Source organism: Sciurus vulgaris (genome assembly GCF_902686455.1).
Source record: "Sciurus vulgaris genome assembly, chromosome: 18".
Classification (NCBI taxonomy): Eukaryota; Metazoa; Chordata; class Mammalia; order Rodentia; family Sciuridae; genus Sciurus; species Sciurus vulgaris.
Genome location: NC_136479.1, coordinates 25979109 through 26037045, shown reverse-complemented (window position 1 = coordinate 26037045; position 57937 = coordinate 25979109). Strand labels below are relative to the sequence as shown.

The 57937-nt window shown below is 55.8% G+C and overlaps 3 protein-coding genes across 7 annotated transcripts; 2 read left to right on the top strand and 1 right to left on the bottom strand.

Moving 5' to 3' along the window:
• The first annotated feature begins 7821 nt into the window (after positions 1–7821).
• On the top strand, positions 7822–9419 carry PSMG3 (proteasome assembly chaperone 3). The gene is made up of 2 exons (XM_079120680.1): positions 7822–8383; positions 8939–9419. Exons 1-2 carry the CDS (start codon positions 8168–8170, stop codon positions 9089–9091), a joined length of 369 nt encoding a protein of 122 aa, XP_078976806.1. The 5' UTR covers positions 7822–8167; the 3' UTR covers positions 9092–9419.
• A 4420-nt stretch (positions 9420–13839) lies between these two features.
• TMEM184A (transmembrane protein 184A) lies at positions 13840–29326 on the top strand. Of its 5 annotated transcripts, none has more exons than XM_079120641.1 (9): positions 13840–14070; positions 21840–22067; positions 25444–25609; positions 25903–25993; positions 26098–26173; positions 26332–26423; positions 27025–27194; positions 27721–27915; positions 28458–29326. In XM_079120641.1, exons 2-9 carry the CDS (start codon positions 21840–21842, stop codon positions 28715–28717), a joined length of 1278 nt encoding a protein of 425 aa, XP_078976767.1. In that variant the 5' UTR covers positions 13840–14070; the 3' UTR covers positions 28718–29326. The 5 variants fall into 5 exon arrangements, with proteins under 5 accessions (XP_078976767.1, XP_078976770.1, XP_078976766.1 ...); XM_079120644.1 differs by lacking the exon at positions 13840–14070 and adding an exon at positions 20851–21161; XM_079120640.1 differs by lacking the exon at positions 13840–14070 and adding an exon at positions 20956–21161 and having other exon boundaries at positions 25480–25609.
• A 2794-nt stretch (positions 29327–32120) lies between these two features.
• On the bottom strand, positions 32121–44419 carry MAFK (MAF bZIP transcription factor K). Its single transcript, XM_079122024.1, has 3 exons — positions 44226–44419; positions 36124–36203; positions 32121–35139 (listed from the first exon to the last, which is right to left on the bottom strand). Exons 2-3 carry the CDS (start codon positions 36157–36159, stop codon positions 34705–34707), a joined length of 471 nt encoding a protein of 156 aa, XP_078978150.1. The 5' UTR covers positions 36160–36203; positions 44226–44419; the 3' UTR covers positions 32121–34704.
• Positions 44420–57937: the final 13518 nt, after the last annotated feature.

Sequence of the window (57937 nt, the reverse complement as noted above, 5' to 3'; positions counted from 1 at the left end):
AGGAAAGTGGCTTTGTTTTGCCGTGTACCCCTGCCATGGTGTGCTGCTTTGTGAACATCGCAACTCTGCCCTGGCGTATCTCTTTGAGACCTGCTCTCAATTCTTTTGGATATATCCCGCAAGTGGACTTGCTATTGCACATGATAGTCGTATGTTTAGCTTTTGAGGACGCTCCACACCATTGGCCCAGCTGTCTCATTTTACATTCCCACAGTGTCCCCACTGGAACCATCCTCATCAACACTTGTTGTTTTAGTTTTTTGTTTGTTTGGTTTTTTGTTTTGTTTGTTTTTTTTTTTTTTTTTTTTTTGGTCCTGGGTGCTTAACCACTGAGCTACATCCCCAGCCCTTTTTAATTTTTATTTTGAGACAGGGTCTCACTAAGTTGCTGAGATTGGCCTCGAACTTGTGATCCTCCTGCCTCAGCCTCCTGAGTCACTGGGATAACAGGCATGTGCCTCCATGCCTGCCTAGTGTGTTTTTTTAAAAAATAGTAACCGTCTTGATGAGTCACTGTGATTACATCACGCCTGCCTAGTTTTTATTGTTTTTTTTTTTTAAATCATGACCATCTTGATGGGTAAGATGGGCCTTATTTTAAAACGAGGGCCTGCTCCAGATTGAAGGTGGGATTTTTCTATCAATTCCATTTGTCATTGTTCACATCGGTTATTCACTCTTGTTTACATACCCTAAAATTTGCCTGTGGCTTACCGTGTAGAAAATATATAGTCATGTGACCTCACCACAGTCAAGACACAGAAGTCCCGTCTCCCCAAAGCTCCCTCATCCCCCCCATTTGTAGTCAGGCCCACCTGCCCGACCCCTGCCAAAGTTGATCTGTTTCCTGCTCCTATAATCTTGCCTGTCCCTGAAGGTCGTCTGAATAGAATCCTACAGCGAGCGGCCTTTTGTGCTTGGCTTTTCCACTGCACCTGCTGTTTCTGAGACCCATCCGTGTTGTGCACGTAGCAATGGTCCATCGTGATTTATTGCAGAAGGGTATTCCCTGGTGGACCCTGACTGGTTTATCCTTTCGCCTGTTGAAGACATTGGGTTGGGTTGGCTTTTGGCCACTACAAATAAAGTTGCTCTAAACACTGGTGCACAGGTGTTTGTGTGAACATCAATTTTCATCTTTTCTCTGGGAGAGATGACCTGGGGATGGGGTTGCTCAGTCAATATGGCCGGTGCATAGTGAACTCTTGAGAAACCGCCAAACTGCTTTCCCACGTGTCTGCACCCCTTTACCATTCCACCAGCAATATGGGGTGTTCCAGCTCTTCTGCATTCCTGCCAACACTTAGCATTGTCAGGTTGGTTTGTGTTTCATTTTGCATTTGGTTGTGAACTTTTCGCGTGTGTACAGGGATTGAACCGAGGAATTGTCTACCACTGAGCTACATCCCTGGCCCTTTTTATTTTATTTTGTATTCTTTTTAATATTGGAGACAAGCTCTCACTCAGTTGCCCAGGCTGGCCTTGAACTTGTGTTCCTCCTGCCTCCGCCTCCCAAGTTGCTGGGGTCGGAGGGGTGCGCCATCTCACGTGGCTGAGCTGGTTCTTTACAGTCGGATATAGCAGAATTTCATTGAGGTTTTCTGTTCTACCTTAACTTGCACAGCTATAGACACTTGAATTTAGAAAAATCTCCCAGACTCTTTGAGTCCAGCATCCCAAACACCGAATTACATGTTCCCAAGTCCTTCCCCTGCACATCCATCCGGGGCACAATGCCTTCAGCTGCAGGGCTCCTGCCACCCCCCCAGGAAGGCTGTGAACTCCCTAGAAAGTTCCATCTAGCTCCTGAGGCTCCAGGCTGCTCAGGCACTAGCCCAGAGACACTGACAGGGCCTTTGGAAAAGCACAGTCACCTGGCACCCTCCTGCCCCACTACGCTGCTTCCCTCCTAGACAAAATCAGCTCTGGGTCCATCTCCAACTCCCCTGGGGCAGGAGCACTGGGCTGCCTCTTCCTCCTTAGCCCTGTCTGCACGCCAGTACCGCAGTTTGTGAGAGCAGAGAGAAGCACCTCAGTAGCAGAGACCTGGAGGCGCCGGGCCAACGTGCCCATCATACGTGAGGGAATGGAGGCCCAGAGGGGAAGGGAATTGTTGCAGTCATCAGCAAGCTCCAGGGTGCAGCCAGGGCCTGGGTTCCGCCGGCTCCATCCCGCCATCTCTGCCTTCCTCATCCCCAGCCCCCAGGCCATCACCGGAGCCAAATGGTTTGCCTGTCTTGTCTATCTCGATCCAGTTCAACAAATGCTCCTGGGAGGAAATTTGAGTCACTGCACATTGGCGCTCGGCTCGCTCCTGGAAGAGGAGAAACGCACAGGCAATAACAGCCTCCGTTTAGACCCAGGGGCTTTGTCGTCGGGCTGGACATGAGCAACAAGACGGCTTGTTTGCCAGGGGAAATAACTTCTTAAAATATTGAAATAAAGGCTTTCAGAAATTGTACATGGATTAAGGTTTCATTTCTTAAAGTACTAAACAAATAATGCAAGATGTGAGGCGGCGGCTTTCGATATTTGTAATGAGGGCAGAAAGCCTCACCATAGGAAAGAAAAATTGTAATAACCAAGCTTGGCTAGTTGGGCAGAAAACGAGGTGACAGACTAAACTCTCAATTCTGCGCCCCAGGGAATCAGGCACAACAGCAGTGATTTTATTTGTGTTCACTGTGTCATGTTAAATAAAAACACTCCAGTCAACATAAAACTCCAAAGGTCAGGTCAGGAGTGGTGGCACATGCCTGTAATCCCAGTGACTCAGGAGGCTGAGGCAGGAGGATCACAAGTTCGAGGCCAGCCTCAGCAACTTAGTGGGGCCCTAAGCAACTAAGCAAGACCCTGTCTCAAAACAAAAAATAAAAGAAGGGCTAAGGATGTGTGGCTCAGTGGTCAAGCACCCCCAGGTTCAATCCTTGGTACCAAAAGACAACAAAACTCCAAATATCAGATCTTTGCTGGGTCCTGCTCTTGGTGAGCGGAGACTTCAGAACAGGGACATGATGCTGGCCTCCCTGGGAAGCCACGTGTCTCTTTCTAACCCCGTGCTGAGGCAGCTCAGAAATTGGCTTCCCCTGCTCCCTGGGTGGAGGACCTATTCCCTTTCTGAATGAACCTCTTCCTTGAGCCTTCTTATGAACTGGATTTTTAAGAATATTTTTAGTTGTAGATGGACACAATACCTTTATTTTATTTATTTACTTATTTGTTTTATGTGGTGCTGAGGATTGAACCCAGTGCCTCATACATGCCAGACAAGTGCTCTACCACTGAGCTATAAGCCCAGCCCTGGATTTGGGTTTTGTTGTTTCTTTGGTACTGGGGATTGAACTCAGAGACACGCAACCACTCAGCCACATCCCAGCCCTAATTTGTATTTTAATTGAGACAGGGTCTCACTGCCATTGCTGAGACTGGCTTTGAACTCATGATCCTCCTTCCTAAGGAGGATCCTCCCAAGCCTCTGGGGTGACAGGCATGCACCACCGCGCCCGACTGAATTTGGTTTTAATAATATTTATTCATTTCCCTTAGGAAAATTTTGGAATTTCATAAAGATAACCCTGAATTTTGTTTTTGTAATAAAATACATGTAATTTCAAATTGATTGCTTTTCATCTTTTATCCTCCAAAAACTTCAGCTATAAATATCTTCCTTATATTCTGCCTGTCCCCCTAACTTAGATGATCATAGTTTTAAAAAAAATCAATTGTTTATTATATTTTTCCAGATAAGTGGGTACTGCTAAAGGTGATTTCTGTTTCGTGGAGCATTTATTTATGTGCACTGTAATTCATTTAAGAGTCTCTGCAGCTGCGGGGCGCGGCGGCGCTTGACTGTCATCCCAGCAGCTTGGGAGGTTGAGGCAGGAGGATTGTGAGTTCAAAGTCAGCCTCAGTAAAAGGAAAGCAACTTCGGGAGATCCTGTTTCTAAGTAAAATATGAAATAGGGCTGGGGATGTGGCTCAGTGGTTGAGTGACCCTGAGGTCAATCCCCGGTACCCCCACCCCTCCAAAATAGTCTTTGCAGCTGTTGTGTGCAGGGCACACTGCCCAGCAAGTGTGCACACAGCAAAGCCACAAAAGTAAGTCACACCCAGCTGTAGGCAAGGCAAGGACACTGGTGAGATCCATGTGCAAGCTGGAGCCCAGGGCCTGACATCTGTCATCTGCAGCTGCAGGGTCAGTTGTGTGAAGATGGACCCACAGACTGGTGTGAAGTCAGCCCACAGTCACTTAGACCATCTCCATGGACAGGACTGTGGCCTTGAGGCTGTTTTGACATTTTCAATCCTGTCTAGGGGAATTAGGGAGGTGGGTGGACTGGATATGTTGCCATCTCTAGTCTTTCTGCTTCTTGGGAGAGCCTGGGAAAGTAGAGGCTCAGAATCATTGATGACCAGGTGCCTCGGCACATTGATGCTACTCCTAGGACACAGAAGGGAAAGAAGCCATCATGCACCTCCCAGGCACCAGGCCCTAAGGGAGGCCCTTGTATAAATGTGATACTATTTAACTCTCCCAAGCATCTGGCAAGAATCGGTTTCTACAAAAGGAAGGAGGCGCACCTTGGTAAGACCTCAGAGATGTGCTGCTCCGTGAAAGCAGCCAGACCCAAGAGGCCACATAGCCTGTAACTTCCCTTATATGAAATGTCTAGAGCGACAAACCCAGGGAGCAGAAAACAGATTGACCCTTTTCAGCAGAGGGAAACTAGGGAGTTCTAAATGTTGTGTGGAATTCCCATTATGATTTCATCTTTGACCTGCCTCATTTGGAAACCTTGTTTAGCTCCAGAATGCAGGGGAAATTACTGTAACATTAATTTGTTTTAAAAAAGTGGTTCGTTTAGGGATAGGCAAGAGACCCAGGTTGGTCAAGAGAGAGTCTGTCCTGGGATTGTCACTGGAAATACTGGGCAGGAAAAGCTGCTGAGGTGAGACCTGCGCCAGTGGGTGTGACCTGCACCATCACAAGGGAGCAGCCCATCTGGGAATAAATGAAGCCGGCACAAGTGCCAAGTCCAGACACGGCAGGGGACCCTTTGAGCACCTGGGTCTCTTCACTTGGAAGCCCATCTCTTCCCTGCAGGGTGACGGGTTCTTACAGGCATCCGTCACCCACCCTTGAAAGAATCCTAATGGGTGCACACATCCTCCCTCATTCAATCCAAAATATCTATAATCTAAATATAATGAAATAGCTGACTCTAATGCCTAGCTCAGGCTGCACCTGGCTTCTGCTAGCCCGCTCCTCTTAAAAGACCGGCTGAGAGAAGCAAGTGATTATCATTTATATAAATAAAATGGTTCCACCTATTATCCCGTCTCCCAAACATGTAGAGGGAATGATGTGCACACAGACCATTGCTCAGGCAGATCCTGGAGCCCCTCGGGCCTGAGGGTCATCCTCCCAGCAGCTACAAGACAGTGACCTTCTAGGGGAGATTCTGGCCACATGGGTCAAGAGCAACACACAGCAGGTCCCTTTGGGTCCTGATCACTGTGCTCACACTGCTTCTCATCTGGCATATACTTTTTTTTAATTTAAGGATGGGAAGAAGAGTCGGTAATAATAAATTTAATAGCTAATTGTAGATGACATTCTTGTGAGTCATTGTACATGAACCACATGCTTAAATTCAACAAGGCAGGTACAACTGTTATCTTCATTTTTATTCCCGGGTGGGGCTGGGGATTGAACCCAGGGCCTTGTGCATGCTAGGCAAGCACTCTACCAACTGAGCTATACCCCCAGCCCTGTTATCTTCATTAAAATCATAGTGAGGTCCAAAGAGGCTGATGCCGCCTGGAGTTTTCTCCTAGAGGTTTTGTCATCTGAGGAGTTGGTCATCTGAATCGTGCAGTGATGGAGTTTCAGAGGGGGAAACAATCATCTTAACACAAAACGTTTCTCACTAATGATTTGGCCATTCATGTACTGAGGTCCACTCAAACCTCCCGCCCCATGTCGCTCCTGCAGCCTCCCCCGTTCATGTTGACAGGACCAGAAATCATGTTGGAAAGCTCTGGCAGTGCAAACGAAAGCCAAGGCCAAGTGTGAATCTTTCCAGAGATGCAAGACGTAAGGAAGCCCAGGAATGTAAGGTTGGGAATGCTCAGACAGAGCCCAAAGCCATTGGCAAGCGTGGAAGGACCTGGCAAAGCTAGACAGGCGAAAGCCTGGGAATGAGGAACCTGCCAAGGCTCAGGACTGGATGGCACTTCAACAAACTATTTGAATATCAAATGATTAAAAGAGGCTCTTGGGAAAATTGATGGCACCCTTGCAAATTTTCAAAAAAACAAGACTCTTTATGTGAGCTATCATACAATTTGTTGGAAAAAATACGACCCTACCAAATCAACACTTGATTCTTTGTTGTTTCTACAAATTAACTCATAAATTCAATTATAACCTACAATTTATTGAATATAAGGAAAATTTATGAGATTGGGGAATTTTTTTCATTTTTCTAGATAAACCTCTTAGACGTTTGCCCCACTATTGACGTTATTACTATTTGATTCCCATTTTAAATGAATTTAGTTAAAGAATTCTTTGTTCCAGTGCATTTACCCCCTGGCACTGAAGAACAGTCAATAGCAGGTAATGAGACCCTCTTCCGTTCTTCTAACTAGAAGTTCTGCCCACACATCCATTTAGGCCACCAGGAAGTCCCCTCCACTCAGACACCACCTTCCAGGGCTGGAAGCCACAGCCCGAACTAGGACATTTCACCTGTGTTCCTTCATATTCCCTCTTTATCACATATCTAGATCAAAAACAGGCAAATGACAATTCCTTACAGATTTGCTTAAAAGTGTCATCAAGATGTAGTCCACCTTGTACTCCAACAACCAAGGTGATAAGTTTATTTCGGAGATTTTTGTTTGGGTGAGAGTCAGATTTCTCAAGTCTCTTTGCCTCCCAGAGAGAATACACAAATAGGTGAATAAAAATCAGTGCCTCTTTTGAAGATTTCACGCGGTGAAGCCACACACTGGCAATTTGCTTTTGGGGTGTGTGGGTGGATGTGTGTTTAAATTTAGAACTGACAAAAAGACTTTGCTGGGAAATTGATGTTTCCTGCTTCTTGAGTATCAGCACCATGAAACTGTAATCTTTCCGTTTGTGTGTCGACTGCAAGAATGTTCAAAAAATGAATTTCCTCTTGATTTCTGTCTATTTTGATCATGTTTTCTATGCATGCCTTTTATTTTACGCCACCAAGAAGCAGTTTGGAAGAAGCTTGTTTCCTGAGATCTGATTGACATTGGATAAGGGGTCTCGAAACCACGAGGAGAGTGAGGCCGCCAGTGCCTGAGGCTGCCCAGGGTTCATGTATGTACAGGGGTGTTGGACAGGCGAGCTGGAGAGGTGTGCGGCCGCGACCGGCAATCCGCGGAGGGGCAGAGGCCCCTGAGGGCTGCAGGCCCTGGGAAAGAGTCTCCAGGGGCCAAGGCGCCCGTGCCCTCCGCGGATGCGCTGAGCAGGTGCGGAGACTGGACGAGTCGCAGTGCGCTGAGCGTTTGCACGTGCCCCGCATGTCCAGAGAAAATAAAGAGTTCGCCACGGTCGTTGAGACCCCAGCCCACCAACCGGACCCCGTAGGGCTCGCAGCTCGGCCCATAGGGTTTAATTTCCAAGATCCCGAGGCCGGAGGCCGGGGCCGCAGCGCCCACTGGAAGGCACCGCCAATTCCATACGCCCAGCACTCAGGCGGCGCGGAACCCCTGCGCTCAGGGGCCGGCGCCCCACCGACTCGGAGCCGCGCGGCCGCGACCGGAAGCCGCGGCCTGCACTTCCGGCGGGGGCGGGCAGAGCCACTTCCGGCCTGGCTGGTGCATTGAGTTCGCTTGTTGGCCCCACGTAATCACTTAGTTGTCCCGCGCCTGGTGGACGCGGCTGCGCTGTGGGTTCGGGCCGAGCCCTGGGACGCAGGGGGAGGCGGCGAGGGACCCTGGAGCGGATGTCCGGCCACTGCGTGCGGAAAAGCTCGGGCAGGTGCGCGCGGGCGCCTGCTTCCAAGTGCGCCGGCTGGAGCCCCCGCGCGAAAGCCGCTCGCTGCTAGTGTTGGACCCTGACTGTGCGAACACTGTTTGATCGACTCTTTTCTCTGTTTAAGCCAAAGCCTCCGTTGAGAGAGGGGCCATGGAAAGCAGACCGTTGGTGGTATCAAAACACAAATCGGAGGTGGTGTGCGGGGTCCCCACCCAGGTGGTCTGCACAGCCTTCAGCAGCCACATTCTGGTGGTGGTGACCCAGTTCGGGAAGATGGGCACCCTGGTCTCCCTGGAGCCCAGCAACGTGGCCAGCGACATCAGCAAGCCAGTGCTCACCACAAGAGTCCTCCTCGGGCAGGACGAGGTAAAGTGGTCGGGAAGGGACCCCGGGTGGAGTACAGCCCTCTTTCCCGGCTGTGAACTGTGGCAAGGTACTAAACACATACACACATACACACACACACAGAGCGACAGCATTTCCCGGTCTCCTCTGAGTCTCAGGGAACAACCTGCCCTTGGTGAAGCTTCTCACAGCCAGTCAGCATCTTTATCTAGCAGACTGTGCAGGGACTGATTCTTTAATGCAAGCCTCCTCAATTTGACCCTGTCATGGTACATTATGTTAATGAGTGGCTTGACAGCGTTCCCTTCTGCAGGCCTGCCTTTCATGAGTCCTTCCAGATTAGAGATACCTGGAGAGACAGGAATGCAGAAGACACCAAGGAATTAAATTTGATGATGCCTCCCTAACAGTTTGTTTATGCCTGCAGTGTGGAGTCTCATTGAGCTCTGAATCACTGTTGCATGGAGCCTACTGAGTGATTTAATGGTGGTGTGGGAAGCCAGTCAAAGTTCCCGAGGGAACCAAGGAAAACCAGGTGTTCTGCAGTCACAGTAGTTTGTGCCTTCTCTCCTCCAGCCTCTCATCCATGTCTTTGCAAAGAACCTGGTAGCCTTCGTGTCTCAAGAAGCTGGAAACAGAGCAGTCCTCCTGGCCATGGCTGTGAAGGACAAGAGTGTTGAAGGGTTGAAGGCCTTGAAGGAGGTGATCCGAGTGTGCCAGGTATGGTGACCTGGATCAGCAGTGCACACCGTTCAACAGGACTAGGCAGGAACTCAGTCCCCATGGCAGGGTCTCAAAGATCTCCCTCCTGCACAACCAGGAGGAAAGACTTCTGACTTTAACCCTTGAAGCTGAAAAAAACATCATGTCTCAGGAACTCTAACTGGTTACTGCATCGTGGAGGTGGCAGAAGCAGGTGTGCCTTGGACTCCCAGAGGTGCATCTACTTGAGGATGGAAAGCACCCGTCAACTGCTGTGACTTGTGACCCTCGGTGTGGGGTATCATTTGTAAAGGGAGGTTTTTTAAAATTAAAAGTAAATATGTATCCCAAAATACCTCACTGTACTTCTTAATAATACTAAGAAATAGGGAAAGTTCAGTTTAGTATACCTTAGGTAGAAGGAAAACTTCATGTTTGGCAAAAATGCAGTCTGGTTGATGGAATGACATGAACCCCAAGAATGTGTCTGCACACTGTCCTCTTCTCTCCTATGATTCTTCTGAGTGCCAGCTTCCATTCTGCTGGCTTTTGTACAGTCTTTCTGTGTGCTGGCTCCTGTGTGGGACCCAAGGCCCGGACCACAGAGTGTGGTGGGGAAAGGATGTGTCCGGAAGGAAGAGCATGTTCGGAAGCCAGGCATGGCAGGCACAGCAAGGGCAGCACCACAGGTGGGTTGCCCAGCTGGATGTGATTTCTATGATGGGGTCACTGAGGCTGAGGACCTTCTGTAGGACAATCCTGAGCTCAGGGGGGCTTAAAGGGTTTTAGGTCAGGTCAGAGCCAGCCTTTAGAAATGCTACCAGGACAAGGCCCTGGGTTCAGTTCCCAGCACCACCAGGAAAAAAAAAAAAAAGAAGGAGGAGGAGAAAGAACAAAAATACACTCTGGAGATGTTTGCAAGAATTGGTGGGAACCAGGGTCAGGCATCATCTTTGGGGCATTTACACCCTGACTTTTGCCTGTGGTGTGAACGCCTCTGAGGAAGGCAGTCTGGAGCCTGGCTCCCCTGCACTGAGGGAAGCATTGCTGATCGCAGTGCATGGGGAGTTCCAGAAGGTGACATCTGCACCATCTGGCTCTCTGAGTCTCCAGTGAGGAAGAGGCAGCTGAAGTTCGGAGAGGAGGTCATGAAGCAGAAGCTGACAGGATTTCAGAAGCAAGGTACCACTCGGGTGCGCTGGCATAGAGGGCACACAGAAGGCTCGGTGGCACCCATTGGTTTTTGAAATTAGCAAGGAACATTTTTACTTGGTTTTTGTCTGAGCCAGGGGCTCCTACAGTCCAGCGATTTTTCTGTTTTCTTTGTGGTACTGGGGATTGCACCCAGGGGCATCTACCACTGAAATATACCCTCAGGCCTTTTTATTTTATTTTGAGACAGAGTGAATTTTCCAGGCCAACCTTGAACTTGGGTTCCTCCTGCCTCAGCCTCCTGAGTAGCTGATTAGAAGTGAACACCACCATACCCTGTAGTCCTGCTATATTCGTGCTTTTGGAACGTTTCTCTAGAAACAGACGAGGGCAGGTGGTTTCAGACTACTGGTGAATTTAGAAGGTGAATGTGCTACAGGTGGGCAGGGAAATTAATGGTCCCGCAGGCTTGTTCCTTCCTCAGGACAAGTGCCTTGTTACCTCTTCCCTCCCAGTCTTCCCAGCAGATATTCAAGGAAATCTGTCGGTAGACACCAGCTCAGAGCTCAAGGACAGTCAGGGAGTCCATGTGGGGACCCTGCCAGACTTCCTGAAGGAAGTATGAGAGTGACCCAGGGCAGCCCCAGCCTCTCACCTGTGGCTGCAATCCCATCTCTGGCAGTCAGGACCCCAGTGACCAGGGACTCGCAGATGGCTCCTCCAGCCTTCCCCAGATAATGGCTTGTGCTAGCCTTTCTCTGCGTCTCCTGGCAGCTCCCATAACCTGCCCTGCTCTGTGCCTCTTCATTTCCTCACACAGGGCCCTCCCCTCAGAACCCCAATGCCTGGACTCCACAACCCTTACAGGTCACAAGGAAGTGGACTAAGGGAAAGGGAGTTGAGGCATGAGGCCACACCACAGCTGGAATGAGGAGCCCTTTGAACTGGGGGATGACTGGGCAGGAGGGGCCAGAACCCACTTTGGAGAACTCCACTTGACCCAGGAGCATCTTCAGATTGGTGTCTCAGAGCTGGCACAGGAGCAATGGTCTTTGTTCAGTATTTGCATATAATCATCCATACCAGTCATCTAAAAAATCAGATGACTTTGTCCAAGTAGCCACAGCTCCTCTTACCTAACATCTGGGGAGACAACCTACCTAGGACTCAAGTTCCATCCTGAGTCCACATCTGCAGCCTCCGTTTTCTCATTTGGTCTCTCAAGGGCAACAGCAGCACTCAGGGCCTGGCTGGTGACCCCTTCACCCTCACTGCCATTCACTCCACCTGAGTTGCAGACAGCTGCTCCTGAGGACTAGCTGGGATTTGAGTCCAGGTGAGGCACCTGGATCCCCGCTATTCCCTAGTCACTGGGTCCCTGGGTGACTCGCACCCTGTTTCCTTTTAAGTCACAGATAATCCTTGTAGGTGTCACAGGCAGTTTTGACTCCAGCCTTCTATCTGGTTCTGGTTTGACTTTCCTGTTCCAGGGCCTCTTAAGAGTCAAGCCCAAGCAGACTGTGCCATCCACTTGGGTCCCAGGGACCACCCCTGCAGCAGGTAGTGGAGATAGTTAAGGCCCATGAACAGGAGGTTGTTGCTCAGACCTGCAGGACAAGTGACTGCCTGGGTGTAAGAGCCCATGGCCTGCCCGACCTGAGGCTCACCTGTGGTTGGAGCCTGTCTCCCACACTGTCTCTGAGTCACACTTGGAGCTGCCCAAAGCTGTCTGGTCGCTGTTAAAATACAGACCGAGCCTGATGCCCTCAGCAGCTGAGCCAGTACCTTCCTGCTGTGCTCTGCCTGATAAACCTGGTGCACGCTGGACTTGGGTGAGAGCCAGGTGGGCCTTGCCTTCTGTATGCTCCGCTCTGCTCTCAACTGCTGGAATCAGGAGAGATCCTCAGCCCAGTGAGGAAATCTAGAGCCAGCAGTTTCCCTGGACAGAGCTGTCTGCTGTGTGGAATTGTTACTCCTGTAGATGGAGGGGCTGCGTGCGGTGCTTACCCAGCAATCAAACTGTAATTAACCACTTCCAACCATTACAGCCAAACATAAATAATGAACGTCTGCTCATCTGTCAGCCCTGCACACAGCAGGAGAGATTCTCTGCAAGGCTGTGCTGCTGGCCCTCTGCAGGGTATCTCTGAAGGCCATGCCCTCCCTCCTCTCAAGTGGACAGGGGAGTGTCCCTGCTCAGCCAAGGGCATGTGGGCACCATGGAGGACAGGGAAACCAGGAGGGCGGTGGTTCTTGATTATTTCAAGTAGCTCATCCAGGGGCTTGACAGTCCTGGGTTCCCCACAACCAATTATGACCACCCATGCGATGAGACAGTCACACCCAGGCCCACCAGGGAGCTGGCCTCCTCTGGTTTAGTTAGAAGTTGGGAAGTGAAGTGGAAGTCAGAAGAGGAGTCCTGGGTCAACGCTGGATCGGGCCCATGGGTGGGATATAGTTGGAGAGGCCAGCAAGGTGTGCCAGTGACTGCAGAGACACTGTCACCATGACTTAGAGTTTGTCATCACAGCAAGAAATAGAGGGCAGACCCTGCCTGTGTGGGTTGCCTCAGCCTGGAAACCAACTTCGTAAGTTCCAAAATGATGGTGAGAAAAATGCTCCGGAGCCTCGGGGAACTCAGAGAAGCTTTTAGAAGTGAGCCCGAGTCGGAGAACTGTGCTCTGGGCCCAGGATGCCCAGGGTGAGGTGGACGTGGCAGGCGCTGCACGTGAGAACAGTCCCCATGCGGCTCAGATGCTCATGCCAGCCCCCAAGGAGCCCCAGAATGGGCTGCGCAGACCACGAGCCTGTCCCAGAGCAGATGTGAATGCCTGGAGGGCAGAGGACAGACCATCCCCATGCGCCAGGGCCTGGGAAGGGACACAGGTAGGACCAGGAGGGAGGTGCTGGGAGAAACAGCAGCTGGAAGAGAGAGAGGTCTTCAGGCCACACTGGCCCTACACAGGACTTCCTGGCTCCCTCCCTGGCTACACAGCCACCAGGGGATGAGGAGCATTGAGGTCACCTTACGAATCGGAAGACTGAGGCTCAAGGCCCAGCAGTGACTTCTTGAGGCTGATTCTGACAGCCTCCCCACCAGCTCGCCAGGGGCCTCCCAGCCCCTTGCCAGAGCTCATGCCTGTCTGCCAGGGCCAGAGGATCATGGCTGTCAGCCCACGGAAGGCCCTCAGCTTGTGTCACAGGTGTCCTGTGGACAGGTGGGAATGGGGTCATGACCAGAACTGAGTGGCATTGCCTGTCCAGAGCCTCCCTCAGGCTCTTCAGGCGTAAAGGGCCCAAAGAAGGGAAGAGGCAGCAGTATGTACAGAGGGAAGGGCTAGAGGAGGACAGGCCAGTCACCAGAACCCTCAGTGCACCTGTGACATGGGCACCGCCACCCCACCCACACCCAGGGCAGAGAGATGCAGTGGCCACCCACACTAAATCTGTGGCCAAAACAAACGGGTACATATGGCAGGCAGCAAGTCTAAGGCCTGTGGCCAGAAGGGAGGGGCAGGTAGATGGGGCAGGAAGCGAATGGCTGGTCCCAGATTCTGGGGTGGGGGTGGCAGAGGGTGTGGCCGCAGCAGGGTGTTGTCCAGAGAGGCTGCTCCAGCAGGTAGGGCCAGCCAGGCTGGGAGGAGCCTGGCCAGGGAGACCAGTGATAAGGTAGCAGCAGTAGAGTCCGAGGGACCCAGGTGTCCTGGCTGCTGTGAGGAGGGTGATAGACACTGTGGGACACCCCTTCAGCCACCCTTCCAGGCCTGGAGGTGGCAGAGCGTGTCCCTTGTCTGGAGAACCGAAGCTGCAAACCTGCCCAGCGGGCCCTGCCAGCGGCTGAGAGCCACGGGGAGGTGAGTGTGCGTGGGCGTTGGAGCCACTCTGCGGGGCCTGGCGTTCGTGCTGGGGCCTCATGCACTTTATTGGGGTGGGGGCTCCTGGAGAACCCCATTCCTGAAATTCCGAGACTCACAGCCCTCTGCTCTGGCCCCAGCTCTACCCCAGAGTCCGGCCCCTCTCCGAGCCCAGGAAGTCACCTGATGACCAGAGGTGTCGGGGTCATGCCCCTGCTCAGATGGAAGGCCACACCCAAGGCTGGCAGCTCACCTTGGGGCAAGGGCAGGTGTAGACAGGCCCTGGCGGGCTCTCTCTAGGACTGATGCCGAAGACCAGGGGTAGAGGTGGGCACAGGAGTAGGGAGGGGAGAGCCAGCTGGCAAGATGAGGTCAGAGACCCTTGGTGGGGGAGCAATGTCCCCATGTCCCCAGAACGCTATCCCCTGGGATCTGGGGCCAATGACAGACAGAGCCAAGTCAACCCAAGGGCTGGAAGTGAGAGGCCACCCACACCTCACCTGACTGTGAACACCAAGCCAGCTGGGCCAGCAGAGCCCTGGGTCCCTGCAGGCCTGGCAGGCACCCCTTCAAGCACCTATGGCCACCTGCAGAGAGTCTCTGCTCTAGTGCCCTGGCCATTCATGGGGGTTCAGACTGCCCAGGGAAACTGAGGCTTAGGTTGGCACAGGGTTCACTCAAGTTCTCAGACACCAAGAATAGCCAGGGCCCCCACCCAGCAGTGCCAAACATGCCCATCCTGACTTCGGAGGCTTCTCCCGGTCTCAGGTGAGGAGCAACATCCTAGCCACTAGGAGGCGGTGCTGCCTGCGCTGGGGACTGGAGGAAGTGTGCTGGGGATCAGGGGATCCCAGGACTAGACCTGGGAGGAGACCCAGAGAGAGGGAAGAGGTGGCTCCAGGGTCCCTGGGATGGAGGGCAGCCGACTGAGCTGGCCTTCCAACTGGAGGCCCCTACCCCTGACCGCTGGGTGAGTGACCGAGACCTGACCACCCAGGGCCCTTGACTGCCACCATCCTGCCTCACCCCAGGGGTGGGTGTAGCTTGGTCAGAGCCGCAGCACTGCTGGAACAAAAAGTCCAGTGCAAATGTTGCCTGTGGCCTCCCTGGACATCCAGGACAGGAGGGTGCCAGGCGGGAAGCAAGAGGACCTGGTGGGCTAGCCTGTGGAAGCCCCGCCCCCTCTGCAGGCCCCAAGACGGATCCTTAGATACTAATTAGCAGGCCCAGGGGAGTCGGCTACCTGGCTGCTGGAAGTGGCCTTAGGGCCATGGGGCAACTTGGTGCAGCAGGGAAGGTGAGGCCAGGCCTGACCCTCCCTGGAGAGAAACAAGATGGTGCACTGGGGATGTGTCGCAGACCAGCCTGCAATGGCAGCAGGCCAGGAGCCAGGGCGTAGGGCAAAGGGCAGGCAGCTCTGTCAGGGTCAAGACTAAGGCATGAACAAGTCCTGCAGCTTCTCAGCCCCACAGCAACCGCCCTGGGCACTGGGGTTGCCGGATGGGCCAGGTCTCGTGGTCACGGTAAACAGTGGCCAGAGGTCCCACTGCCGGGATCCGGGCAGGTATATCCTGCCATGGACTTGGTTAACGTCCAGCCCCTGATAGGGAAATCAGGCCTAGCCTGCCCGGCGCCTCTCCTGAGTGGTGTGGACTGACACTGGCCTCAGGGCGGAGCCTCAGCAGCCAGAGAGCCTGCCAGAGAGCAGCCAGGACAGCCAGCCCAGATACCTACCTGGGGAACAGTCCACACCCTGAAGTCATCTGCTGGGGGTCTGGACCCCTGTGAGAGCCACGTGGTTACGAGCGGTCTCCCTGACCCCAGAACCAGGCAAAGGAGGATTGTCCCAGGCCCCAGCCTAGCAGGGACCCGTCTGCAGAAGCCCCCAGCCCCTGGCCTCCTCCACTTCCTCTCTTCATTACAGCCGGATGTCACCAGCCCAAGAGCCTCATTCCTCAGGGTAGTGAAGTGGGGTCAACCCACCTGCTTATGGGACCAGCGTGAGGCCCCAGGAGCATGTAGAGCCTGGCCACGGCCTCTCCCCTTCAGGCCCCAGGCAAACACCTGCTATTGGACATGGGGTGTAGCCCTGGCCAGGAGAGGCACAGGGTTGGGGGCTTTGGACTAGTGCCACCCTTGCCTCTGGGGACTCAGGCAGTCCTCACCCATGAGACAGCATGCCTGCCTTTGTGCTAGACTGTGGATGCCCACCAGGCCAATGGTCAACCTGGGTGGAGATGGGCTGGTGTCAGGGAGAAGCTTAGGTCTTGGGCTCATAGGCCAAAGCAGGGGACTGGTCTGCACTCTGGGGCCCTCTCCACTCCCCCCTATGGGTTATGACTCATCAAGGAATCATTCCCTTGAACCTCAGTTTCCTTATCTGTGAAGTGGGGCTAATAGATCTGTGCTCTCGGTCGGGTCCATGTGTGGTGTGGCCCACTGCTGACTGGTGCCCAGCCAGAACCTAGGGCTCCCATCTCCTGGTCTGGCCAAGTCTCAGTATGAAGCAGTTGCCAGCATGCGCTGGCTGCCTGGAAGAGTCACAGGGCAAGGAGTGCTCCACAGACACCCTGGGGCCTTGAGACCAGCATCCTCCTGATACCGCCGTTTACCAGTGACGAGTTCTGCTCCTTCTAATGTTGAAGATTGAACACTAGAGAAGCAGCCAAGGCAAGCATATTAAGCAGGTTTTATTTAAAGGAATAATACAGACTTCTCCCGGCAGGAAGAAGGGGGCCGTGGCTGATGTTCTAAAGTCCCAAGAAGTGAGCGCACCCTACATCTTTTATAGGTTAAATTCTCTTTTGTTCTCCAGTTCTTGCCCCCCTTGTCTCTCCTTCCTGCCTAAGTGACTAGGCCTGGTTTTGCATTGAGAAACCATGGGCAGGGGGAGGGCTAGGGTGATTCAGGCAGATAAGGGCCCAGGAGGCATTTTTTTTTTTTAATTTTTTTTCCTTGAATATTTTTTTTTATTGTAAACAAATGGGATACATGTTGTTTCTCTGTACATGGCGTAAAGGCATACCATTTGTGTAATCATAAATTTACATAGAGTAATGTTGTTTGATTCATTCTGTTATTTTTTCCCTTCCCCCCACCCCTCCCACCCCTCTTTACCCTCTATACAGTCCTTCCTTCCTCCATACTTGCCCCCCTCCCTAACCCTAACTCTAACCCTAACACTAACCCTTCCCTCCCCCCCATTATGTGTCATCCTCCACTTATTAGCGATATCATTCGTCCTTTGGCTTTTTGAGATTGGCTTATCTCACTTAGCATGATATTCTCCAATTTCATCCATTTGCCTGCAAATGCCATAATTTTATCATTCTTTATGGCTGAGTAATATTCCATTGTATATATATATACCACAGTTTCTTTATCCACTCATCAATTGAAGGGCATCTAGGTTGGTTCCACAGTCTGGCTATTGTGAATTGAGCAGCTATGAACATTGATGTGGCTGTATCTCTGTAGTATGCTGATTTTAAGTCCTTTGGGTATAGGCCAGGAGGCATTAATTAGCAGCCCCTTATTTGCAGTCCTTGATAAAGGAAGGTAAATTTGGTAATCAATGGCCTCCGGAGATCCTTGACATTCTATTCTTCCAGGGGCAGTCTCCAACTTCCAGAGGCAGATGACTTTATTTCCTCGATTTGACCCGATCCCCTATTTCTACACTAATTACCTGTTCCCAATTCTGGCTTCACTCCCAGGGGAGGGGAGGCAGAGGATGGACACCCCAACCCTCCCCACTCTGGGAACCCTTCAGTTTGCACACGATGAGGCCAGCTCAGGGGGAGAGGAAGGCCGGTGAGGGGACCGGAGTTGCAGTCCTGGCTGCAGACAGCTTGGAATCCTGTTGGGAAGACCCTGGAGTCCCACAGATGCCCAGCAGGGGGCAGCACCAGCTCAGAGAGCGGTAGGACAGAGGGCCTTCCCTGCAGGCAGGTGGCTCAGGGCCTGGTACCTACAGTGTGCTTTGTATCCTGCTGTGTCCTTCCAGGGGCAGAGCTGCCACACACAGCCAGGACCCCAGGTGTTGGCCTGCTGGATGGTCAGGAACCTAACGGGCAGGGATTGAGTGCCTGGGCCCTGCCTGGACTTAGGGACCACAGAGGCATGTTGACTGGAACTGCCTGGGTAGGTGAGGCAGCAGGTGTAGGAGCAGAGGCAGGCCAGGTGGGGCGTCACCCGAGGAGGGACAGGCAGACCGATTCACCCAGTTCCCACCTCGACCAGGCCTTGGACTTCACCACTTCACAGATGGAAAAACAGACCAGAGAGGCAAAGGGAGCTGCCTCGGTGGCCAAGGCCATGGGCAGGACAAGGGCTCAGGGCTCAGGATGTGTCTGGAAGTGATTCCGTCAGGAGGCATAAAGGCTGGGTAGAGAAGGCAGAAGGCCCAGAGCTGGGCCAAGAGGGACTGCCTCATGAGCAGAGCTGCTTCCAGAGTGCAGGAGGTTCTGGAGTGGATGGGCTTCGCAGCCGGGCCAGGGCTCTCAGAGCCCCTCCCAGGGGCAGTGGCTATGCAGGAACAGCTCAGGTGGGGCATCTGTGAGGACAATCCGGAAGTGACACTGCACCTGGCCTCCACCATCAGAGAGGGGCCAGCCAGGGCTTTCCAAGGATCACAGACCCTTAGGGTCACAAGCATCTCAGGCTGATGCCGAGACCCCTTGCAGCTGGCAGAGCTTTGGGCCAAGGGGATCACCAGACCTCTCCTTTCCCACAGCGGGATCTGCCTCTGAGGAAAGAGTAGAGCTTTGGAAGTCCCCGGCCTGTCTAGTGTCCAGGTCTTGCATCTTCCCAAAGCTATGACCCTTCAGAGTCTTCCCAGAAGCTTGGCCCTCTGACTCCAGCCAGGGAAGTCCTTCTGCTAAATAACCACCATGCTTCCTGCTGTACACTCAGTGTCAGCCTAGAGAAGGACCTGAGGCCTCGTCTCATGCTGGGTTCTGGTAACAGACTAGGGAAGGGCCAGAGTGGGTCAGATAAGCCCCATCCATATCCTGACAATCAGTTTTCATGCTTCAAAAGGCACTTGTCTCCATAATTGTTCATAATGACCACTATATGGCCAGAGAGCACTGTCCCCACACCTGAATTCCATTTTTTTTTTTTTTTTTTTTTTTTGCGGTACTGGGGATCGAACTCAGGGCCTTATGCTTGCGAGGCAAGCACTCTACCAGCTGAGCTATCTCCCCAGCCCCTGAATTGCATTTTTGCAGGGTCCTGTGGGGCAGGGCAGGAGACCCAAGGTTGGCACCTTTGGCAGACACCAGGGACTCATTTTGGCTGCAGATGCAGACCACCAACTGCCACCCCTGCTGAAGGGGCCCACAGCCCCGAGGGCCACCTGCATGGCAGGCCCTGAGGGGCTGCAGACAGCAAGCCAGCAGAACCTCAGATGGAGTGTAAAGGCGGTCTGGGACAGAAGGACACTTTCCAGAGGTGACATCTGAGACTGCAGGATGAGGAGGAGTCAGTGCAGAAGGTCCCAGGCAGGGGGCAGGTGGGGCTCAGAGGAGTCCCTGGACTTGGATGCAGGAGTGGCCCTGGGCCAGCAGGCCAGGAGTGGGGGCTGTCAGGGGCCAGACAAAGTGGGGCCTGAGTCAGAGTCCTGGGGGGAAATGTGGGGATGGGGAGGGAGAACTGGGCGGGTCCCCAGCACTTGATGGGACACATGGATAAGACCCTGGACACATGGATAAGCCTCTTAGTCCCCAGGTCTCATCTTCGAAAAGGGACAGTCTACCTGCCAGTGCCTCAGGGAAGGTCAGATAGCATAAAGGACAGGGGTGTGAGGTGAGGCCCGAATGCATAACAGACTCATGTGCATCCACAACAGGACCAAAAGATGGAGTGAGGAACAGGCAGGGGAGCTTTTCCATAGAGGCAGGATAGCCCTCTAGCCCCACTGACAGCCCCCAGCAAGGACCAGTGACCCTGCCCCCTTCCCCAAAAGTCAGAAATGTTAGTTGGGCGTGGTGGCACAGACCTGTAATCCCAGCACTTGGGAGGCTGAGACAAGAGGATCAGAAGTTCAAGGCCAGCCTCAGCAACTTAATGAAACCCTATCTCAAAATAAAAATGGAAAAGGGCTGAGGATGTAATTCAGTGGTAAAGTGCCCCTGAGTTCAATCCCCAGCACCAAAAGGACAGGGCAGTGCTGGGATGTGGCTCAGTGGTAGAGTACCCCTGGGTTCAATCCCCAGTGTCACAAAAACAAAACAAAACACACACACACACACACACACACACAAACACGCATGCACGCACACACAAAAAATTGCCCCTCTTGAGGCCAGGATGCTCCTTTACAATCCAAGTTCAATTCACAGAATATGATAATATGATTCACCCATTTTGGGGGCAGGTACCAGGTATTGAACTCTAGGGCGCTTGGCCACTGAGCCACATCCCCAGTCCTATTTTTATTTTATTTAGAGACAGGGTCTCACTGAGTTGCTTAGCACCTTGCTGTTGCTGAGGCTGGCCTTGAACTTGCAATCCTCCTGCCTCAGCCTCCTGAGCCCCTGGGATCATAGGTGTGCCCACTGCACCCGGCTGATTCACCTGTTTTTACATGAACAGTTCAGGGCAGTCTCTGTCTGGTTCAAGAACTTCATCACCCAAAAGAAAGCCCGTGACACGAGTTCCCTACCTCTTCCTCCCCTGCCTGGGCCACTGCACCTTGGCCCACTACAGCCCCTCCTGCGTGTCTCTGCTGCCGTCAGTGGCTGCCTGGCCATCTGGCACAGGCAGGTGAGGGCACCTGGTGGCCAGCAGTTTCCTGGAAGCCAGCTGCCCTGGGCAAACCAGGAGGGATAGAGTGTCGACAGGGGAGGAGACAAGCCTGGCTCCTCCTCATCCTGGTCCCTCCTCCTGCTGGCCCAGAGACCAGGTGGGCCAGTGGGCAGGTGAAGCCTCACCCGCCAGGCCAGGCCTGGTGCAGTCCTACCACAGTGGCCTTGCCCCACCCCCAGCAAGCTGCCGGCAGGGGCCACGTGGCCACACAAATGACCAGCCAGGCTTCCCCAGAGGCCAGGCCTCCCAGGGCCGGGCCAAAGAGCTTCCTGCCCGCAGAGGTAGGCTCTGGGCTCTGTGACCGCCAGCCAGAGGGTGGGGAGGAGGCCACACAGGGCTGCCCGGGTAGGAGGAGGGAGGTTCCAGGTGTCCTGCAGCTTGTCGAGGTTCTAAGCGGCAGGCATCTGGGCAGAGCAGGTGAGGGGCGGCCAGGGCGCCTGGCCATGCCGGCACCTGGACATGTTCCAGAGGGTCCCAGGGAGCTGGCAGGCCGGGATAGGGGCGGCGGCTGGCACTGTGACTGGACTGCACTCCCGCTGCTGGATACAGAGCCTTCGGGCCTCTCCCAAGACCACCGGGCCTGCAGGACGGGGTTCCCCGCGTCCCACACCTGAGTGGAAGTAGTCCCAGGCCCCTCAAGTGTGGGCCCCTGAAAGCCCAGGTCTCAGCGGTGGAAGAGCTTCTCCGAAGGGGCCTCCAGGTGCAGCGAGGCTGAGCCCCGTGCAGGGAGGAGGTACCAGGGGCTGCCGGGGTCAAGGTCATGTGTTGGAAGGTCAGACCCAAATTCCCAGAGGGCACAGGTGGCCATAGGTGGGCTCTCCGCCCAGGAAGCCAGGAATGTACTGGGGCCAGGCAGCGGCGCCGAGGTGGGCGCAGCCTGGCAGAGCGCCCGCCTCCCCTCCGACTGCTGTTGGAGGCTGCACCTCAGCCTTCTCTCCGCCTCCTCCTTCCCTATGCAGATGAGTGAAGCCTCAGGGCTGCTGGGAACAGCCGGAGTCCCCCTGGTGTCCCTGACCTGGCCGCAGCCCAGTCCCCTGCCGGCCATGCCCATGCTGCCGGACGGGCCACAGATGGACATAGTGGGGAATGGCTCCCAGGCGACTGCCCAGCTCTTTCTCACCACCGCGCTGGCCCGAGGTGTCTCGGGCATCTTCGTGTGGGCTGCCCTGCTGCTCACCTGCCACCAGGTAAGCCTGCCCACCTCTGAGCCTCCCTGTGGACTCCAGTCTCCATGGGACATGGGCACAGCCCAGGCTGGCCCCACTGGTGGCCTCTGGGATAATGGGATCTCAAGTGATGGCCCTCAGGACTAGACATGGAGGCCAGCTGGTCCAGGGGACTTCAGGGTGACATCAGGCCTGGGCATGGGAGACTTTCTCCAGGAGCCAGGCCTGAACACAGGGCAGGGCACTGACCAGGCACCACCGGCCGTCTCCTTGGCCCCTGGCCCTGCTCACCGAGGTAGGTGGCATAGTCTGACTTCACAGTCGGGAATATCGAGGCTCTGAGAGAACAAGGCTTACGTAACTGAGAGGAGCAAAGGCCTTCTCTCTTCAGAGTCTCGGTGTCCTAGAGAAGGCTGGAGACAGTTGGACTTTGCTCTGTAAGGAGCTTCAGGAGGAAGCAGGAAACAGGGAGCTGGGAGCCGGCAGGGGACAGAGGAGCAGGGAAGTGGAGCTGGGTGGCAGGGAGCAGGGTCCAGCCTGGCTGGAGGGCACTGGGTTCCCGGAGGGGCGACTCCCACCCAGTCTCTGCCTGTGGGAACCTGGAAAAGCAACATTGCCACACCTTGGCCACACGCAGCACCTCTGGCCTGTCACCAAGTGGGGAGACAGGACAGCCCCCAAGAGGGAGGACTGGTGGGGCCTATCAGCCAGGAAGGATCAGGGAGTAGGTAGGCAGGAAGTGGTGCCCAAGCTGGGGCTGGACATTGGGGGCGATGGGGACAGGGTGGTCCTGACCATTCTCCAATAGACAAAGAGGTGCAGGAAAGCATTGGCCAGCCTGGCAGGCAGAGGTGGGTAGGAGGAGCCCCCGTGTGGCCGGGAGGGGCCGCCTGGGCTGGGGTGCTGGGGAGCTCTTACAGGAGCGTGTGGAGGGGAGCTGGGTGTACCTAGCACTGGGCAGGATGGACGGGCAGGGGAGCCCAGGGGTCTCCAAGGCAGAAGGTAAGAGCAGATGCCCTTTCGGTGACAGCCCCCTGCTCCTGGTGGGTGTCCAGCATATAAGGGGGCTCGGTGCATGTCTGAGGGCAGAGTCCAGAGCCACAGAGGACACATGGACAGCCCTTCCTGTTAGACCACCAGAGCGGGCTTCCCAGAGGAGATAGTGGCTGAGTATTACACAGAGGCCATCTGCATGTGGCTCCAGCCAGTGTCCTGGGGCCACAAAGCCTGGGCAGGGCTCGTGAGACCCCTGGGGCTGCTGCTTCAGGCCCTGTTCCCCTCTCACACCCATGCACCACTGCCAGGCCCACCTCACTGTCCCTTTAGACCTGGCTGGACAGATAGGGGCTTGACCCCTCACTGCAGACAGGGAAACCAAGGCCAGAGAGGACAGCAGCTTGCCAAGGTCACCAGGCAGTGCCAACCGGGGAGAGGTCTCCTGGTAGCTGGCCATGCCAGGTCCTCCCACTGCACCAGCAGGGGACAGTGTGCCAGATAAGGAGCCGGGCCCGATGCCAGCCTCTCCTCACTCCCCGCGCCTGACCCTGTGGCCCCGCACACAATGCCCCCTCCACACAGCACGCCCTCCACACCCTCCTACAGGGCACCACCCCAGGAAGTCGTCCCTGCCGTGCCCTGGAAGGGGTCCATGCACCCGGGGCCCCAGCCCCTCTTCCTCTTCAAGCCCTGGTCCCTTTTGTCATGTCCTCATAGAAAACATGGACAATCCAGAGAGGGTTAAAGGTGGAAACCATACTCCCTGTGTTCTCTACTGCCCAGGGGTAAGAGACTGGATGAATCTCCTTCCATTTTTTACCAGGCATTTGTGACACTGAGGTCCCATGAGTCTTTCCATTTTTTTAATATATATTTTTTCATTGTATATGGACACAATACCTTTATTTTGTATTTATTTATTTTTATGTGGTGCTGAGATTCAACGCCAGTGTCTCACACGTGCTAGACAAGCACTCTAGCACTGAGTCACAATCCTAGCTCGAGTCTGGTCATTTTGGTTCTGAGGTGTTGCATACTATTAGAGCACTTCATCATGGGATGCTATTTTGAGCATATTTTTACTGCCTGCATATTATTCCTTCCTAAGCTTGTTCCACTGTGTGGCCAGCCCGGCCCTCCCTTGTGGGGTCCAACCAGTCACTTTCTATATATTGCTATGGTGAACAGCCTTGTGCACGAATCTTTTGCTTTATTTTGGGATTTGCTTCTAGGAGGTGGGCGTGGTGGCACACGCCTGTAATCCCAGCATCTTGGGAGACTGAGGCAGGAGGATCGCAAGTTCAAAGCCAGCCACAGCAACTTAGGGGGGCCCAAACAACTCAGTGAGACCATTTCTAAATAAAATACAAAATAGGGCTGGGGATGTGGCTCAGTGGCTGAGTGCCCCAGAGTTCAATCCCCAGTACCCCTCCCCAAAAAAATTGCTCCTAGGGATAGATTCCTAGAGGGATCAAAGAGTGTAAGCCCCCATTTATGTATGATGTGTCAAGATGCAATATACTGTCATGCATAACTAATTAGAACAAATTTTTACAAAGGGTGTAAGTTCTTCCATTATCCTCCTATTGAGGACCTACCCAATCAGAGCCTAGGGCTTGTCCCCTCCCTTTCCCCAGGGTCTGACAGTTAGTGGGGCTCAAGTAATTTTTGCAGAATGAGTGAAAAGATGAATGAATGAATGAATGAATGAATGGGTGTCTCCATTGCCAGAGGTTCACCGAGAACAGTCTTGTGCTCAAGGTGATGGTGCTACACGTTTAAAAACTATAAAATACACTTCCTCATCACAAAATATGATAGGTATGTGAGCTAATGAACACGTTAATGGGCTTGATTTTGCCTCCACAATGTGCATGTCTGTTGAAACGGCAGGTTGAACAACTTAAGTATGTACTTTTTTTGGTACTGGAACCCAGGGCCTTTTCGTGCTAGGCAAGCACTCTACCTCTGGGCTACATTCCCAGACCAAAATTTTTGTGAATTAATAATAACATGTTTAGCCAGGCGCGGTGGCACACACCTTTAATGCCAGTGGCTCTGGAGGCTGAGGCAGGAGGATCATGAGTTCAAAGCCAGCCTCAACAATTTAGTGAGACCCTAAGCAACTCAGTGAGACCCTGTGTCTAAATAAAATATAAAAAGGGCTGGAGATGTGGCTCAGTGGCCAAGCGCCCTGGGTTCAATCCCCAGTACCAAAAAAAAAAAAAAAAAAAAAAAAAAAAAAAAGACTGCCCCTTGGAGTCGTCTAGGGAACATGGGAAGGTACAGGTGGCTGGTGGCACCCCAGAGGAGCTCTGCCACTGCTCCCACCTCCTTCAGGGCGCCTGGGTGGCAGGGTGGCAGGGGCAGCCGACCACCCGACCCTGCCGCTCCGGCCCAGATCTACCTGCACCTGCGCTCCTACACGGTCCCCCAGGAGCAGCGCTACATCATCCGCTTGCTGCTCATCGTGCCCATCTATGCCTTCGACTCCTGGCTCAGCCTCCTGCTCCTGGGAGGCCACGAGTACTACGTCTACTTCGACTCCGTGCGTGACTGCTATGAAGGTGACGCTCGGGGCCACGTCCGGTCTGGGCGGGTGGGATGGCATGGGGGGCCTGGCCCCAGAGCCCTCCTCCTGTCTGGGGAGCCCTGACAATGGGTGAGGCGGATGCCGAGGGTGGACTGCAGGCCGCGTGGGCGAGGGGTTGCAGCCACTGTGCTCACGGGACAGTTGGGCCAGGCCAGAGAGGCTGGCTCATGCCATGGGACGGCCCGCCGACTATGGGCTGGCGGGAGCCGGCGCGTGCAGGGCTCCTGGTGGGCCAGGCTCACAGCAGCGCCTCTGTCTGCCCTGCAGCCTTTGCCATTTATAGCTTCCTGAGCCTCTGCTTCCAGTACCTGGGGGGCGAAAGTGCCATCATGGCTGAGATCCGGGGCAAGCCCATCAAGTAAGCTGACCCACAGAGCCCGTCTACACCTGAGGCCCAGGACAGGGCAGCCCAGCCGCTGCTGGGGACTTGTCCTTCCAGAGCCTGTGACTTCCTCTCCCCAGGTCCAGCTGTGTCTATGGCACCTGCTGCTTGAGGGGCATGTCCTACTCCATCGGATTCCTGCGCTTCTGCAAGCAGGTAAGTGGGATCTGACTCGCGGGCTCCTCCGCCCCTCTCCCCACTCTCTGGCCGCCCAGCAGGAGCAATGGCCAGGCTTGGGTCCACCCTATCTTTGTGCTGGGGGCAAGCTCACGGCCAGCTTCTGTCCCCCACGGGTGCCCCGGTGCCCGCCCCAGGCCACGCTGCAGTTCTGCATGGTGAAGCCCATCATGGCCGTGGTGACCATCATCCTCCAAGCATTCGGCAGATACCGTGATGGGGACTTCAGGTAGGGCAGGTGTGGGAGCAGGAACCCAAGGGGCACAGGCCTTTGGAGGCGGGGCTCGGCACAGCCCAGGAAGGGCCCCTCCTTGCCCACGCAGGCAGGCAGGGTCCCCTCCTCATGGGAGACTGCCAGGGGAGGCGAGGTGCAACAGAGGAGCTGGCCTTGTCACACATGGGGACAGGGCTGCACACCCCAGGCAGTGGTGGCCCCCGGCCCCCAACCTGAGGGGCCGCCATGGAGGACGAGGGTTGGATGTGAGGGTGCACAGGCTAGGAGCCACACACACCTGCCTGCTGTGGAGCAGAGCAGACTGGTGACACGGGAAGCAGCCCCGGCCGGCTCCACACAGGCTCCCACGCATCACAGGCCAACACACCGCTCACACCCGCACGCGGCACCTGAGCACACACGTGCACTCCCATGTCTACAGCAGAAGGACCCATTCCTTCAGACTGTGGCCAGGTAGCTTTCTGACCCGGCAGCAGGGCCGTGGCCGTGGAGGGGAGGCAGCAGGTAGGGCTCCCCAAGGCCCTGCTTCCCTCGGTGCCATCTGCAAGCCCTGGAGGGAGCCGGGCGCACAGCTGACGGAGCTCTGCGGGCCCAGCGTCCACAGCGGCTACCTGTACGTGGCGCTGGTCTACAACACCTCCGTCAGCCTGGCCCTCTACGCGCTGTTCCTCTTCTACTCCGCCACCCGGGAGCTGCTGCGGCCCTTCGAGCCCGTCCTCAAGTTCCTCACCGTCAAGGCCGTCATCTTCCTCTCCTTCTGGCAGGGTGTGTGACCGCGGGGGCTGCGCCACGACCGGCCTGAGTCCAGGAACTGGGTTCCGATTGCACCTCGTCCCAGGCCTTTGTGCCCCGTCCCCCTATTGTAGCTCAGAGCAGTGACCAGTGCTAAGCTGGCAGAGCCCAGGCACGGGGACATGAGAGGTCCACCAGCCAGTCTGTCCTGGTGGCTGGTGAAGGGAAGCCCTGGGGGTGCAGGTGGAGGCCGCAGAGGCTACCTGGGCCCTACCAGGCCCCTTGTGGGTACTTGGTCCCTATTTGTGGAGGATGATGACCAGTAGGCCATGGGAGCTGGGGTGGCCCCAGGCCTGGGGCTGGACATGGCAGGGCACTCAGGAATCCCCACCCCTCCCAACTCCGCTATTCCCAATGGAAAGGAGGTCTGAAACCCTCCGCCAGCCCTGTCAACCCCAAGCCAGTCCCTTGGGAACCCTGGCCGGTCCCCAGGGGGAGTGTTGGCCGTGACCGGCCGCCTGACCAAGGCTGGTGCCTGAATGGCTATCTTCACCCCCAGGGATGCTGCTGGCCATCCTAGAGAGATGTGGGGCTATCCCTGAGGTCGAGGCCATCGATGGCACCAGGGTCGGGGCTGGCACGCTGGCTGCCGGCTACCAGAACTTCCTCATCTGCATTGAGATGCTCTTCGCCTCCCTCGCACTGCGCTATGCCTTCACCTGCCAGGTGTACTCAGAGAAGAAGGACTCACCAGGTGAGCCAGGCCCTGCCAGCTGGGCCCTGGAACATCACAGCCCTAGGGATGTCCACTGGCTGGACAAGGGGATGTCCCCGTGCTGCCTGAGCCAGGCTGGCAGCAGCTTCCAGCTCTGAGGGAAGTGGGATAGACTGGGACCATGGCCTGAGGGTCCCTTGGTGATGGGGGTGGGTGTCTGGAGGGGCGGAGCTAGCATCCCTGGTGAGTGGGCCACCTGGGCCAGATGGCCAGTGGCTGCCAAGGTTGCTTGGCTCCCACTAGTCAGTGAAAAGCAGCCAAGAGCATGAAAGACTCCCACCAGGCCAGCCCAAAGCTCCCCCAGAGCTTTGCGGGAAGTGGGACCCCTGGCAGGAGGGCCTGTACAGGGACAGGCCCCAGCACCAAGACTGAGGAGGAGCTGGGCTGGCCTCAGGAGTCCTGGGGTCACCCTCTGCTAAACAAGGCCAAGGCCTAGCTATGCAGGAGTCCCAGGGCTGGGCATATAATGGGGGATCTGGCAGGGAGCCCTTTGCCCCAGCCCACGTGCTTTGTGCCCCCAGGTCCCCCAGCACCCATGCAGAGCATCTCCAGTGGCCTCAAGGAGACCATCAGCCCCCAGGACATCGTGCAGGATGCGATCCACAACTTCTCCCCTGCTTACCAGCAGTACACACAGCAGGCCACCCAGGAGGCCCCAGGGCCTGGCCAAGGCAGACACCCCTCACCTGGCACCCAGCCCAGCTCTGCTAGTGGCTCTGACAGGGGTAGGAGGAGCCAAAACCTGGAGAAGCGCATGCTGATCCCTTCAGAAGACCTGTAGGGAACTCAGGGTGTCCAGTGCCTGCCTGGGGACCCAGGCTGCCCAGGCCTCTGGAAAGGACAGGCCCCCTACCCACCAACCCTCTTGCCAAAGGTGCAGGCTTCACACTCATGCCAAGGCTCAGGGTGAGGGGTGGGCCCACTTCCCTGGGAGAAGACACCTGGACAAATTGGACAAGCCTGAGGACCCACTGGCATGACCTGGACATCACCTGCAGGGCGGCCCACATGGGGCAGGGTGCTAATGTGACCACTGGGGCTTTGGCTACAGGGGCCCCAGGGGAGCTACATGTTGGCTGCTCCTTTGACGTGACAGGTAGATAGATGGATGGTCAGACCCCAGGCCAGGCAGCTGCAGGAAGGGATGGCCAGGGGACGGCTGGGCAGCCTGGGCTAGCAGAGGAGACAGGCACTGAGGGCCTGTGCCTGCTGTGGCCATCTTGGGCATGTGAGGAAGGCTCATGCTGCTCCACCCACTCCAGCCATTGGGAGGTGCGAGGTCCCCATCCTGGGGCCCTCTGGCCATGTATGGAACCACCAGGACTTACCAGTGACTAGCTGCTTCCCAGTGAATCGCCCTTATTTATAGATAAATGCCTTGGATTTTTAATGGCTTGTTTACCTTCTGTTCCTGCAGTCAGTACCCCAAGTCACAAACCACAGAGGGGTGGTCTACCAAGGCCCATCGTTCTAAGCTGGGTGTCAGGAAGGGGTCTCAGTCCTCTTCCCTGCCCCGGTGGCTGCCCAAGGCATTACTCAGCACTGCAGGCCCCAGAGCGCGGATTCTGAGACGGGACCCAGTTTCTAGGGAGTCAGAGCAGCCCCCTCCCTCTGAGCCTCGCTTTCCTCATAAAATGGAGCTTCCGTAGGCCCCACCCTGCAACCGCCCAGAGTGCCCGGGCACTGGACTCAGACCTGGGAGCTGTCCTCTCCTCTTCCTCTTTCCCACATGCCCAGTACCCAGAAAGCTGAGCCTGACAGGCCCTGCCTCAGAGCTGGAGGGCCCAGTGGCCTTGGAAACATGGGAGAGAGCAAAGGGAATGGGGGGGGGGGACCTCCCAGAAGGCCTGCCCTGGGCCCTGGCACAAGGGGCATCTTCTCATGAGGCATCCCTGGCAGAGGGGACTCCCAGGGTAAAAAGTCTGGGTCCTGCAGTTCTGGTGGGCAAAGCCTAGGGGGCTTGGGAGAGGTGTGGGGATCCAGGCCTGGCTGGCCAGGCAGACTCACCAGATGGGAAAGATTGGCAGGCACCACCCAGACGCCACAGCTCCTGTCCACCCACCCAGCTGCCCACTCCCACAGTCACGGGAAGAAGAGGGCAGCGTGCCCAGGATCTTGGCGATCAGCTGTGCTGAGCAGTGTGAGAGTCAAGGGCCACTCCCCTGCCTTCTTGCTCCCTGGGCCTAGGAACAGGGGAACTCAAGGCCAGTGGCTTCTGGGCTCAGCGGGACTGCAGATAAGATAGGCCAGGCTCCTCCTTGCACCCGGCTGTAAAGAACCACCCACACCCCGCCACCTTATCATGCCTCTGCAGCTGACAGACCCATCGGGAGGCCCCCCACATTCTGCTCCATCAGCAGGATTGGGAGGGGGCATCTCTGCTCTCCCCAGAGACCTGCTGACCAAAGAGACCGTGGGCAAGCTTGATGCCAGGCTCAGTAGATGACCGATGGGGCGGTCTAGTGCCTGGTCACCAGTGGGCTGGCTCGCTCCAGCCCTGCCCTGGAGAGGACATCCTGTGGGTCTGAGGTACCTAGAGCCATGTGCAGAGAGCAAGTGGGCAAGGCTCCCCTCCTGCAAGCCCAGAACCATGTGGCTCCAGGGCACTGTCCTTCTCTGGACATCACCCACATGTGCCAGGAGCCTACACAGACTAAACCTTGCGACAGCCGGGGAAGGGGAGTAAGCCCAGAGAGGTCCAGCAAGTTACCTGAGGTCACAGCTGGCAGGAGATGACTGCACACAGATCCACTCTCCACCTGCCACCTGCTCCTCCACCTGCAGACGGGCCCCTTTTCTTTCTAAGACAGCAAATAAAGCCATGTGGGATGAACATGGCACCCCGACTCACACCACATGCAGGTAGAACACTGCCATTGAGCGGCTTTAAAGAAGCCCCCAGGCTGAGCTCCACTCATCTTTTGAGGGAAACATGGGCACATGAGGGAGGAGAGGTGGGTGGCTGAGTGGCTTCAGTCTCATTAGGGCTGATGAAGAGGGGCGCCCCAGTTACAGCCCCCACAGGGGCAGAGGAAGTGGCTGCTTGGCAGGCAGAAACTGGCTTGCCTACCCAGCATTAAGCAAAGTTACCTGACTTGCCTAGGCCTCAGTGTTCCCATCTGTGAAATGGCCCAGCTAAAAGTCACTAGGGACCCACATGAGGGAATGGAGGCCTGGCATGGGCTGGGTGGCCTGGGGGTGGCTTCCTTTCTGGGGATCTGGTTTTGTGTGAGCTGGACTGCCTGGGGATGGTCTCCTTTCTGAGAAAGGCTGGCCTGGTGTGGGCTGGGGGCATTGTCTACTTTCACAGCTTCCCTCTCTGCCTACTGCCTCCAAGAGCCTGGGCCAGAATTCCGGGCTCCGAGCTCAACTGCAGGCTTGCAGCCTCGGGGAATCCAGCTGGGGCCAGGGTCCCCAGGCACTGCAATGAGGTCTGGCTTAGCTGGGGACGCCATTGTTGCCTTTCCTAGTATCACCTCACTGTGGCCTCAGCAGATAAAAACCCCACTGGGTCAGGCACACTCTGAAGTTCTAGTGTACACTCCCTGGTCAGCAGAGGCCACAGGAAAGTGGACTTGGGGGTTGGAGCCTCCCAGAAGCAGGACTCACTCCTGAGGCTGCAGACAGTGCTGCCCCATTTGCCCCTCTAAGGATGACAAGGTTGGGGCTGCTCACCACGGAACAGGCCAGAGGAACAGCGTCTGCTCAGGACAGCCTGGCTGTCCTCGGCTTTTTGGAGCTGCCTGCTTGCTTTAAGCCAGTGCAGGGGCTTTACTCTGCTCTCAACAGACCCAGCCCCCCTCCAAACTTCCTGCAGATTTATCTTAGAGCCCACCCCAGCAAAGCTGGGCAGCAGCCTGGCCTGTGGGGGTGTCCACCCTACAGGGAAGGAAACTCAGACCTCTGTGGCTCCTAGCTCTAGGCAGAGGTTGTACTGACCACCAGAGGCTCTGGCCAGCGTGGGACAGGGCACTCAGGAATTCTACCTGCCAGCTAGCAACGAGCCAGGAGCAGAGGTAGAAGCTGCCATCCCAGGGCTGCCCCTTGTTCAGACCATGGGCCCAGGTCCTAAAGGAACTCCCCAGGAGAGAAAGGCAAGGAAATGGGAGGGGGCACCTGCCCAGCCCACCCCAACAGCCCAGGGAACCAGGCCCTTGACTCAGAGTACCAGCTACGCACAAGCATCTGAAACCAGGAGGTTCTTTATTGCAAAGGTACAAAAGCAGTCAGAGCAGCGATGTGTACAGCAATAAATTAGGTGGTGGCTGTGAGCTGGGGCAGGTGGGCACGGGCACAGATGTGGGTCCACAGCTATGATCTCCTCTCAATAATTTATATCACAGGAAAAGCAGCAAAAAATAAAATAAAATAAATATTGAAATGGAACTGCGACTAGTAGACCAGGACGCGTGTGCGTGGCATGTCGAGGGAGCGCCTGGCCACCTGGGAAAGATGGAGCTTGCCCTCTTTGGGAGGTCTGAGACGCAAGACAAAACAAACCCACGACAAAGAGGTCCTTGTCTTTTTTCTTAAATAAAAAAAAAATTTCATATATTAAATTGTGACAATGAAATTTCAGTGATCTCAAAGGCAAAGCAGAATGTGCCACTTCCTTCCCTGGCCCTGTGCCCGCGGGCATCCTGGAGGCTGAGGGTAGGAAGCCCCCTCTCTAGCACAGCACCACAGGCCAAGTGTGAGAAGCTACCCACAACCAGCTGCCACCCGCCTGCCACATCCCAGAGATGTGAGACCCCTGGGGCTAGACAGAACTTGCAACTGTATGGCCTGCCCTAGGGGCCACCCACCAAGCAGGGTGCCTGCTGGGCTAGGCCTCATTCCTGGGCCCAGCACACACCAGGGAGGGCAGCTCACCCATCCCTCCCCGTCCAACACAACTCTGCACTAAAGATCTACAGTATCAAACTGGAAAAGAAAAACTTATGAAAAATCTGTACGATAAAATGTGTATATAATTTTATATATATATATATATATTCTTTTTCTCTCTTTAAATATTTCCCCACGGCCCTTATTGATATCCAATATGGATTACCTACCATGGCTATGGTATCGACAGCTTCAAGTGCCCTGCAGAGCCTCCTGCTCTGAGGCTCCAGTGTGACCCTGCGTGGCTGGGCTGCAGCTTGGCCAACCATTAGCATTGCCCTGGACCTGAAGGAGGACCAGCCACATGGTGGTGCCACCAGAGCCCCTGACACTTTCTATCCACTTCTGACAGTAGACTCAGAACCACGCTGCAGCCCTTGGGACTGTCTACACATGGACGTGGCAGCTTGCTGGGGGCAGAGGTCAGGCCAGGAGGGAACTGGGGGCTAGGGGCTGGAATCCCCTCACTGCCCGTCCCATGTGGTGGCTTCCAGTTGGTAGCAGGGCACAGGCTCACACTCCACCAGCTCACCCCATACCGGAGTGCCCAAGCCCAATCCCCCCAGGCACAGGAGGGTGCCCTGCAGCAGTGCTCTGGAAAAGGAAGCCCCGGAAGGATCCCCAAGACCACAAGTGGCTCAGAGCTCCATGAGGAAGAGCAGGCGAAGGCTCCAGGCAATGGTCAAGCACCAAGGCACAGGGACCTGTCTGTGCCCAAGCCCATCTAGGGGCTCCCGGCTGATCTCAAGAGGCATGTCCACGAGGAGATCCTGGCTGTGCCCTCTGACCCAGCACGTTGCACGCTTGGGCCTCTTTCATGTTCTGGTGCCCGGGCCCCATCTCCAGGGCTCCCACCCCATCCTTACCCACCTCCCCCCAGCAGTGGGAAGCACAGTGTTCCATCCGATACTCCACACGGGACATCAACCACCTCCTCCTTGTCCACCAACATCCCTGAGGCCTCAACTCCTCTCCAGACCACACAAAGCTTTCCCCACAGGCCCCAAATCTCCACCTTCTCCACCCTGCTGAGCACAGCCAGCCAGAAGCAGCCCCAGGGAAACCAAGACCTGCTTTCCACCAGCTGGTGGGATGCTCCTGCCCCTCACCTTGCTGAGATCCAGGGATGGCCAGCAGGTTGGCAGAAAGCTAGCTGGCTCTGCTGCTGGGCCTTGCTGGGCAACTTCCTTGGCTCACAGAACACAAGGGAAACTTCACAACATACACTCAACTCTCTGCAAACATACTGGACAAGCCTTCCACATGACCCTGGTGCTTCTGGCATACAAGCTCTGTGACAGCAGGCCCACAGCACACAGACACACACACACAGCCACTCAGACGTTCCTAGATCTGCCTCCCAGGATGCAGGCCTGGTGCGAAGGGCTAACGCGCATTGTAGCGCGCTTCAACGGGACAACTGGAAGACCAGAGCCGACTGTGAGCTCCCTCCACCCCTCTCCAGGGGCAGCCAGAGCTCGGTGAGGTCAGCACAGGGGGCCTGGCGCAGGTGGAAGCCATGGCGGGACGGTGTTAAAGGCTGCTCACAGGAGGAGTGGAAGGTGAGCCCTGCACCCAGCTGCAGGGGCCCCTCCTGGGGTGTTCCTCCTGGCAGAACCTGCAGGGGACTGTAGAGTTGTCCTCCCATCGACTCCTGAAAACAGACACCTCTGGGGAGAAGGGATGGGACATGAGTGTGTGTGCACGTGTGTGTGCATGAGCAGCGTGCAGCGCCCGGCTCACAAGAGCCTACTCTTCATCAGGCACCTCGCTTGTCCCCGCTCTCAGCCCTGAGGGGTCTGCAATGGACTGGTGTTTAGAGTCTGTGCCAGGACCCTGGGCAGGCACGAGGGAAGTGCTGCCTCACGGCCCAAGCAGGCACTAGGACGCGGCTGAGAAGGGCACAGAGGTGGAGGAGATCTCTGTGGACTTGACGATGGTGATGACGCTGGTCGTGGCCACCTTGGTTGGCGTGACAGGCCCACGGGCCACCGTGCGGGCGAAGGTCTGCAGGGCCTCGTACTTGGAGCGCAGGGCGTCCAGCTCCAGCCGCATGCTGCTGTTCTCGCGAGCCAGCTTCTCCACCTCCTGCTGCAGCTCCACCCGCTGCCGCTCCAGCTCCTCTTTCTGCGTCACCCGCTTGATGCGGCAGCTGGCTGCGTATCCACGGTTCTTGAGTGTGCGCCGGCGCTGCTTCAGGCGGGTGACCTCCTCCTTAGTGAGCCCCCGGAGGTGCTGGTTCAACTCCCGCACGGACATGGACACCAGCTCATCATCGCTGAGCACAGGGGCGTTCTCGCCCGCCTCCTTCTTGACCTGCAGGGCCACACGGGGTCAGCACCAGGGCACTTGGGGTGTCTGACCTCAGGCAGCCCAGAGCTGGTTTTGGGCAATAGAAAGACTCAGCAGTAGCACTGACCTGCCCTCTATCTGGGGCTGGCCCCCTCTTCTACAATGGGGACACTGTGCACATGACGTAGCACTGCGAGGCCACATCAGGCAGCCCTAAGAACAGCTGCTGCTGTTGCTATGACCCTATCGAATAGGGAGGACCTGATAGCTGTTCCCTAAGGAAGGCCAGAGGTAACACCACCCCCCTACCCGTCACTGTCAGCCTCCCAGGTTCCATAAGGACACAGGGCACAGGTATCCTTCCCATGGGATGTTCCAACACTGGAGACTGATCCAGGAGGATCTCAACCAGCCCTTCCAGGGTGAGGCATGGTGGCTCAGTCTTCCCCTACTACCTGCCCATCAGCCTATCAGAGTGAAACCAGGGTCTGGCCAGGCAGAGCCACCTCAAGGGAACAGGGACCCCAGAGATGATATGGAGCAAACACAGAGTCCCAGCTCTGTACACAACTCCCAAGAGCCCCAAAACATGAAAACCAACCCAGGGCACCCTGTCACAGAAGCTGAGGGCCCAGGAGGCAGCAAGCACCAGCACAGATGGAGCCAGGTCATCGGAACTGGGCACCCGCCCACTGGAGGCCACTCTGCCCACGCCTGATACTGGGAATTGAATTCAGGCAGGAGTAGGACCCATGGACACAGCCCCAGCTGGCAGGCATCTACCCCTTGGCCTGGGAGTCAATACCTGGAGGTCACGGCAGGTTCTCCCAGGCTACATCCCTGGTGTGTCACCCACCTCTGTTGAGAATGTTCTCCTAGTCCACAGTCCCACCTATTCTCAGGGGCAGGGCTTTCCTCACACCCTAAGGGCAATCCTGAGAAATGGGGAGCTTCCTGGCCAGGACAAATCTTTCCCATGTCTGCGCCCAGGGCTGCCACCCACCATACCTTTAACGCCTTGTTGGGCTTGGGATTAGTCGTCATAACCCGGGCACAATCACCAGGACGGAAGTGCTGGGAAACTGTAACTGCAGAAACACAGAAGAGCACAGAGGAAGCATGGGTTAGGCCCTGGTGAGCTCAGGAATGTGCACTGAATCACTGCAGGAGGCTCCCAGGAGATAGCCAGTCACAGTGCCCCAAGAACATCCTGAGGGGGTCCCCCAGCCCATCTGCCCAGGAGGCTCCAGTAAGACCCAGCCTCAGCTGACACTCCAACACAGCTCACAGAACAGCCAGAACCCTGGTACCCAGGCCCAGCAGCCAGGTGGTCCCTTGCTGCCCCCAAACCTAGCATGTGCCGGGGCCACCAGGACTGAGGAGTGAAGGCCTGGCATGGCAGTTGTTGCTTCCTGTCCTCACTCCCCTCCTACCTCACAAGGTGTTGGCACAAGTGAGGTATAAGGTGCTATGTCCAATAGACCACAGCCCGGTCGCAAAGCCACTTCCAAGAATGGCCACACACCTGGACAATGACCCTGCCTGGCAAGAGCTCTGACTGATTCAGACCCAGCAGGGAGAAGGAGGCCCTTTCAGAAAGCCCCCTCTTGGGGATGGAGCAGAGCACTTGAAACCTTTCCCCAGCCCCACCCAGCTCACCTGTCCCTGGCACCTACCATGGGGAAGAGAACTGAAGCTGTGACATCACCACCTCAGCCTCACTGCCCTGGGCTGCCCAGGTGACTCTGGGGCCCCAAGGATGGGTGGGGGCTCCTGGTGGGCAACAGATTCACAACAAGGGCCAGAGATGGGCAGTGAGGAGTCATGGCCACCTTGCAGAACTAATCAATAGTCTGGCGAGACTTGTCCCCGCCACCTGCCCTTCTTATTTTAGAGTATGCATTATGTCACACATTCTAATCATTCATGAAAAACCCAGCCAAAGCATCCCAAGCATGATTCCCCTCTGATAGTTGCCATGGCGACCTTGGGAAATAGCCAACCCCTGATGGTTGCCATAGAAATGGAGAAGCCCAAAAGCAATCATGACTTCAGGTCAGGCCTCTGCGAAGACATCACGACATCCCGAGGTTGTCAGACAGTAAACAAACTCATTCATTCTAACAACTGAGGAAGAAAGGGGAGAAACACGGATGGCCACGGGATGGGCCACACCCCACCCCCACATTCCAGGAACAAGATAAGCTGAGCAGAAGCAACATCAGAGAAACACACCAAAGAGGGGTGCAGCATGGGGTGACCTCCACTGCCCCTTGCCTTGTAGACCCCGGTCCTGCCACTCTCTAAACTACACAGGACCCAGCACCCTGGAGACTCCAGCTGCTCCCACGGAGGTTGATGATGGACAGCAGGGGCCAGCTGGGGGAACCTCAGGTAGGCTTGGGGTTGCTCGTATGGGAGGGACTGAACGAGCATCCTGACCCCTTACACACCAGGGCCTGAAATGGACAAGCGGCAGTTCAGGGTGATCATAGAGGGAGGTAAGAGTTGCTTTCCAACATGACTTGACCCCATGATGTGGGGGCCCCAAGGCATGCCCCCCCTTCCACCCTGGGTTATAGAGACACTGAAGAAGCCCTGGGCTCTGGCCACCCTGTGAGGGACCTGAAGGACCCAGGGGCCTGGGAGCTCCATGAGAAACTTTTCCATGGGAGGGAGGAGGGACCAGGCACCTCTTCCAGCAACTACAAGTCAGTGACATAACTATGTGGTGAGTCACCAGCTGTTTACAGAGCCGCTCACATTCCCACACAAGGACGCCCCTCCCACCCGTATGGCGCTTGCTAGGGCCCCTGAGGCCAGTGGAAAAGAAAGGTGCCAGGGAAGGGGCCTGTGGTCAGACCCAAGGGTGATATGCTGTGCTCCACTGGGAGCTGAGGGCCAGACCTTTCCACGAAGGAATCGCCTCCTGTGACCACAGTGGTGGGACAACTGAGGGCCAGATTGTGCATGGGGTAGGGACTCAGCCTCCAGGTGACCACAATCAGGCCACCCCTTCCATGAGTTTGAGGACCCTTGGGTGGCAAGATAGGTCACTCTCCTGGCTTGGACTCCATCTGCCAGCTCTGAGCCTACCACAACCACCTCAAATGGCTTCTGGGGACCCAAGACCACTGAAGAAAGCAACCTACAGGGGTCCCTGCTCAGGCCCAGGGGAAGCGAAGACCTTCCCTCAGTCCTCAGGCCTGCCATCTCAAGGAACCGGAGGACTGCGGAGATATAGGCAAACCTGCCCTTTTTCCAAGACTCCTCTTCCACATGGAACAACACTAGGGACAAGCAGACCCTCTGCTCTTCATGGGTCACCTCCTTAGAAAAATGAGGGAGGAAACAAAGGGCCCAGGCTGGGCCTAGCAGGTGACACTGAAAGAAACCATACCTGGGTTTCCCACCACCACACCGGCACCCACTCCTGAGCACCAGGCCCTCCTGGGAGCCCAGCCCAGCAGTCCAGGCCAGGGGACGTGCTGGGTGGGGTGCAGGCAGGAGCCCCAGCAGCACTGTGTGTGCACAAAACCGCCTGTTTCCTCAGGCAGATGAGGTCTGCCTTTTGCCTCAGGAGCCTGGTTCTGCTGCAGAAGCCTGGCTCCTCTGCTGGGACAACTCAGTCAACATCTGCCCACACGAAAGGTGAGCACAGATGGGCTGCAGGTCAAGGTTCTGCCCCTCCACCAGGTGCCAGGCACAGGGGCAGCCCAGGCATGGCGCTTCTCATGAACCCAGTCTGTGGGTACACTGGTGCCTCTGCCCAAAACTCACAAAGTACACCCATGAAGTACTGACCTCAAGTTGCTTTAAACATCAAAGGCAAGAAAAATGACAACTGGCCTTTGGAACGAGGTTCAAGGGAGAGTTCTACTTTGTTCTGGTTTTCTGTAGTGGCTGGGTATGGAACCCAAGGCCTTGGCCAGGCCAGGCAAGCATGCCACCATTGAGCTGCACCTCCAGTCCCAGGAGAGTTTCGTTTATGTGAAAAAGAGTCTGTAAAACAAGTGACTTAAAAGTGTTCTGAGGGGGCTCTGTGAGCCACTGACCTCGAGGGCCACAGGGCACACCTTATGAGAAGACTCCTTTCTGAGCCTGGGTTGAGACTCCAGGCAGGAGGGTGTGTGAAGCCCACAGGAAGCCCCAGAGAAGCCCTCTTCCTGGGACTGTGGCTCAAGGCAGGCCTCTCTCAGGCAGCTTCTGGTGAGGGTGCTCTGCGTCTTCCATCTAATGCCCATCAGCCAAAAGCACAAAGACTCCATGCCCTGAGCTAATTCCAGAAAAGTCAGAGAAGTTCAGCAGCCGAATTCTGAGACACTGGTATCTGTTCCCCCTTCATGCAAGCATTTCCTGACCTGGGTGAGCAGGGGAACGCGCTGCCCGCCAGGACAGGCAACTGGTCAAGAAGGTTCACAGTGGTGAAGCGCTTACCTTCCACAAAGGCCCAACACTGCAAAGGTTCAGTCGGCGTGTGCACATGGAACACCTTTCAGGTGACCGCTGTTCTAACATCTAAAAAGGGATCAACTGTGTCCATCCATATTCTCAGAGGGCATGCCAGCCTTCCCTGGTGATGTCCACTTCACATGATTAGGGAGCCAGGGTGGGGAACCCTCCTATTTCAGGATAGATCCAGGCAGGAGGCCCGAGTCCCATAAAAAGCAGGAAGGCATGCAGCAGAGGATCTGAATCCCAGCCTGGGCATCCTGCGGGGCAGGGCAGGTGGCCTGACTCAACAGCCCAGAAAAGGACCTTTCAGAAAGCAGGACACTTCCCATTCTATGGATTATCTTTTTTTTTTTTTTTTTTTTAGTTGCAGATGGACACATTAAATTGTTTCATTTATTTAGTTTTATGTGGTGCTGGGGATCAAACCCAGTGCCTCACAGCGTGCTAAACACACACTCAACCACTGAGCCACAATCCCAGCCCCCATGGATTATTCTTTACTGTTCAACTTCCAGTCACTCTTCCCTGGTCACCCACTGCCCTGACTGCACCTGGGGGCATTTACATCCTCAGACTTCCCAGGCACACAATGAGAAGAACGGCCTGGCCATGGGGGTGGGGTTTTCTCCAAAGTCAGGTGGCAGCCCAGCACCATGGCCCTATATAATAGTGCTAGGGTAGCTGCCTAGGAGAAAAGGAGGTTCCAAACAGTTCCAAAGGGTCCTGATGCTTAAGGAGATAAATGACTAACCAGGACCCTCTGACTCACCATTTGATGGAGCTCAGATGTGGAGCTGGGTGGGATCCAGGTAAGCCTCTTGTTCTTTGGGGGTGACAATGACTACAGGTCAGCCCCTGCCCCTTTCAGCCAACCATTCCTGCTCTCTAGAGGGGGAAGGAGGAGCGGCAGGAGGAAGACCAGGAACTGGGCACATACTCTGAGGAGAGCAGATCCAAACTCCCAGCTGGACTTGGTGACAGTCCTCACTCTTCAACCCCTCACCCTAGTGGGTGCAAGTTCACAAAACCTGAAGCCTCCAAGGCCATGGTTACCTCTGCTCAGGAGTTAGAAAACCTTCTATAAGCACCCAAAGCCAAGTGCCCTTCCTAGGAGCCACAGGGGAGGCAGGGCCGACACAGCACTGGCACCCAGTGGGCACTTGTCAAAGAGTGCCAACCAGCAGTAACCCCGGCTGGTCCCACAGAAGCGCTAGCAATTTCCCAGCCCACTGAAGACCGGGAAGTCTTCCTTCTGCCCCTGGACATAGCCCCCTCGGTGTGCAGTGCTGTCCTGCAGCCTGGCCCTGGCTGGACGCCCTCCAGCAAGACACGACTGTCTGCCCAGCTCAGAGGACGTCTGGTCACCTTGTGTCTGCAGTCGCAGGAAGCTGTGTCATCCCAGCTTACATTCAGAGGTGACTCAGGCAGGGGCTGCAGAGGCTGACAGGTGCATGGCATGCCCCCTCCAGCACCACTGTGCCCCTGACCCCCACCTCACTGAGTGTTCCCTCTGCTGCCAGCTCCCCTTAAGGGTCCTTTTCTGTCCTCAATCATCTTAGGGTTTCAGCTAACTCCCAACCTCAAGGCTGGGCTAGGGATGTTCCCTGGGAAAAACCAAGGTCAAAGACCTGCCTATCTTTCCTGTAAAGCCCCTCCTTCTGGGTCTCCAGCTTAGGTGGTAACAGCACCCCATCACCCAGGTGGAATTATTTCTAAGTCCCTCTCCTCTGTCTCCTCTGTGACCAGGGTTCAACAACCTAGTCCTCAAGTTCTTCTGCCCACACCATTGCCTCAGCTCAGGTCCTGGCTTCTACCTGAACACAGCGTTGGCTCAACAAGACCCCAATTCTGACCATGGTGCCTCAAACAGAGTCCCCCAGGTAGGTGGAGACTGTGAGGTCCCTCCTGAGCCCCTAATCCCCGTCTCTGTCACCATCCCAGCCCTCCTCTTCTGGCTCCCAATAGACCCTGGCTGCACTGGCCATAGCCCACCCCCACAACACATTTCTTCCAGAAAGTCCTCCCAGCTGTAGGTTCTTTGGGGCAAGAAATCACCTTGGAACAAGACCTGGTTCTAGAACTTTCTGTTGACAGGCAGGCCTCCTAAGTGCAGGGAGCAGCGCCTGGCAAGGAGAAAATAGGTCTTATCTACTTCAGTTCCCCACAGAGTACCCAGCCATTGAGAAAGGTCTGCTGCATATGCAGGCACCGGGCTCCAGCAGGGAGTAGGAAGCAGGGAGCCTAGGTAAGGTATTTACCCTTCCCACCCCCAAAACACCAGAGGGCAGCACTGAAAAGCAGACAGGTACCAGACCAGACCTGATGCCCAGCTGCCGACCCTAACCCAGTCAGAGAACAATCCCTGGCGGTCGCCCCTCACCTGCAGTGGAAGATGCAATGGACCACGTGCGGGATCACTCAGGTTCATGTCTACCTGCTCTGAAATCTACGTATTTTCAGATAACACTTTCAGTTTTCTGAACCGTAAGAAAGAGGAAACACGAGGTCTGTGACTTATGAAAAGCAAAAGTGAATATCAGAGCAACACATCTTCCATTAACGACAACCGGGAGGGTGGGGAGTAGAGTGTGAGTCACTGTTTACTGCTCTCAGGAGCACCACACAGAACTCTCCCAGCTGGCCGGATTTCCATTTCCCGTGTGGACAGGACCTGAAATCCAGAAAGCCCACTGCAGAAGATTCCCGCCTCAGAAAAGGCCAGAGCAGAAACAGGCACAACTTCTTCTCGGTCTAGACAGGGACTGTAAACAAACGCTGGAGCCATCCCACAGCCCCAAAAGCTGCAAGTTGTGGACAAAGAATGGTCGGTGGGTAAACAGTCTTCCTCCACAGCAGGGTCTAGGTGCTGGAGAAAGGGCGACACCTGGTAAAAGCTGGCTTCCCAAATACCCTCTATCTAACTCCCATTTTAGCAACCACCTGGAAAGTACGAAACACTGGACTTGGAACTGGTCCCTCTGACCCCGCTGGTCCAAGTATAAAAAGCAAATGTGCTCCAGAGGAAAGCTCAGTTTGCTTTTTGCCTTATTAAATGTTCTACTTTGGAGTAAAGAAAGGGCTAGTTTTAAGTGATAAAAACAGGCCCCCCTCTGCCAAGGTCAGACTCAGACATTCCAACTGGGCTGCCTAAGGAGGGAAGTTCTCATGGATGGTGATGGCTGCCCACAGTGCACAGCCCACCTACACCTCTTCTGATCCCATTCACCTGATTAGACTACTTTTTTTTAAGCAGCTCAGGAGGCTAAGACAGGAGGATCTCAAGTTCAAAGCCAGCTTCAGCAACTTAGTGAAGCCCTAAGCCCTTAGCAAAACCCTATCTCAAAATAAAAAGCTGGGGAGGTGGCTCAGTGGTTAAGCACCCCTGGGTTCAATATCTGTTACCAAAACAAAAACAAAAAAAAAAACCTCCCTGACCCTGAAACCGCCAGGCTTAAAGAAGTCCATCTCAAGAGGCATCAGATCCTGCACTTGTACTTCACCAAGATGCCTTCTACAACCTCACTGTCACTCATCAATGCCAATAAAGGGGTCCTAGAGCCCATCCTGATGGGTCAAGGGGAAAGCAGGTCTAGCCACAGACTTCTACCAGGCTATGTGGAAGGCTTAGGGTCTGCTGCTTCCTGGGGCCAGGCACCAGCAAGAGCAGGGTTGTGCCTGTCAACTGAATGAGCCGATAGGTGCATCCAATTTCTTCCTATGCTACCAGCTTCATGAAAAGCAAGCCAGGGTACAATCTCTAACATGAGATCCAAGAGCAGGGAGCTAGCTGCCAGCCTTCGTATACACAGACTACTATAGGAACAGGGCAAATGCATGTAGCCAAAGTGCTGGCACTGGGTGAGTATACGAGGGGGAACGGAGCCAGAAAGCAGACTTAAGACAGGCCTCAGAGACCACAAGGCTTTCTGTGACCTGTGATTTTCTAGACTTGCCTCATTTCTTGCCCCTGCTCCCTGGCTCCCCTGAAGTGTGCAGAGGCCAGCCGCAGAGTAAAAGATACCTGTTGGCTAACCCCACAGGAGCACAGAAGAACACCCACTAGGAGTTGGAAGAGACCTTGGCCCCTGACCACACCTGAGGAAAGTGACGGAAGTGACTCGCTCGCCAAGACTGTCACCTGCCGTCCTCCCCACCCATGGCTTCCACATCGCGGCCTTCCTTCCGGCACCCCTGGCAGGTCAGCTGATTAGCAAGTGACACCAGCCACCAAGGCCGCCCGGGAGACTGGCTCGCCCCTACCCCCTCGGGGGCACGTGCACCCTGCCTTGGGCGGGAGTCGCGCCACTCAGGAAGTGTCTGAGCGCGGGCTTCCCCGCCGCGCAGCAGCTGCAGGTGAGCGGCGGCCTCCTGCACGTGCCTGTCGCGCCCGGGCGGGTCATGGTGCCTCGGCACTGCTGAGTCCGGGTCCCACTGACGGCCGGGCGCCACCGGCGAGCTCGGTCCCGCGGCATGTGCGAGAGCGGCGGGCGGCCGTCGGGCAGGTGCGCCTGCGGGTCTCGGCCGGGCCCGGCGGCCCCGGTGCCCGTGACTCAGCTGCCAGGCGGCCCGCCGCCCCGCCGCCCCGCCGAGCCGCGTCCAGCCCTCCCCGCCCGCCCCGTCGCGTCCCGTCCAGCGGCCCGGCCGCCGCCCCTCACCTGGCCTCGCGGCCGGGGCGCGGCGGCTCCTTGCGGGCACGCGCTCTCTTCGCCGCTCCTCGCTCTCGTGCCCCCCCGGGTCGCCGCCTCCGCTAGCGCTCGGGCTCCGACTTCGTGAAGAACAACAAGTACCCGCCGCCCGCCGCCGCCGCCGCCGCGCCCGCCGCCGGCTCCAGCGCTGACACCGCTTCCGGGATCGCGCGTCGGCGCGCGTCAGCGCCCGCCCCGCCCCCAGGCCCAGCCCCGCCCGCAGAGACTCCGCCCCGCTCCGACGCCCAGCCCTCGGCCACGCCCCTCGGGTTTGGCCCGCTTGCCGCTCGGCAGCCCCTGTGCCAAGTAGTTGCCCACCTGGAACCGAGCTGGAGTCTGCACCTGTGCCCGCCTACGCAGGTGTCTGCGTGGTGACCCTGCGCCCCACCCCGGCCGGGGCATGACAGGCGAGCTCCAGGAGTCCTCGAGGCGTCTCGACACCCCACAGTTCGCAGGCACACACCATGGGGCATAGTGTCATCCTCCGTACCTGAGACACACCCCCCGCCACCCACTATGGTTCTGGGGGCGAACCACGCGGAGCCACGGGTGCTGAGGACTCCTAGGGGCCCCGCACAGGGAGTGGAGAACAGCTTGCTTATGCCCAGGTCACAGGTCAAAGGGGAAGTGTACTGGGCGCTAGAAATGGGTCCAGGGTCCCAGCACCCACGCTGCAGGGCAGGTGGGCCCCACAGAGGAAGAAGAGATGCCTGGTGTTCCCCACTGACTGACCAACACCCCCCTTTGTCCTTTGTTTTCTCGCTTGACCAAGCAATGCATAAAGGACACTATTTCTTCTCTTTGTGAAAACAATACTGTAAAGATATTATTATAAATGATTATTGATTGACTACCTCAGTGTTCAGGAGCAGGAGAAACCCGGGCCCATCTGAAACCAGAGCACAAGTGGACCAAAGGTGGGCAAGTGACCCCAGCTTTAGGACTCCTGAGACTGACCCTCAGATGGGGCCAGCCCCCTGAGGGCAGCTGCTCCTCTTCCTCCCCCAGGTGGGCAGAGCTGGAGGATGACCATTCTAAGTCATTGGGATGAGAGGGCCAGCCCCTGCTCAAGCACCCAACTGTGTTTCTGGGTCCCTCCCTCAGAACCAGGAGCTGCCTGATGAGGCCTTCCTGGTCTGAGCTGAAGAGGAGGAGTTGTGCCCAGACTCCTACAGGCATAGGCTGCATCTGCCCAAGATCTTTGAAGTCTGCTTTCCCAAATCTGTAGTGCTACCCGCACATCCTGGGAATCAAAAGGAGCAACTGCCAAGGAGCCTGAGGGTCTCCTCAAGTGGTCAGCACCACCCAAGGCTCTAATTAGGAAGCGCCATGGCCTCTTGCTATAGAGGACACCTACTCTTACTCCCAAAGGCTCCTGGGGCGCTGCGTGGTCACGTGGTCCTTCACATTGGATACTCTCCTTGAGACCTCCAGACACCTTGCTTGTAAGGACCCCCTTACACTGGCTGCTACTACAGATCAATAGCAGCAGAGGTGACAATGGTTTCCCTCCACAAAGTGTCTTCAGAGTGGTTCCCCTGGGATTTGAAAGGTGTTTCCCAAGTGGGGACACAGGTCACATGTGGGCATGACCTTTTCAGGGAAAGGGTTCTCTTTATTTCACATCTTTGAGTCAGTTTCCTGGACTTTAATGTGCCTGGCAAGATAGTGCATGCCTGTTGGCCCAGCAACTCGAGAGGCTGAGATAGGAGGATCACAAGTTTGAGGCCAAATTCAGCAATTTAGTAAGACCCTCAGCAACTTAGCAAGACCCCATCTGAAAATAAAAAATAAAAAAGTAACTCAGTGGTATAGCAACCCTGGGTTCAATCCCCAGAATCACCACCCCCTGCCAAAAAAATAGTGAGCTGAATGTGGACTTTTAAACAAAAAATGCTGAGACGTTAGAAACTAGAAAAAGATAAAGTTGGGTCCAAGTTTGCCAATACCATGTACCAGTATATATTTTTTAATGGATCCAGCATTTTAAACTTTTTAAAAAGAAACCATTAAATGATGAAAAAGTTCTTGAGACGGTTGGAGGTACAGGAGTACAAAAATATTTTTTTAATTTAAAAAAATAAAAGAAAATCATTGTTAAAAATCCAGACATCATAAAAAAGATTCAAGGCAAAAATTGACACAAGTGAACTCACAGCACAAACTACATACTAGGGAAAAACACTTGCAATTCTGAGCGCTAAGTGTTTGTCTGCCTACCAAGAAAAAGATGCCATAGCTCGGGAGGCTGAGGAAGGAGGATCACGAGTTCAAAGCCATCCTCAGCAACTTAGTGAGACCCTAAGCAACTTAGTGAGACCCTGTCTCTAAATAAAATACAAAAAGGACTGGGGGTATGGCTCAGTGATTAAGCACCCCTGGATTCAATTTCCAGTAAAAAAAAAAAAAAAAAAAAAAAAAAGACTTCTAAAAATGTGTGTGTTGTTGATTTTTGGTTGGTTTTTAGTTTTTGTTTTTGTTTTGGTACCAGGAATTGAGCCCAGGGGCACTTGCTTAACTGCTAAGCCACATGCCCAGCATTTTTTATTTTTATTTTTTATTTTGAGCCAGGGTCTTCCTAAGTGCTTAGAGCCTCGCTAAGTTCCTGAGGCTGGCCTCAAATTTATAATCCTTCCTCAGCCTCCTGAGTTGCTGGGATTATAGACATGCGCCATTGCGCCCAGTTTCTTTTAGATCACTTGTGTGACTTACCTATTAAAAACTTTATAAGAAAGTAAAATGGAGGAAACCATGTTTCTGAGCAGCTGTGAGTTCTAGCAGTGTCGTCCCTGGCACCTGGTCGGCCTTGATAACGCTGCCTTTTACTCTGGCTTTATGTACTTTACTTTACTCTGTTGGCGTTGGTTGTGTCCTGATGAACTGCCCCTGTTTGCCCTTGCCCCAGCCAAGCAAAGCTGGCATCTGAGGAGAAGCAGGATCCATCCTGCCTTCTTCTGGAGAGTTGGAGTGGACTCCACTGATCATGGCTGAGGTCAGGGAAAGGGGAAGACATGGAGGCCACCACTGATCACCCTGTGACAGGGAGACAGGCCGGAGTGAGCCAGCACTAGCCCTGAGGGGAGAGGGGTCCAGTCGTTCACCCCTTGGGACCTCTGTAAATACTCCCCCAGGGACCCAGACTCTAGAAATGGGGCACTGGAGTCTGGAGGGGCTGGCCTTCAGGAATCCTGCAGCGCTGCCTCGGACAGCCAAGCATGGCTCTCCGGGAGCTGAAATGGGGCCCAGTATTTGTGCCTCATGCCTGCGAAGGAGCAGCTGTTGCAGGCGGATGTTTGCTGACCATACAATGCATGACTCATGCGTCAGTGCACGGTCGCAGCGTACAGCGAGGCCCTGACAGAGTCCAACATGTGGACGCTGGCCAGGCCGGGACTGCTGGCTCACCCGGGTCGGAGAGCAGTTTGCCTGAGGGAGGGAACTGCAGGCCTCCAGGCGCAGCCGCAGGATGGGCTGGGCAGCAGTGGGTCGGGCCAGGAACCCCTGCTACCTCGTCCCCTGGCTTGGGTGATGGAGATGGTCAGGCTTTGTCTTGGGGAGGAGGGGTCTTGAAGTGGCTTTGTAGCAGAGCGGGGAGCAAAGCAGGCCCTGGAGAAGAAGAGGCAGAGGTCATAATGGGCCTTAGTCCTGGGGCAGCTGTGCAGACTTGGGTGCATTGACCACCATCTCTGAGCCTATTTCCTCATCCCTAGAACGGGGACAGCATGGAATGGAGGAGCAAGTACAAGAGGTTCCTTGAGAACTGTGCAACGTTCTCGTGTGGAAAAACCTTCATTGTCACCATTCCTGCACCATTATTGTCGTGTGCTTGTTTCTCACCAGGGGATAAAGTGGCTTTGTATTCCCATCTTGAGAGCAATTCCTGAAACTTCCTGAGAAAAATCTGTCCCCTGCCCCTCCCATGCATTCACAGCCATGGCTGCTGGGACAGGGACAGGAGGCATTGGGAAAGCTTGGGCTCAGTGTCAACTGCCGTAATGGCAAAGTCATTTACTTAAGGCCACCCATGTCTCAGTGGCTGGGCTCAGAGTACTCAAATTCGTTCCTCAAAGACCTTGTGGCTAAACTTCATGAGTTACAGTGAGAGTGACCAGCGGCGACCACAGCCCCCAAACCAGTGCCGCTGCACCTGGACATCTCACCAGGCGCCTCTGGGGCAGGGCCTGGGCGCCACTTCCCTCCACCGCCAGAGATACAGCAGCCACCGATGCTGGGGAACCGAGAGCCCAGGGCAGTGGTTCCCACCCAGGGGTGATACAGGCCCCGGGAGCCCTGGGGCCAACCTGGAGACATCTCTGCATCCTCGGATGTCCTGAACCAAGGGAGCATCTCCCTCCTCGGGTAGAGCCCAGGCTGCTCAGGGCTTCTGGGTTCAGCCAGGACTTCAGAGCTTCCATGTGCTTCTTTGCATTGCCTGCTTTTAGGGAGAAGCCTGCTACCTTGGTTTGACCAGAGCCCCATGCCCTGGATGTCTGATTGGGTCCCCATCCCCTCTGCTCTGGCCTGAATGTTCATCTCCCACACCCAATTCCTATGCTGAGACCTAGGTCTCAGGGTGGCAGTAAGCACTGGGGTCTTTGCAAGGTTCTTGGGGACTCAAATCCTTATGAAGCCTGAGAAGCTCCTACATCTGCCTCCCATAGTACCAAGGCCACCCTGCAGAAGGAGCAGGAGGGATGGGGGCTACGGTTTCCGTCAACTCCAGAAAATGCTTCATGTCACAGTTATGAGCTGGGGACATGGCACTGGTCACCGTGTGGTCCACAGGTATCCGCTAATGAGCCACACCTGCCAACTGTAGACACAAGGGTTGTTTCAGTTTGGGACAACTTCCAGTAAGGCCAGAATCAATACTTGCACGGGTCTTCCACCCAAACCTGGCTTCACCTGCACATGTGCAAGTCGGGCAGCATCTTGGTTCTGATCCTCCTTACCTTCTGGATGACAAGGCTGCCTTGCTGGGTGCTTATTTTTTGTGGGGGTGGGTACTGGGGATTGAACTCAGGGGCACTCAGTCACTGAGCCACATCCTCAGCCCTATTTTGTATTTTATTTAAAGACAGGGTCTCACTGAGTTGCTTAGTGAGCCTCGCTTTTGCTGAGGCTGGCTTTGAACTCGTGATCCTCCTGCCTCAGCCTCCTGAGCCGCTGGGATTACAGGTGTGCACCACCATGCCCAGCCCCTGGCTGGGATCTTCAGAGGAAATATCAGTCCCAGGCTGAAGGACTGAGACCTGTGGCATAGGCCTGGAGTGCAAAGGCCTGAGACTCACATGCTCTGGTATCCCAGGGAAGGAGATGATGATGGCCCAGCTCAAGAAGAGAGAATCCACACTTCCTTTCTGGTTCTGTCTGGTCCTCCTGGACTGGATGGAGCTGCCCACATGGGGAGAGCACATCATCTCTACTCAACCCTCAATTCAAATGTTGATCCGGGCAGCTCTTAGCCAGTCGCATTGACACACATACAAACCTGTCACAGCAACCAATTCTCCAAATCTCTGATAACAGCTGGGGGGGCCTACAATTTGAGTCAATTCCTACAGTAACCACCCCGAGTGAGCAGATCCCACAGGTTAAGGACTCAGTCCCACTACGCAGCTCCCGTTTCAGATGCCAGCCACAAATGGGGTCCCCTTCCTACTCAGGGTGTGGCCCCTAGACAGCTTCAGGATGGGGGCTGACCCCTGTTGCCCAGTCAACTATAAATCTGGGACTTCCCTGACTCTTTTGGCTCCGTCGCCACCATTAGAGAACGGATCACAGACTCAGGAAAAGCACAGGGCAGGATTCTGCTTCTATTATGGAGGACAGGATCCCAGAACAGCTGGGAGGTGTTGGGAGGCAGATGGAGGTGCTGGGAAGGCAGGGCAAGGGGCGGAGGGGCTCCCGGGCTCTGGGAGCTCCACCCTCCCAGCGCACTGTGGTCTCCAACCCAGCCACATCCTGGTCCCCACCTGCTGAGTCTGTGCTGAGGTCTCTTCCTCAGGCCCAGTGGAGGCCACTGATGATTGAGCTGTCTCCAGCCCCTCTGCTGCCGGAGGTGGTCGGGTGGTGGGTGGGGTGGGTCTCCAAGCTCCAACTCCCTCACCATGCTGTGGGGTCCTAAGGTGACCACTCTGGAGCTCCTTAGGGGCCCTCCAGTCACCTGAGGAGCACAGACTCAGATGAATACAAAGACGTGACTACCACCCGGGACATTGTATGGTACAGCAACAGGGGGCATCTGGCTCTCTGTTTCTCAGGCCTTCTACTCCTGCTGGACCCAGTGTAAGCCTCGCGCAGCCCAGCCTGCAGGAAGCCTGTGAGAGGCCACCAGCCCTGCCGCCTCGGTCTGCGGCTACGCAACAGGCCCACCAATAAGAACAGCCCAATAATCCCAGCGTCTTGGGAGGTTGAGGCAGGAGGATGGTGAGTTCAAAGCCAGCCTCAGCAAAAGCGAGGCTCACTAAGCAACTCAGTGAGACCCTGACTCGAAATAAAATACAAAATAGGGCTGGGGGCGTGGCTCAGTGGTCAAGTGCCCCTGAGTTCAATCCCTGGCACCCGCAAAAGAAAAGAACAGCCCAGCTCAGCCAGTCAACCCCAGGAGCGCGGGAGGCCGTGGCCAAGAGCCTCAGTGTGGACAATGCACTCGAGGGCCACAGCTGACTCGAGCTTCATTTCCATTGCCTGGAAATTCAGCTCTTCTTTCACTGGCTCTCTTCAGCCTGAGGATGTCACGGCAGGATGGACCCTATCTGCAAAAAGTGTCCCTGACTGTCACTTCTGAGCCCAGGAGTCAAGACCCACCCACGATCTGAGGAGTTTGTGGTGGCACTTCTTGGTGGCAACATGTCTGTCTGGGGACTGTGATTAGGACATAGCGTGGGATTTCTGGGACATTTCTTTGTTTTCCTTTTTTCGGTGCTGGGGATGAACCCCAGAGCCTCTTGCACGCTAGGCAAGTGCCCTGCCATGGAGCCACGCCCCCAGCCACATTTTTTTTTAAAGAAAACTTAATGATTTTTTATTTTTTATTTTTTTTAGTGCTGGGGCTCAGACTCAGGCCTCGTGCGTGCCAGGCAGAGTCTAGGAGGCCTACCACTGGGAATCCCATCCTCAGCCCGAGGTTATTTTTCTTTGTCTTCCCTTTTAACATTTTTTGATGGTGCTGGGGATGGAAACCAGGGCCCGTGTGTGCTAGGCACGCGCTCTGCCGCCAGCTACACCCCCACCCTGTGTTGCCCGACTGCAGCGTGGCCCTGCTCATGGGAGAAACCTTGAGCAAGCCCTAACAAGGAATCCTGTATGACCCCCCAACAGTGCCAGGGACCCTTTTGGGGTTTATGAAGGTGGGGAGACAGAAGAGGTGAAGTCAGGTCTACGGGGTGCAGGGCAGGAGGGGTGGGGCCAGCTGTCAGGGAGGCGGAGGCTCTTGGTCTTCGTCCCAGCCCAAGGCAGAAGGGACCCATCCAGCCCAGCTCCCTTTCAGCCCCATCTGATGTTATCTGTGACCTAAGGCCCACCCAGCTCCGTGGGTTTGACATCTGTCCTCCCTTCTCCACCACAGCGGACAGGTCCCAACCTGACCCTGGGAATCCGCCGCCCGCATGGCCTCAGCCCCTCCAGGGTGGCTTGGGACTGGGGGAGGCGGGGATGGGCTCAGGGTTCCCTGCTCCTCGGCACCTCCCTCACCCCACACTGGTTCTCAAACTACGTCCCCCAGAACCCAGTGTTCTACGACACAGGACGAGGCACCCGTCCTGATCTCCCCTGAGCTCTGTGATTGGCAGGCGCGTTCTGGACCTTCGCGGTTTTTCAGACGAGGAAACCGTAGGCAGGTGAGAGGAGAGCTGAGCGCGTTCTTCCCCCCACCCGACCCGGCAGCCTCCACCCATTGGATGGGCACAACAGCTGGGTCTGGGGTCCGCAGAGAGGGAGCTGCTGGATCCTGGGACATCGGACCCTCCTGCATTGGGTTGCCTGATGTTCACTGAACAGAAGGGGAAACTGAGGCTTGGGGAAGGGAGGGGACTCTACCAAGAAGGCACAGTTGGCAGGTGGGACTGGATACCTCCCTGCAGCCTGGAGAGAAGCCCTCTCCCCAAACCCCAGGCTGCCCTCGTGGTCACGTGCTGGGGTGACGGCCTGGCCCTGCTCTGCTCTCAGCTTCTTCTCCAGATACTGGGGTGCAGAGGTTGAGAGACAGATGGACCTGGGGTCTCTCGGGGTCAGAAGACCTGGGATTCTCCCTCCCTGCTAAGCAGCTTTCCTGCCACCGCAGTCCCTCCCCGTGACGGGGAACCATTTCCTCGTGAGCCTGCCCGGGCTATTTTCAGACAATTGTTGGAAAGCACATCCCGCTCGGCCAGAGGTGGCCTCCCTGGGCTTCCGCTCACCACTGGGTTTGTCCAGGGTGGGAGGCTCACTGCCCAGCGGGTCTCAAATATCAGCCACAGAGGCTGCTCTGGACACTGGTCCCCAGGGAAGCCTTGGTCTCTTGAGCTGCCAGTGAGTTCTCTGAAGTTTTATGCATCCTTTGTGCAGCAGAGCTCTCCTCCTCCCCCTCCCCCTCCCCCTCCTCCTCCCCCTCCCCCTCCTCCTCCTCCTCCTCCTCCATCTTCTTTTTTCCATACCAGGGGTGGTACCACTGAGCTACATCCCCAGCCCTTTGTATTCTATTTTGAGACAGGGTCTCACTAAGTTGCCCAGGCTGGCCTTGAACATGGGTATGCTTCTGCCTCCGTCTCCTGAGTAGCTGGGCTTACGAGCATGCGCCACTGTGTCCGGCCCAGGCAGCTTCTTGTGGAGGACTCCTAGCGACCCCAGGAGCCTGGGACCCCTAGCGACCCCAGGAGCCTGGGACCCCTGCGAGTCCATCTGCCAGGTAAATAAACTGAGGTTCAGCAAGGGAACCTGCATAATGCCACACGGCCAATACATGGTGAGCCAGAACCCAGCCCCAGATACGCTGGGCCCTGTCGCACTAGGTGGTGTGGCCCTGCGTCAGGCCCTATCTCAGCCAGGTCTTGGCATCAGGAGCCACGGAGTCCCCACCCACAGTCTGTGGTGGCCGCAGCACAGGACAGGGATGAGCCTCCTGGGACTTCACACTCTGACCCTGGCTGGGCTTGCCTGGCGCCTGTGTAAGCATGAAGTAGCCGTTTGCCCCGCCAGCTTTTGGGGTTACTCGTTACCCATCAGCCAGTGGGAGCAGCTGCGTCATGGCAACCAGAGGCGTGAGGCCTTGGAGCATCCCAAGGCAAAGCCTGTCGGGCATCCACAGCCCCCGGCCTAGGGGCCCAGTGGCACTCAGGCATGTGGAGCGGGTACCCTGGAATGTGCTGGAACACAGGACTCGGGGGGTTCACGGTGGGGAGCCTCATGGAGCCGGAGACCTAGAGGGGGCTGGATAGAGGCGAGTTCGCTTTGGCAGGAGCTGCTCCAGCTGACCTGAGGGAGTTGGGAGGGTCCTTGTAGAGGCCACTGGCGAGGGGAGATGGGGAAAGGTGAGGGTTGAGGAGGTGGCCCCAGGACAGGGCAGTGGCCCTGACCAGGCCTGAGGTCTACAGCAGAATGCGGGGAGCATCTGGAGTCCGGGCCCCCTGGCCTCTTTCCTCTTCCCCACTTGCCCCTACTGGCCTTGTGTAGCTCCTTGGCTCCCAGCAGCCGAGTAGCCGGGTGGGTGGTAGGACCAGGCTAGCCTCTGCTCCTGCCTCCAAAGTGTCCCTGCGTGGTGGCAGGGACCTCGGGTGGAGGTCTGCCCTGCGTCCTTTGGGCCCAGGAGGATGAGAGCTTCCAGCAGGGTGGGAGTGAGGGGAGGCTGCCTGAGGGGTGGGGGCTCTGCAGGGAGAGCTCAGGAAGAGCCAGGCCTGGCCTGAGCTGGGGGCTCTGGGCCCCAGTAGGAGCCCCAGGGACGCTGCCCCCCACCAACCCTGGTGCTGAGGCCCAGAGTGCAGACAGCTGCAGCTGCTTCCTGGCACCGGGCAGTTAGACCACACGCAGCTGCAGGCCACCCGTGGCCGCCCCTTCCTGCTCGCCTCTGCCCTCCACTGGCTGCCCCAGCCCCAGCCCCGGTGGGTTCTGGGGGCTGCTTCAGTCTCTCCCAGAAGTGCCTCAGTGGGGCCTGGAGGCTGGGCTGGGCCACAGCCAAGCGGACCCTGGATGGTGGGCAGTGCGGGCCTGCCTGACAGTACCCAGACTGAAGCCCGGCTCCCCGGCTGGCCTCGCTTCGTCCAGACCACCACCAGCCTCTGTGGCACAGGTGGGCAGTCCCTGGTGGCTTGCTGCCAGGCAGGGAGGCAGGACAGAGAGGAGCCCAAAGAGATGCAGACTTTTTCTTCCTTCTCACTGATCCCTGAACAACACAGTACAATGGCCATCTACCTAGCGTTTGCATCGTAATCAGGTATTAAAAGTGATCCAGAGAAGCTTTAAAGAACAAGGAAAGCCGGGCACGGTGGCACAGGCCTGTAATCCCAGGGACTCTGGAGGCTGAGGCAGGAGGATCACAAGTTCAAAGCCAGGCTCAGCAACTTAGCAAGGCCCTAGGCAACTTAGCAAGACCCTGACTCAAAATACAACAAATAAATAAATGAAAAGGGCTGGAGGTGTGGCTCAGTGGTTAAGTGCTCTTGGGTTTAATCCCTGGCAGGAGCGCACATGTACACACACACCTCCACACACATACCCACAAAGAACAATTGGGGGTAGCGGGAGGTACGGGAGGTACGTAAGTTCCATGCAAATACTATGCCATTCTGCATAAGGCGACACAAGAGCGTCTCAGATTTTGGTGTCCTCAGGTCCTGGAACCAACCCTGTGGATACCCAGGGACAACTGTAAGGGGTTTCAGGGCCCATGAGTGTCACAAAGGAAGACATAGAGGTGACACCAGGTTCAGTGGTGGTTGGGTGTCAGTGGCAGGAGGAGGGAAGGAGGACTCAGTTTGCAAAGGCCAGAATGAGGCCAAGGGGAGACCATGGGAAACGGCAGGTGCAAAGGCCCCACGGCAGAGCCTGAAGCAGGAAGAGGGGGCTGGAGCGGGACAGGAAGGGAACTGCTCACGCAGACCTGGTCCTCGGCATGGAGGGGTAGTGGGTGAACAGTGTTCCCAGAACACATGTCCACCCAACCTCCAAGCGGGACCTTACTGGAAACAGGATCTTTGCAGGTAAGATTAAGGCAAGGATCTTGAGATGAGACCAACCTGGGTTCAGGTGGCCCTAAACCCATGGACAGATGTCCTTGTAAGAGACACCAAAGGAGCAGGCACCCAGAGACACAGAGGACAGTGGGTGTGAGGCTGGAGGCAGAGACAGTGATGCAGTCTCTGGGGAGTCCACTGGGGAGTCCCCAGAGCGCGCGAGGCCAGAGGGACCCACCTCTGGAGTCCCTTAGGGAGCATGGCCCTGCCCATGCCTTGGTGTTGGACTTCCAGTCTCTAGAACTGTCGGAGGAGAACTCTCTGTGGCTTTAGGCCGTCAGGTTTGTGGTGCTCGGTCACAGCAGCCACAGGAAGTGGTTCAAGAACTCTGCTTTGACTTCGAGGGTGACTAGCAGACATGTGGAGTGTGGTCATGTGGTCAGGGACAAGTTCTTGGGCCCCTTTTTTGTTCTGTTTCTGTTTCTGGGGACTGAACCAGGGGCACTTCACCGGGACCACGTTCTCAGCCCTTCTCACTTTTTATTTCCAGCCAGGGTCTGGCTAATTTGTCGAGGCTGGACTGGACCTCCTGGTGGTCCTGCCTCGGCCTCCGTGGTCACTGGGATTGTGACGGACACCTTTCTAACCTGCTCTGACTTAAAGGTACACACCATGGGAGGCCAGCCAGAATCCAGCTGAGCACTGGTGCCGTGGCCTGACCTGGCCTGACCTGTGGGTCACAGAGCTGGCGGTGAGGAGTGGTCAGGGACACTGGGCATGCTTTGATATTACATTTCATAGGATGCTGTTGGGAGGACTAGATGCGGGAGAGGGGAAGAACGTAAACACAAGGAACAACTCCAGTAAAAAAATGAGCTCGTGGGCTGGGGGCAGTGGCACACGCCTGTCATCCCAGGGGCTCCAGGAGGCTGAGGCAGGAGGATCGGGAGTTCAAAGCCAGCCTCAACAACTCAGCGAGGCCCTAAGCAACTCAGTGAGACCCTGTCTCTAGATAAAATATAAAAGGGGTTGGGGAGGCGGCTCAGTGGTCAAGCACCTCTGGGTTCAATCCCCGGGACCAAAAACAACAACGATAAAAGATAAAAAGAAAAACCCACACAATTGGAACCACCGAATCTGGAGACTTTTCACCAAAGACCCGCCTGCGGGAGGTGGAAGAGCACGTGATCATCTGCTGCAGGGGATGGTGGGACCACAGTGAGACACCCCCAGGTGCACGGGAACGCTCGTGCGGTCCCTCCGGCTAGGTCCATCAGCAGGTGGACAACGTGGCCATCAGTGCAAGGGAGCCCCGGGCGGCAGCAGAGAGGAGCAGACAGTCCATCTCCCAGCGATGGATCTCAAAGTGAAAAAAGTCAGACGGAAAAGAAAGAGCTGTGTGGTCCCATTTCTACAGAACTCCAGACAGCAAATCCCCCTCTCTGGTGACAGAAAGTGGGTGGCGCTGGTCTGGGGACACCGCGGGAGCAGGATCGAGGACAGAAGTGTGGGGTATCTTGCTGGTGGCGATAGCTGCACAGGTGTGTACCCAGGTCAACACGCATCAGCCCATGCCCTGTGAATATCTGCAGTTCTCTGGTATCAATGATGCCTCCATAAAGCTCTTTTTCAGAAAGAGAGGGAGAGCCGGGCATAGTGGCTGGTGTACACCCGTAATTCCAGCGAGTCAGGAGGCTGAGGCAGGAGGATGGAAAGTTCGAGGTTAGCCTCAACAATTTAGCAAGGCCCTAAGCAACTTAGTGAGACCCTGTCTCAAAATTAAAAAATGAATAAATAAAAAGGGCTGTGGATGTGGCTCAGTGGTTAAGCGTCCCTGGGTTTGATCCCTGGTACCAAAATAAAGAAATAAATAAAATAAAAATAAAAAGGGGAGGAGGAGAAGGAAGAAGAGGTGAGACTGGCTTCTGCGTGTGGGCTGCCTGGGTCAAGGGCCTGTGGCAAGTGGGCAGGGCCCCTGTAGAGGCACCACTGAGTTAATACTTAAGGCTGGAGGCAGTGGGCAGGCAGGGCTGGCGGGAGGGGATGCTCTGTGCAGGCCACTTTGATTTCTCAGCAGGACAAGATGGAAGCTGTGCCTTGTAGCATCTTCTCCTCAACTGGGTCAGGTTCCTTCAGGAGTACAGACTGAGCAGCCATGGCAGACGGACTCACAGATACGATCTCACGGAACGCCAAGGCCGGCCACAGAACCCATTCGCCCACTAGGGCACACAATGCAAATCTCGAGCCTCAGGCTGCGGTGACCAGGGCCTCTGGGATCCTGGGTGACCCAGGTTGATCCACAGCAATGGGAAGGGCAGGTGACAGATTACGCTGCTTCTACTGCTCTGGCCTGGAAGCCACACCAGGGAGGAAGAAGCTGGGTCACAAGGCTCGCTGCTCCAGAAATATATGGAGTCAAATTGGTAGGAAAATTGGTTTTATTCAAAGCCAGCTTTGAAAGAAGATGAGAAACTTATTTCAAAATTTTCCATCTTACTCTGGGTGAAGTGGCACGCACACCTATTCCAGGGA

What these genes read in the sequence shown, in the direction of transcription:
- PSMG3 (XM_079120680.1), top strand. Translation starts at nt 8,168, where the DNA reads ATGGAAAGCAGACCGTTGGTGGTATCAAAACACAAATCGGAGGTGGTG. An exon ending in TCCTCCTCGGGCAGGACGAG is followed by an intron (nt 8,384 to 8,938) that starts GTAAAGTGGTCG and finishes TCTCTCCTCCAG; the next exon opens with CCTCTCATCCATGTCTTTGC.
- TMEM184A (XM_079120644.1), top strand. Translation starts at nt 21,093, where the DNA reads ATGACCAGCCAGGCTTCCCCAGAGGCCAGGCCTCCCAGGGCCGGGCCA. An exon ending in TGCTGCTCACCTGCCACCAG is followed by an intron (nt 22,068 to 25,443) that starts GTAAGCCTGCCC and finishes GCTCCGGCCCAG; the next exon opens with ATCTACCTGCACCTGCGCTC. An exon ending in CTTCCTCTCCTTCTGGCAGG is followed by an intron (nt 27,195 to 27,720) that starts GTGTGTGACCGC and finishes CTTCACCCCCAG; the next exon opens with GGATGCTGCTGGCCATCCTA.
- MAFK (XM_079122024.1), bottom strand. Translation starts at nt 36,159, where the DNA reads ATGACGACTAATCCCAAGCCCAACAAGGCGTTAAAG. An exon ending in AGCCCAACAAGGCGTTAAAG is followed by an intron (nt 35,140 to 36,123) that starts GTATGGTGGGTG and finishes GTGGCCCTGCAG; the next exon opens with GTCAAGAAGGAGGCGGGCGA.